Raw genomic sequence first — 72089 nt, 5'->3', positions numbered from 1 at the left:
GACCTCTTACTCCCTGCTCTGCCCTCCCACCTCCCTCACCCGGGCTCTCACTCCCTGCTCTGCCTTCCCACCTCCCTCACCCGGGCTCTCACTCCCTGCTCTGCCCTCCCACCTCCCTCACCCGGGCTCTCACTCCCTGCTCTGCCCTCCCACCTCCCTCACCCGGGCTCTCACTCCCTGCTCTGCCCTCCCACCTCCCTCACCCGGGCTCTCACTCCCTGCTGCCCTCCCACCTCCCACCTCCCTCACCCTGGCTCTCTCTCCCTGCTCTGCCCTCCCACCTCCCTCACCCGGGCTCTCACACCCTGCTCTGACCTTCGACCTCCCTCACCCCGGCTCTCACTCCCTGCTCTGCCCTCCCACCTCCCTCACCCGGGCTCTCACTCCCTGCTTTGCCCTCGCTCCTCACACCTCACCCAGCTCTCAGTTCCTGCTGGCCTCTCTCCCCTCCCCCCTCTACCCTGTGTGTCAGCCTGGGCTGACACAGCCTCCCGGGCACCCCAGTACTTCACAGGTCTTTAAACGACCATTTGTTTGTTAATGAGGCTTTGTTCACCTCTTAGCGCCCCTGGAGCTCCACTCTTGACTGTGGCTAGAATCGCCCGGCCCCCACAGAGCAGTCTCTCGGATTCCGCACTGCTGCTCCCAGAGGTGTTTGCTGAAGTTTAAAAAAAAAAAACAGGTGCGATGTCTCAAGCTCTGCGGACCACCACTGAAGGCTTGCCGGGCCGCTACTGGCCTGCGGGCCGTACTTTGAGTACCCCTGGTCTAAAATGAAAAAAGTGAATGCATGACTGTTCAAAATGGTGATTTCATTTCCATTGTTTGAGCAAAGGCTTGACTCAGTGTCCCAGGTTTACTAAGGGCTTGTGTTGTTCTTGTGCCATGCAAGTCAATGAAGGGCAACGCAACCCCTTATTTGACATTCCTATGCCACAAAAGAGGAACTGTAACAGATGCAGTGACTTGTGCTGGTCGCATTACATTTCATAGTGGTAAGTGATTCTTGAATGGAGCATGGGCATTCCCTTGCAACCCCCCATGGAATTTGATGCAATCCCTGATTTACTCAAATAAATACACAATTTTTCCTCAATCCATGTTTATCTCCTGGGGATGATCTAATGAGAAGAAACGTTTTTATTTGTCCTTGTTACTTCCTCTTTAGATGGATTCTGCTTCACTCATAGAAAGAAGAAATTGTCCCTTGGAATTGTTTTTGAGTAGTAGGATGAACCTTACAGCACAAAAATATTCCTGCCTGTCACCCAGGTTCCATTCTACTACGGCTTATGGTCAACACAGGGAGGGGGCAGAAGAGTGTCCTATCTTTGCCATATCCTCTCTCTTCTCTCTGTTTCACACAATGCAGCTACTTTCGTTGCTGTGTTGTGTTGTGTGAAACTTTAGTAAATCTGCCCAGAGTATCTAAAGATTTAGTTGAGTTCAACGTATGCTGACAATTTTCATTCACCCATGATTTTATTACCTGAACCAGTAGTGGCAGAGTGAAGGTCATTGCACAGTTTCCCAGGAGTGCTATATCTGCATTAGGTTTATCCAACAGCAAGTTGTTGGCAATATACGTACTTTCTTAGAGGAGATCGCTGGAGCAGAGCAATGTAATGACAGTTTAGATATGTGTGTGCTGCAGAAGTTGGCAGGTGTGGCTGATGTTTTCTATGTATTTATTAATATGGGGGCATATTATCAAGGGGGTTTATCTCCGCTTTTTTGGCTTTAAAAGCCAAGAAAGCGGAGATAAAATTATCTCCCTATTACCTAGCTGTCGCTAACACCAGTTAGTGACAGCTAGTAGGAGATAACGACCATCTTGGGCCCCACTTTGCATGTCAGTGATATTTATCACTAATGACATGCAAAGTGGGCGTGCCAAGATGTTAGTGACTGGAAACAGTCGCTAACTTCGCTATCTCCTATTACCAACTTTTGGAGATATTCGCGCTAAGCGCGAATATCTCCAAAAGCTAACACCTGCCCTGAGCACTTCTTAGCCATGTTATCCAATGGGAGGTGGATAACATGGCTAAGAGCATTAGCTCGCTAATGCATGAATATCGCTGACTTTTCAGTGATATTCATGCATTGCGGCCGATTTTTATCGCATTTGCGATAAACCTTGGTAATACCAAGGTTTATCTGCGATAAAAATCGCCACAGCTCGGCGATAATTTTTTCACGCTAACCAAGCAATAGCGATAATTATCGCTATTGCTTGGTAATATGCCCAATGGTTTTTAGAAGTGCAAATCTAGTCAAAAGACAGCCAAATGTTGAACAAAGTCAAAGACAAATTTACAGTCAACAAGTGATTACAGAGATAACTAGCTTCTAGTAGTAAAGGTAGACTGTCTATAAACTGTGTTCTTGAAAGTGACGAGTCTTCAGCGCCTTCCTTAATTGGTTCAGGCCTATGGTATTCCTCATAGAATCAGAGTGTTTTTAGTGCATAGATAAGAGGGCCTGTTGTCCTACTGTTTCTATTTTACACTTACGTCTTTGAACCACATTTGATGATGCCCTGGCAGCAGATGTGCCAGATGCTACCACAGATGATATGCTAGTAAAATAGATAAGTAGGATAATGATTGTGGCAGCTTTCTTTATAGTGCAGCTGGTTTTGAAGTGGAGGCAAGGGGAGCAAGTCGAGTTATATGTATTCGATTTACTACAGCATGCAGGATTTTCTAAATGAAGTCCAGTGTGGCTTCTAGGGGCCAGTGGAGGCAGTGAGTTGTGAGGCCTTGAACAGAATCTGGGAATTTGCTTTATGGGAAGAATGTTTTCACTTTCTTTAGGAGACAAAACTGCTACCTGGCCATCCTCCACTAAACTCAGATTGGAAATGTTCTATAATAAGGAAGCTCAAGAGTTGAAGTGATAAGTCAAACGATGTACAATTAGGTCATCACAAAATTGCACAGTTTTTTTGAGAACCTGCTTCTTTAGAAGAGTTATCTAATTCCTTAAGTCATGTTCCAAAATAGATATTTTTTATTCAGAGTTTGACTGCAACTAAGGCACAGTGACCAAGCTACCAAGTTTCTAAGGTCCATGCGTTGATGTGCTACTCCAGTTCAGGAGTTTTTCTTTGAATTATGGGATTTGTAGTCCCGTTTTATAATACAATAAATAAGACTACAATTCTCAGGCTTCAAAGCAAAAACCTATATCGGAGCAGCACATCACACATAGACCCGGAAAACTTGTCAGGACTGCAATGGTCATGCATGTTGCATGCCAAAGAGTCTTCAGTGTTACTTTGGTTTCATCCATCATCTTTGCATGTCTGCCCATGCATTCAAGTGCTGCTGCTATATTGAAGGCTGTGGTGGTCACAGCCTTTAGTCTCTGGAAAGTGGCTAGTTGACAGTTCACAGGAGTCACAAAGTCCGAGAAGAAATCTCAGAGGCCAATTAAGGGGAGGCAAGGCCTAATGACAAAGGCATTTATGTGTACATGAAGTAATATTTATGTTGTGCTACTGCACATACTTTTAAATGTCTTGTAGATTAACCCAAAAACTTTAAAAAGGGATTAAATGTGAGTGGTCTGGGACTGTTCTTTGGACCATCAGATTTCAGTGGAGTTGTAACTCAAGACAGTCATTGGACTGAACTGATGTTTGATGGCAAAGTGAATTAAACCATGGTCTAATTGGAGGAAAGGGTTGTCAGTTGGAGTTTGGGGGTTGTCCAGCAAGATGTTAAAATTACCTTTGATGAAAACAGCAGTTATTTGGATATGTGCAGGATGCCATTGGTGAAGTTGGTGCACAATTTTAGTTGGTAATTAATAAAGAGTGACCCATGGGAAATAAGATGAAAGGCTCATGATGCCTTTAAATAGAAGGTTTCATACAAGAAATAAATACTACCAACGAATCCTTTGCAAATTAAAGAGACACCAAAACATAGACTACTAAAACTGAAACCTTATGTAAATTGTGTCATAGAAAAAGTTTACCTGCACCTAATCCCACAATGACATGTGAGCGCCTGAGCCACACATTCAGAAAGTAAACAGACTCCTTCTTGTTTGTGCCACAAGAGCACATTGGTGCAGCTCTGACGGATGCTTGAGCTTCAATGGCTGACAATTAAGGGAAATTTTGCAGAGCTCGACTCAAGGATGCATGGGAAGACGGGCAACTGAGATTATGATGTTCATGTTCAGCATTTGCAAGTGTGTCTTAAGACTGCATCTGCTTTGGGATGAATGCACTGGTTAACAAATGTCTTCAATGTACTAGACTAAGGAGTTGTTACAAGTATAATGAATGCGCATTATGTTTCATTGCCTGAGAACGGAACTGATTAACACATTTCCATTGCTGGATGAGCTTATATACAACCTGGGGTTACAGAATTCTGTTAGACATTTTGCTGGGGCTCCGGGATCTTCCATGTTATTCAGCGGAATAAAACTTCGCTCTCAAAGAACGATCCTAAACATGAATTTTATTTAAGGATCGGGTGTTGACACATACACTTCTCAAATATGCTCTCACTGAATTTAGAATAGTAAATTAACCCACATCTAAAATACAAGTGAGGTGAGTTGCACTCAGGTGGGGAACTAAATGGAGAATGGAATTTTAAGAGAGAGTTATTTACGTAAGGCTGATGATATCTTGTTGGTCCATATTTTGGAATGTATGCTTAGCAAAATATGTTTTTGCAGGCTTTTCTTCAACAAGAATGGCACTAGTGCACTTGTAGCCGCGAAGAGATAACAAAGGCACCCTTGTGTCATATCGCAAAGGTACCAGCATTGTGATCTGGATAATTTTTGTGCAGGAAGGGATACCTTACTGCACAAAACAACCATCAGGGGTTTATTACTCTTCCACAAACTATTCTAAAGCTAGTTCACAATTACATAGGACAATAAACCCACTGCTGAGAGGAGCATTCAAAGGGCCGTTAGTCATTCGGACACTTTTCTAGGGACACACTCCGATGGGATATTTAAGCAGGTTGTAAGTGTAAAGGGGAGAAAATCATAAATGCACACTCAATTTAAAAACACCACTTCCTGGTATATAATAACCGAGGACAATTAAGGAAAGTTTGTTAGGTTTATTACAAAACCAAAAATAATTTAGTATATATACACCTCAACACGAGCATATAGCAATACAAAGGAAACAGCATAAAGCCAAATCAACGCACCCAATTCAAACAGTGCAACATTAGCAGAACTAATAGCTCGAGAAGGAGGATACAAGCAATCAAGAAGCAAGAGTCCAAATTCCCCTGCATCGAGGGCTGAGGAATAATGAGCATTTAAATCTATTGCTACTCTATCACTATAGTGATATCCCTACATTAATGAGTAAGCATTTCAAATCAGGAGGAAATTAGTCAGTCGTGGAGTCTTCCCAAAGAGTCTCCCCACCGGTGAGATGGGTCAAGGAGCATAGATCCACTACCAAAAGAAGAAGAGTTTGTTCTGAAGTCCTCCCTTTCCAAAGGTAAGGAAAATATTGGCCCTGTACTGATTTCCAAAAAACTGTTTTCTACATGTAGAACTCCCATGATGCACTTTTTGCACATACTCCACAATGACACAATCATGAGCGTACCTTTCCACAGTGTTCTCCATGTACATCCCCTTCAGCAATTTGTGCTTGGTTCCCTTGCCTTCTCACATGGGAAAACAACCTCTTTCCTTTTTAGCCTCCAAGCCATACAATTGTGGCTTCTTCTCATCTTAGCTGCTAAAACAAAGTCATTACTTTGCCAAAAAGAAGGCTTCTCCACCTGCAATGCAAAAAGTGAGAAAGAAATGCTTCCACAGTGCACATGGGTTTCAGAACATTAATCCTAAAACTAGAGTTCTGGGGTTTGCATTTCAGGTGTACAGCTCTAGTTAACATAAGAACACACCATTTAAGCACACTCTACCTCAAGCCCTTGGAGAAAATCACAAAAAGAGACTGCAGAAAGTTCGAGTCCAGTCCTTCCACTGTCCAAGACTGAAGCAGCCATTGCAGGACAACACAGCAAAGCACACAGCAAAGTAGTAGTTCCTCCTCACAGCTTCTCAGCAGCTTATCAGCAGTCTTCTTGGTCCAAAAGAGTTCTAAAGTTCTGGGGTCTTGATACCAATATTTATACCAACAAATCCATTGTTCTCTGAAGGCAGAGAGTATCTTTACCAAGTCAAATTCAGTTCTGTCCTGACTGGTACAGCTTCCTGACAGGGGGTGGAGACACCATTGTGCAAGGAAGACCTGGCCCATTCAGGTAAAAGGAAATCTCCTCAGACTACTCTAAATGCAACCCAGGTCTATTCAGCCCAGCCCTGACCCATCAGACATCTGGAGTTGCTGCCCCTCTCCAGCCACTGTCATCCAAAAGCCAGACATGCAATACGCACACCTAGCAGAGGCACACTGGATGGTTAGGCAAGGAAATACCTACTTTCTGAAAGTGATATTTTCAAACACAGAATGTAAAAATCACCCTCACTAAAAGATGCATTTTAACATTCTGAGTTCATGCTAAACTTCGTTTTCCTACCTTGTTTCCAGTGCCAGTTATGTTTCTAAGATGTAATAAACCAATTCCCCTTTCTGTACTGTGGGAACAGGCAGCCTTGCAATGGTGAAATGAGAAATACACTGTAATTCACCACCAGAACATGTCACACACAGCAGTACATGTCCTACCTCTAACATACACCACACTCTGCCCACAGGGGTACCTTGGGCCTAGCTTAGGGGTTACCTACATGTGGAAAGGGAATGTTGGGGCCTGGCAAATGGGTGCTGTTAGACCTGACATCATTGGCTTGAGTCTCTCCTCCATGTTTTCTGTTTGCCTCCACTGTTTACGATGTTTTTGCTGGTATATGCTTTGGCCACTGTGCCACTGCTGATCAGTGCCACAGTGCAAGTGCTCCCTATGTTAAATTACTGTATTGATTCCATGTTTGGCTTATTTGGTTTACTGTCAGTCCCTAGTCTAGTGCACCAGGAGTGCCGGGGCTTGTAAATGCCGCTCGTGGGCTTGCAGCACATGTTGTGCCACCCACAAGAGTGGCCTAGTAAAAGTATGTCTGAGGGTCTGCCATTGCCAGACCCACGTGCAGTCTAGTACTGTCACGCTGACTGCGCAAGTACACCTACTTGCCAGTCCCTAAACCTTCCCTTAACTTCATGTTAGTCACCCCTATGGTAGGCCCACGGGCAGGGTGCTTTTTAAGCATCAGGTAGGACAGGCTTGACCAAGTTGGCATGTCCTAATAGTGAATTACAGCCATATTCGTTTTTCACTATTGCGAGGTAACCTGCTCTCCATTAGTTAAAATGGGCTGCCTGGATTATTAATGTTATAATCCTAGCTGGCTCGGGGAGCATGGTGCAATGTCGAGTTTGGTATCCCTGAACTCGGGGTTTAATTACGCATCCATTGGTGTGGATGGTTTTTGAACTCTGGGTTTGAAAATGGCACTTTTAGAAAGTGGCTATTTTCTTGTCTAACTATTTCTGGTTTCTGCTGGTTTGGTGTGTGTGTGACAGGAGCTGGGTGGCTCCAGAGATCTGATGAGTCAGTGTGGGATGAGTGGGACATTTGCATTGAGAGTAGGGGGAGAGTAGCTTCTGATAGCCTGCCATGCCTGATACAATGCTGGCTCCACCTCCTGCCAGGCGACTGATGGCTCTGTGCCTGCCATGGACGATCCTGGCCCCACCTCCTACCAGGAGGCCGATAGCTCTGCTCCTGCCAGTGACAATGCTGGCTCCACCTCCTGCTGGGTGTCTGAGGACCCAGCCCTGCTCAGTGAATAGGCCTGGTGCCTCTGCCTGGCTACACCCACAACAGACCCAGGATGTTGGGAAATTCCCCTGCATGGACAAAGGGATCAAAGCCAAAAAGGGGTATAAGAGAAGGACCCCTGAACCAAGAATTTAGATCACTTCTGACAAGGAACCCTGAAACCAAGGACAAGAAGCCTGTTGATCCAAGGACTTGCCTATCCCTTCTGCCAGTGTGCTGTTTGCTGGGGGGAATCCTGCATTGCTTCTTTATTTTTGCCAAGGAACCAGGAGAGAGGAACGGTGTGTGTACTCTCACGCTTTGCTAAGAAAATCTCCAAGGACTGGAAGAGTGCCAGTCTCCTGTTGAAGTCACAGGGCTAAAGGACTTCATCTGCTAAAAGTGCTATTTGCTGGAACCTGTGAATCCAGCACCTCTGAAAGAAACCAGCAATCTCGACGCCGACGGACATCGCCGAATCCAGCTCGACATCGTGAGTAACGGCTCCAGTGTCCCGCTTCCTCAACGCCAGCCGCCGGGCCCGATCGACGCCAGCAGCAATGCCAGTGAGTAGTGAGTTCGGCTCCAGCTCCAAGGGACCTCGTGTCTGCACCGCTGCTGATCGCATCGACTTCGCAGCCCTCCCGACGCCGTGAGCGCTGCTCACTCTTGAAACAGCATCATCGACATCGACGACTACTGAGGCCTGATCGACACAGACGACGCGACGCCGGATTGCTCGACGCCGCTGATCATCGTGTGCTTCATTTTCCTAAGGTACTGTGTTGTGGGGGTCCGTGTGACTCCGGGCTCGACGTAGCGCTCCTCGCGGTTGACGCCGAACCTTTGGATTAACTTTGCCTCGACGTCGTGTGACTCCTGTGTGGGTTACATTGTTGCCAAGAACTGTGTTTTCAAGAAGAAGAGTTGCTTTCGATACTAAAGACTTTGTGCTAAAGAAGAAACTACCTTTGAACTATTATTTTCCCTTCCAAGAGTATTTATTAAGATTGTGTATATTTTTGTCGTTATTTGGTCTTGTGCTAAGCCTTATATAAAAATCCTTATTTTTATAATACTACTGTGTCGTGTCCATTTGTAGTGTATTCACTTTATTACTGTATGTGGTCATAAATGCTTAACACACAGCCTCTGAGATAAGCCTGTCTGCTCTGCCAAGCTACCAAGGGGGTGAGCAGGGGTTATCAAAGGGTGTGATCCCCTTGCCCTGCCTAGAAAAGGTGTGTCCCTATTTGTCAGAAGTGTATACCTCTGCCAACTAGAGACAGCCGGTTCTAACATTGGTCGCAGCGGTGAGGATTTGAACCTTGCATTTATGACCCATGTGCAGAGCTTAGTGTGCGCTACATAGTGAAAGCAGACCATAGCGCAGCCACAATCTAATTTGGAAGGATCCTATTTTTGTTCTCCGCTTTTCTGAAGCTTGATTTTTTTAACACTGCCAGTTTTGACCATGAGCGACACCGGAGTCGCCTCCCCTGTTGTTGTTGTGGAGGAATTTGATAGAGAGAAGATGAAGGAATACGGGAAAAAGCAGCTGCAATACTTTTGCAAGCAGTTTAAAGTTCCTACCACAGGCATCACAAGAAAGGATGGATTTTTCAAAGCACTGGAGGCCTGGTTGGAGTCCAGAGATCCCACTGATCCGGTGGTGGTACCGCCAGTGGAAGAGGCTGAGGAGGTGCCAGTGAATGGAACCGTGTCCTCTCCCGGTAGCAGTGTTTCCTCCAAAGGTCTTTCCCCTGAAAAAAGAGGAGAAAGGGCGAAAGAGCGAGCATACAACATGGAAATGGCAAGGCTTAAGATAAATGGGCAGTTGGAGTTAGAAAATGCAAGAGGTATGAGAGAAGCTGATTTGGAGACCAAAAGGTTGGATTTTGAAAGAGAAAAGTTAGCTTTGGATCGTGATACCAAGTTGAGGGAGTTGGAGATCCAAGCTAAGAAGTTAGAATTGAATCCCTCTGATGGCAGCATCCCATCTGTGCCTGCAGAAAGTAGGTTTTATTTCCCTAAAGATGTGATAAAAGATTATCATAAGAATGAAGATATTGGTCAATGGTTTAAAGCATATGAGTTAGCATTGCTGGCCCACCGGGTCCCTGAGAAGGATTGGGGAGCGGGGTTGTGGGGTCGCTTTGTGAATGAGGGGAGAGATACCCTGTTAGACATGCCTGTTGAGGATGGGATGTCGTATGCTCATATGAAAGATGCTTTAATGTTAAGGTATGGCCTAACCCTGGTCTTATCCACGGAGACGCCGGCAGACCCCCTTATCGGAAGGCGAGCAGCAACTTCCTAACAGATTCCCCGCGCATTACTGCTCTGATGGCGGCACCCGTCCGGTAGTTGTCAGTGCCCACAAAGACAGCCATAGACCCCACAATTGGAAGGCCAGCGGCAACATTATAACAGATTCTCTCGGTACCATTACCCAGATGACGGTGGCCGTTTATTAGTTTCCTGCACTACAATCCTCGTAAACTACCTTGACAGCTCCCAACCATGGTAGGATCCTCACAGGCATCATAATACTCCACTACTGGAAGGCAGGCGGGACCCTCACCACAGGCTCCCTTCCATCGATGAGAGTACCCGACTTGCAATATTTATCACCTTAACCCTTGCAGGACCAACCCCAATCACCGCAGGATTACCTACACGGATTACTCGTCTGCTCAATATCCATACCTTCACATAATATGGCACATTAAGACAGAATCTCAAGAACATCACCCCATCTTCTGGATCACTTTTTGATCTCTGTCTTCGTGAGAAACTGTACTATCTACATCCAGGTTCATTCGGATATTCACATGGCTTCCTGATGAAGGCCCTCAGCCGAAACGCGCGTAGTTGTTACATTTAGCCATGTTTTTAAACTGCAACGATTAGTGTGTTTAAACAGCCTCCATACAGTTCCCAAATAATGAAATTTCTTGAAATGTATTGAACTGTGATATGAACAAAAATGTATATGACTCTGTATAGGTAGATTGACCATCACATGTACAGTGGGGACACACACACACTGAGACAAACACAAAACAAAACAAAAATGTTTGCATTTTAATGATAAAAATACCTCTTGAATAAAATTTATATATATTTTTGTACCATGCACGGTGTTTATCTATAGTCATTGCTATCTGATGTCAGGTCTTGTCCATTAGTTAAAACTGTTCCTAATTATCCTGTTTTTCCAACCACTAACCCTAGAGAAGTACAGACAAGCTTTTAGAGAATGTAAGAAGTTGCCTGGTACGACGTGGGTTGAATATGTGTCTTTTTTTTGCAGAGCCATGGATGGTTGGGTAAAGGGCAGCAAAGTGGAAAGTTATGAAGGTCTTTATGATTTGTTTGCTTGGGAGCATTTGTCTAACAACTGTTTTCCAGAGCTGCGCCAGCACCTTATTGATAGCAAGATATCTAACCCTAGAAAACTTGCTGAAGAGGCGGACCGCTGGGGCAGTACCAAGGTCCACAAGGGTCCAGTGGGAGACTCAGCCAAAGGTGGGCAGGGTCCCCAGCAGAAGAGTGGGGGGACAAGGGAAAACAGAAGGAGTTCCAGAAAGGGCCCTAAAGTAATCCCCAAGGGAGCCAAGGGAAAGGTTCCCAGCCTCCCCCTGAGAAGAAGCCAGGGGCCCGATAGGTAAACCTGTTCATAGGGGCCCGATGTCCTGCTACGTTTGTGGGCAGCTGGGACACCGGTATTATGGATCCCAGTGTCCCATGAAGAATTCTAATGCACCACCGCGTGCACCCCCGTCAGTTGGCGAGTGTAGCCCTGGGAGGGGAGGAGATGGTTGTCCCTGGTGGGAGGGGTCCCGCAGAAATGTCCCGGGTCTCACTAGGAGACATGCAAATGGTCCCTCCACCCCCTCTGCCTAGTAACACTAATAAATATAGGCAGTGGGTGACCATTAATGGCCATAGAGTGGAAGCTCTCAGAGACACCGGAGCGAGTGTGACAGCTGTCAAGTGTCACTTGGTGTCCAGAGAGCAGGTGGTTCCCCACCCATTCTACCCCGTGGTAGCTGCTGACAACTCCCAGAAAGAGTGTGAGGTAGCTCAAGTTTCCTTTGAATGGGGGGGGAGTTTCAGGTACTCTTCAAGTTGCTGTAAGGCCCGCCATGCCTGTTGATTGTCTCCTGGGCAATGATTTAGAAGACTCCCCTTGGGCTAAGGTGGAGAGGGAGACACATCTGAAAATGTTGGGTATGCCAGAGTGGGCGTGTGCAACCACTCGATCCATGACAGCGAGTAAGGGTGTTGATGGGGTCCCGGAGCCTGCAAATATGGCCCAGGACCCAGCTGTGAAAAGAAGAGGCAGGAGGCGTGGGAAACCAGCCTCCGTAGTTCCCGTGGTCCAGGAGGAGGTAGACCCTGATGGGGATGCCCTGGAGCCCACAGGGGAACAAGTGGCTGAACTGGGAGACCTGCCCGAGCTGACCCACTGGCAGCAGGATGGTGGTCCCTCCAGGGAGGAATTCTGTGCGGAACAGAAAGTGTGCCCTTCTCTTGTGGGTATGAGGCAGCAGGCCTCAGCCCAAACCTCAGGTGATCAGTCAGGGTCGCATTTTGTTTACTGGGAAAATGACTTCCTGTATAGCGAGCCTAAGGCTGCTGAGCCTGGGTCAGCCCGTGTGCTGGTGGTACCCCAGCGCTTCAGAGCCTTCCTACTGGGTTTGGCTCATGACGTTCCGTTAGCTGGACATCTGGGGCAGGACAAGACGTATGACAGGCTTGTCACCCATTTTTATTGGCCTCAGATGCGAAGGGATGTAGACATCCATTGTAAGACTTGTCACACTTGCCAGGCAAGTGGGAAAAGCGGAAGGAAGCAGAAGGCTCCCCTCCAACCTTTTCCAGTGGTCAGTACCCCCTTTGACCGGGTGGGGATTGACATTGTTGGGTCCCTGGACCCCAAGACAGCCCTGGGTAACAGGTTTATCCTGGTCTTGGTGGACCATGCCACACGGTACCCGGAAGCCATCCCTCTCCGAACTGTGACCGCCCCCGTGGTGGGACGGGCACTGATGGGTGTTTTCTCCCGTATGGGGTTCCCCAGAGAGGTGGTGTCAGACCGGGGCACCAACTTCATTTCCAATTACATGAAGTCTCTGTGGAAGGAGTGTGGGGTAACCTACAAGTTCACCACTCCTTACCATCCTCAAGGTAATGGGTTGGTTGAGAGATTCAACCGTACCCTTAAAGGCATGATCATGGGTCTTGAAGAACCAATGAGGCGGAAATGGGACGTCCTCTTGCCATGCCTACTGTTTGTTTACCGTGAGGTGCCACAGAAGTCTCTAGGATTCAGCTCCTTTGAGCTTTTGTATGGTCACCCGGTAAGAGGACCTTTGAGTCTGGTCAAAGAAGGCTGGGAGCAATCTCCCAGGAAACCTCCCCAGGATGTATACAGTTACATGCTGGCCTTTAGGAACCAGACTCGGCGCTTCAGAGATCTTGCTCAGGCAAATCTGGAGGCCATCCAGGAGGAGATGAAACGGTGGTATTCTATTCTATTCTATTCTAACGTTTTGGTAGAGCGCGACAGCTGCCCCAGCAATGAGGCGTCCCGGCGCTAAGAACCCAAGATCCTAGCCTGAGCAGGGAGAAGCCAGGCCAGAGAGAGGATTTACAGGCAAGGGAATAGGAACGTTTTTACTGCTTTCCGGAATGCCGGTAGGCTGTCAATGGAGCGAATGTGTTGTGGCAGGTCGTTCCACAGCTTGGCTCCGAGGAACCTGAAGGAGCGGCCGCCCATGCGGCAGAGTTTTATGCGTGGGACGCATAGGAGGTTTTGGTTGAATGATCTTAGGTTCCGTGACGGCGCATAGGGAGTGAGAAGGGGTCGAAGCAGAGGAGGGGTGTTAAGTTTGAGGATTTTGAAAGACATAATGAGGGTCTTGAATTTGATTCTAGAATCAACGTGTAGCCAGTGTAATTTTTTGATGGTCGCTCTGGCTGAGCATCTGCGGGGGAGGCCGACCAGAGTTCTAGCCGCAGAGTTCTGCACGCGTTGGAGCCGTGCTATCTCACATTTGTTGGCACCAAGAAGGAGCACATTGGCGTAGTCCAGACGCGAGAGGATGGTGGCTTGGATAATGAGTTGGCGGGTTTTAGCGTCAAAAAAGCCTAGTATGTGGCTGAGGCTTCTCAGCAGGCCAATGCAGGTGCCAGCAACCTTTTTAGTGTGGGACCGAAAGTTGAGTGAGTCATCCATCCAAACGCCTAGATTTTTCACTAGGGTTTTGGGGGGAGGGATGGTGCCCAGGGATGACAGCCACCAGTGCTCATTCCAGAGGCTGGTGTCTTTGCCAAGGAATAGCACCTCTGACTTTCGGCCATTAAGTTGTAGACAATTCATTGTCATCCATTGGGCGACCACGGAGAGTCCGTTTTTAAAGTTAGAGGATGAGTTGGAAGGGCCTTCAGAGAGAGCGATGGCCAACTGTGTGTCGTCGGCATACGACACTAATGTCAAGCCCTATTCTTTGGCCACTGCCGCCAAAGGCTGGACGTAGAGATTAAAAAGGGATGGGCTCAACGCAGAGCCCTGCGGAACTCCCTGAGCGATGGGGTGGGGTTTCGACAGGAAGGGGGGGCGGAAACTCGAAAGGATCTGTTTTCGAGGAAAGATCTGAACCACTCCAAGGCATGCTCAGCTACTCCAAAGGTCTCCAAACGATTAAGAAGGATGTTATGAGATACCGTGTCAAAGGCCGCGCTAAGATCCAGAAGGATCAGCGCAGCACTTTGACCGGCAACTAAGATCGTTCGGAGATGCTCTGTGGTGGCTAAGAGAGCGGACTCCGTGCTATGGCCTGGTCTAAACCCATTTTGTGATGGGTCGAGAATGTTGTTTTCAACCATGTGTTGGGATAGAGCACTGTTGACATGCGCTTCCGCGAGTTTGGACAGCCATGGGAGCAGGGAGATTGGACGAAAGTTCTCCGGTTTAGATGGATCTAGTGTGGGTTTCTTGATGATAGGCGAAACCCACGCTTGCTTCCAGGCAGATGGTACAGACGCTGAAGTGAAGGAGAGGTTCAGGATGGTGGTGAGTGTCGGTAGAAAGAAATTAAGTGATTCTAGGAATTGAGCCGGGCGCATAGGGTCCGCGGGGGAACCAGATTTGACTTTTTTGCAAAGTCTGGTGAGAATGTCCTCAGCGATTTCCGGGATGTGAGTCAAGGTCGAGTAGTTGGGGGAAGGGGAAGGCTTGTTGGTAGGGCTTGGGGAGTGCTGAGGGAAGGAGGTGTAAATTTTCTGTACCTTATCAACAAAGAACCTGGCAAGGTCTTCGCATTGTTGCTCGGAGGAGATACTAGGGAGGGGAGCTTTACTGCTTTGAAGTTCTTGTACGAACTTGAAGATTTCTTTGGCAGGGGTGGGACTAGCTCCGATCTTGTCGGCGTAGAAAGCGGTCCGTGAAGCACGGATGGCTTTGTGGTAGGTTTTTTGTAGAAGTAAATATTTTGTTTTGTCTTCTGCGTTGTACTCCCTACGCCAGAGTCGTTCTGCCTTTTTGCACTCATTGCGTAAGTTTTTGAGAGTATCATTGTACCAAGGGTTGGAAGGGGAGTTACGACCTTTTGCCCATTTGGCAGGAATGAGACTGTCTAGTCCTTCCGTGATCCACTCATGAAACGCACTGTAGTTTGCGTTGATGTCAGAGTTGGTGTCAAGGTGGAAATCCCCTAGGGTCGTGTGGAGGGCGTCGCGAGATAGTTTATGCCATTGTCTTTTTAGACGGCGGGTCGGCGCCGTGTTATGCCTACTTTTATTGACCGGAATGGCCAATTTAATAAGGGAGTGATCCGTCCATCCCATTGGGAGGGGTGTCTCTGAGGTGAGTTTCTCTAGGTTTGAGAAAACTGGGTCTAGGATGTGACCAGCAAGGTGAGTTGGAGTGGAAATGAAGGAGTTGAGTTGTAGTGCGGAGAGATCTGCAAGGAGAGTTTTGATCATAGAGTCGTTTAGTAGATCAAAATGAAGATTGAGATCTCCCAGGATCGTAAAGTTAGAGCTTTTAGTTATTAAGGAAGTTGTCGTCTCTAGGAGAGCCTCAATAAATTTTGAAGTAGGGCCAGGTGGGCGATAGATATAGAGACCCGATACAGTGAAGTTAGGGTTTATGATGATTTTAAACTGGGCGCTTTCACAGTCTGGTAGTTCTTCCTTAACAAATGAACAAGAAAACATTTTTTTGTAGATTATAGCGATACCGCCTCCTCTTCCATCTCTGTTAATGGTCGACATAAGATAGTCGTCTGGTAGCGTAAAGTTGGGAATGGTGGAGGTGCCTTCCCGTAACCAAGTTTCACAGAGGAAGAGGATGTCTGGATTTTCATCCAGGATAAGGGTATTGACCTCAAGGTGGTGTCTGGCTAGCGATCTTACGTTGAGGTGAAAGATCGTAATGGAGGTGGTTTTATCCGGTACCTGGAGCTGCCGAATGGGGTGGGGTGTAGGAGTAGTAAAGTTGCAGGTTTGACATTGTAGGCACGTGAGACCGGGCTTACCTGAGATGTTAGCGCAGGACCGTCCAGGGTTTAGGCTATGTAGTAGCTCGCTATCATAGGAGAGGGGTGGTGACGGAATTAGGCCAGGGGGACTGGCGAGAGGCGATGACTTGGCAAGGACGGGCGAAGACGGGCTTGCCTTAGGCGTGCCTTCGGCGCGCAAACGGCGCGCCCGCTGCGCCCGTCCGCTGCGTGTACGGTATTGACACATCCCTTATAGGAGGGAGGAAGGGGGGCGTGGCCTCTAAGGGGGCGTGGCCTGTCAGCACGCCGGCAATGGCGCCGTGGTAGATTTCGTGAGCCCGCTGACAGCGTAGGGCAGCTGTGCGGTGTGCTTTTAGGACCGAGTCCCCTGAAGCCAGGTGAGTAAGTGCTTTAAAAACAACAAGTTATTCAGTGACACAAATTTTTTAAAATCAATTAGCGTCTAACTCCCGGCTTTCCGCCTCAGGAGGTTCGAAGGTTCTGGCAGGTGAGCGCTATGGGTCAGCGTTATATACCTGCTCGGAAGGGGGCGTGGCCTCCAAGGGGGCGTGGCCTGTCAGCACGCCGGCAATGGCGCCGTGGTAGATTTCGTGAGCCCGCTGACAGCGTACGACCGGAATGCCACTCTGGTTGAGCTTCAGCCTGGTCAGGAAGTTTGGGTCATGTCCCCTGTGGAACCTTGTGCGCTCAAGGACAGGTGGACTGGACCGTTTAAGGTTGTGGAGAAGAAGAGCGATGTCACCTACTTGGTGGACTTGAAATCTCCCAGGAACCCCTTGAGGGTCCTGCATGTCAACTGTTTGAAGCCCCACTTAGAAACGTCCAAAGTGGGCATGCTCCTAGCTACAGATGCTGGAATGGAAGAGGAGAGTGAGCCTCTTCCTGACCTCCTGTCTGCAAAAGAGAATGATGGGTCAGTGGATGGTGTGGTCCTCTCTGACACACTGACCCTTGAGCAGCTGCAAGATTGTCGCTACCTGTTGGGGCAATTTCCTGATCTGTTTTCCTTGGTTCCTGGTGTCACTCATTGGTGTGTCCATGATGTGGACACCGGAGACAGCACTCCTGTCAAGCACAAGGCTTACAGGGTGACTGACAAGGTCAGAGCATACATTAGGAGGAGGTCTCCAAAATGTTTGCCTTAGGGGTGGGTGAGTCCTTTAGCAGTCCTTGGGCCAGCCCAGTGGTCTTGGTCCTGAAGGCTGCAGCGCCTGGTGCTTCACCAGAACTTCGGTTCTGCGTGGATTACAGAGGACTCAATTCAGTCACCAAGACTGTCGCGCACCCCATCCCCAGAGCTGATGAGCTCATCGATCGGTTGGGGGCTGCTCGGTACCTTAGCACGTTTGATCTAACGTCTGGGTACTGGCAGATCGCCTTAACTGATGGGGCAAAAGAGAGGTCAGCATTCTCCACACCAGATGGGCTATACCAGTTCCGGGTTATGCCCTTTGGCATGAAGAATGCCCCTGCCACCTTCCAGAGGTTGGTCAACCAGGTCTTGGCTGGACTGGAGGATTTCAGTGCCGCCTACCTGGACGACATCGCAGTGTTCAGCGCCAGCTGGGAGGAACACTTGCGCCACCTCCGGGAAGTGTTGTTGGCCCTGCGCGGAGCATGCCTCACAATCAAAGCCAGTAAGTGCCAGATTGGGCAGGGTTCTGTGGTGTACTTGGGGCACCAAGTAGGGAGCGGCAAGGTTGCCCCCCTGCAACCCAAGATTGATACCATCCTGGTTTGGGCGCCGCCCAAAACCCAAACTCAGGTGAGAGCCTTCTTAGGACTCACGGGTTACTACAGGAGGTTTGTCAAGGATTACGGTAACATTGTGCACCCCTTGACTTCGCTGACTTCCAGGAAGCAGCCACGAAATGTGATCTGGACTGACACCTGTCAAACGGCCTTTGACACCCTGAAAACTGTAATGTGCACAGCACCTATACCCCAGGCACCTGACTTTTCTGAAGAATTTATTGTCCAGACGGACGCTTCAGAGCATGGCGTGGGGGCTGTTCTAGCTCAGGTGAATGAAGAGGGCCGAGACTTGCCTGTAGCCTTCATCAGCCGGAGGTTACTTCCCAGGGAAATGAGGTGGAGTGCGATAGAGCGAGAAGCATTTGCTGGGGTCTGGGCGCTGAAGAAGCTAAGACCCTACCTGTTTGGGACTCACTTCGGGTTCAGACAGACCACAGGCCCCTCAGATGGTTGATGCAGATGAGGGGTGAGAATCCAAAACTGTTGAGGTGGTCCATTTCCCTACAGGGGATGGACTTTACGGTGGAACACCGCCATGGTACAGATCACGCCAATGCTGATGATCTGTCCAGATTTTTCCGCCTTAGTGATGAGAACTCCCCAGGGGAAGGGTAGTTCTCCCCACATTTCAGCTGGAGGGGACACGTGTTAGACCTGACATCATTGGCTTGAGTCTCTCCTCCATTTTTTCTGTTTGCCTCCACTGTTTACGATGTTTTTGCTGGTATATGCTTTGGGCACTGTGCCACTGCTGATCAGTGCCACAGCGCAAGTGCTCCCTATGTTAAATTACTGTATTGATTGAATTCCATGTTTGGCTTATTTGGTTTACTGTCAGTCCCTAGTCTAGTGCACCAGGAGTGCCGGGGCTTGTAAATACAAATGCTGCTCATGGGCTTGCAGCACATATTGTGCCACCCACAAGAGCGTCCTAGTAAAAGTATGTCTGAGGGTCTGCCATTGCCAGACCCACGTGCAGTCTAGTACTGTCACGCTGACTGCGCAAGTACACCTACTTGCCAGTCCCTAAACCCTCCCTTAACTTCATGTTAGTCACCCCTATGGTAGGCCCACGGGCAGGGTGCGTTGTAAGCATAAGGTAGGACAGGCCTGACCAAGTTGGCATGTCCTAATAGTGAATTACAGCCATATTTGTTTTTCACTATTGCGAGATAACCTGCTCTCCATTAGTTAGATTGGGCTGCCCGGATTATTAATGCTATAATCCTAGCTGGCTCGGGGAGCATGGTGCAATATCGAGTTTGGTATCCCTGAACTCGGGGTTTAATTACGCATCCGTTGGTGTGGATGGTTTTTGAACTCTGGGTTTGAAAATGGCACTTTTAGAAAGTGGCTATTTTCTTGTCTAACTATTTCTGGTTTCTGTTGGTTTGGTGTGTGTGTGACAGGAGCTGGGTAGCTCCAGAGATCTGATGAGTCAGTGTGGGATGAGTGGGACATTTGCATTGAGAGTAGGGGGAGAGTAGCTTCTGATAGCCTGCCCTGCCTGATACAATGCTGGCTCCACCTCCTGCCAGGCGACTGATGGCTCTGTGCCTGCCATGGAATGTCCTGGCCCCACCTCCTACCAGGAGGCCGATAGCTCTGCTCCTGCCAGTGACAATGTTGGCTCCACCTCCTGCTGGGCGTCTGAGGACCCAGCCCTGCTCAGTGAATAGGCCAAGTGCCTCTGCCTAGCTACACCCACAACAGACCCAGGATGTTGGGAAATTCCCCTGCATGGACAAAGGGATCAAAGCCAAAAAGGGGTATAAGAGAAGGACCCCTGAACCAAGAATTTAGATCACTTCTGACAAGGAACCCTGAAACCAAGGAAAAGAAGCCTGCTGATTCAAGGACTTGCCTACCCCTTCTGCCAGTGTGCTGTTTGCTGGGGGGAATCCTGCATTGCTTCTTTATTTTTGCCAAGGAACCAGGAGAGAGGAACTGTGTGTGTACTCTCACGCTTTGCTTTGCTCAGAAAATCTCCAAGGACTGGAAGAGTGCCAGTCTCCTGTTGAAGTCACAGGGCTAAAGGACTTCATCTGCTAAAAGTGCTATTTGCTGGAACCTGTGAATCCAGCACCTCTGAAAGAAACCAGCAATCTCGACGCCGACGGACGTCGCCGAATCCAGCTCGACATCGTGAGTAACGGCTCCAGTGTCCCGCTTCCTCGACGCCGGCCGCCGGGCCTGATCGATGCCAGGAGCAACGCCAGTGAGTAGGGAGTTCGGCTCCAGCTCCAAGGGACCTCGTGTCTGCACCGCTGCTGATCGCATCCACTTCGCAGCCCCCTCGACGCCGTGAGCGCTGCTCACTCTTGAAACAGCATCATCAACATCGACGACTACTGAGGCCTGATCGACACCGATGACGCAACGCCGGATTGCTCGACGGCGCTGATCATCGTGTGTTTCATTTTCCTAAGGTACTGTGTTGTGGGGGTCCATGTGACTCCGGGCTCGACGTAGCGCTCCTCGCGGTCGACGCCGAACCTTTGGATTAACTTGGCCGCGACGTCGTGTGACTCCCGTGTGGGTTACATTGTTGCCAAGAACTGTGTTTTCAAGAAGAAGAGTTGCTTTTGATACTAAAGACTTTGTGCTAAAGAAGAAACTACCTTTGAACTATTATTTTCCCTTCCAAGAGTGTTTATTAAGATTGTGTATATTTTTGTCGTTATTTGGTCTTGTGCTAAGCCTTATATAAAAATCCTTAATTTTATAATACTACTGTGTCGTGTCCATTTGTAGTGTATTCACTTTATTACTGTATGTGGTCATAAATGCTTAACACACAGCCTCTGAGATAAGCCTGTCTGCTCTGCCAAGCTACCAAGGGGGTGAGCAGGGGTTATCAAAGGGTGTGATCCCCTTGCCCTGACTAGAAAAGGTGTGTCCCTATTTGACAGAAGTGTATACCTCTGCCAACTAGAGACAGCCGGTCTAACAGGTGCACTTATCCTTACTTGTTTGAAGGTCTATAGTGATGGTGTAGAAAAGTGTTGGACCCCTGCAGATATTTAAAAGGGGACACTTTATGTTTTTAAAATACCCCTTACACACTGAAAATTAATTCAGTGTCAAGCTTCATCATGGGAGTCTTCCTGTCCCTCTACGGGGCGTGCTACGACCAACGTGGACGTGAGAGCACTCAATTTAAGTGGAAAAAGTTACATGTAGTGCATATTTGGTAGGGTCAGGAAAGATAGTGGTACAAAGTCCTACCTCTAACATACACAGCACCCTGCCCACAGGGGTACCTTGGGCCTACCTCAGGGGTGACTGACATGTAGGAAAAAGGAAGGTTGCGGCCTGGCAAGTGAGTGCACTTGCCAGGTCGACATGGCAGCTACAAACTTCACACAGACCGTGCGGTTGCAGGTATGAGTTACCTTTTCAGGACTACTTCTGTGGGTGGCACAACCAGTGCTGCAAACCCACTAGTAGAATTTGATTTACCAGCCCTGGCACTCTCAGTACACTTTACTAGTGCCTCACCAGTAAATAAAATATGACAATTATGGGAATACCAATCCATATCATAATTTATAATAGAAGCACTTGCAATGTAACACTGAACAGCAGTGAGAAAGTGTGCAGAGACACTAAACTAGCAAAAGCAGAGTCAAAACCGGGAGATCAGAAAGCAAAAAGACAGGGGAAACATGCCAAAAGATGTCAATTCTAACACCAACCTAAACACATGTAGTACCTAGTCTTTTTTCCCATAGTAACTGTCCTGCAGTCTTTCCATCTTTCTTTCCCTTTCCCTTAAGGAGTTCTCCAAGTGCCTCGCTATATGCCATTCATATGCCTTCATCATTCCAACTAAAACAATGATACAGATTATGATAATCAGTATCAGTTTCAAGATGTATCCAAAGATTCCACTTTCCAGATTTATAAACCACATTCCAACTACGCCAAATCCCCTCCCAATCTAATCCCAAACTTCTGTGGTTTCTCAATCTTGTATCTCCTGATGTATATCAGTGATATTACTAATATATCCCTAAAGATCTTTACTTTTAAGTACAAAACTGTTGGACCCTCAGCATCCTACAGACTCCGCCCTCTTTTGTGTGCAAGACAACTAATGCAAGTCTATTCTGCATCACCATCACCCTTATTAAGATCATCTCCCCATCAATGAGTAGCAAAGACTTAGCAGTGTTAACAGACAACTTTCTCTACTTTGGTAGACAGTCTTCTAATATTGACATCATTTAGCAACACTAACAAACTAGGTAATATCCCTCCAAAGATGTCTCCTTCAATCTCACCAGCTCTCAATCCTCATTTTTCCCTTCTTTTCGATTTTCCTTCAGGACTCTCCAAATAATCCACATGGTATATTTTCGGAAACACAACCATCAAGTAACAAATACCATACCATTTGCTTGGCAAACGTGCATACACATTCTTTCAACACACAAAATAAGTTCCTGGTACCATGCAAACTGACTCCTGCAAAAACGTCTTCCAAGTACCATTGCATACACTAAGTCCTACGAATGGAGAATTGTTACTAATCTCAGCCTTTTATATGCAGAATTTTCCTCGCAGTTGTCATTTCAAAGCTATCGGACCAAAAGTCCCTTTAGCCTTATGAGCCAATTCCTTCTTGGTCCTGGAGTTCTGGACTTTTTGGTTCCGTCCAGAGGTGTCAGGGTACAACACCCAAAGACCCCGGAGTTCCACCTGCCTTGGTGCACAAATGAACAGAAACACGGGCTTCTCGATGGTGGCGTCAAAGACCAAAGGTTTATTACTGCAGGGACACAGAAGTCACAGAATCTACACACGGGCAGAATCTAGGAGACTGTTCGATTTGTACAAAGTGGGTTGCTCCTTATATACTAAAAATTGTGCTCTAGGCAAATATTTCACATGTCGGTACATTCCCAAACCTTTGTGTCTCTAAACAATAAATATTTGGCGTTACACAGGAACTGTTGATAATATCTGATACCAAACATCACGAAGAGGGGTTCCCACCAGTCCATCACAATCCCTTGTCAATATTGCATTCAAGACCCGGACCGCCTCATCGTAAAGTTCGTTACCTCCCCCTAATAAAGGCCCAGAAGGAAAGGAGCAGAGCCAGGTGCAGAAGATAGAAAAGCGGGATAAGAGATGTTTGTGGGTTGTAAATGGGCAAGGCTACCGGCTTCGGCCGCCTAATCATGATCAGGTACAATGGACAGGAAAACCAGTTCAGGTGGGCTGGCCTCGGGCAGAGGAGGCAGCCTTTGTCGAGTCATGCAGCTTCAGCGTGATCTGGTTTAAGGTGCACGTGTCATGTAAGAGGTGAATCTCCGGCTAAGGCTACGTGTCCTTAATCAAAGTGAAGTGAATGAAATGATCAGAGGCTATTGCATATGTGAGGGCAAGGAACCACAAAATGGCGGCCATGATCTAAGATGGATGCCATGGGTATATCAGAAATGTGTCAATGGAAGGAGTGCTCTTGCTCGTAGCGTAGCGAAAACACTAGGATATACTAAATGGATCATTTGCGGTTCGCTGATACTAATTTTATGTATTTCCGACAAACTTGTAAACACGGGTTCAAGTCGTCACGGAACCGTCACGGAACCTCAGACCCTCCTTTTGCCCTTACATAGGCAATTACTCAATCTATGTCTGAATCTAGTTCTATGCTCATCAGGTCAGTGACATGTTGTTGTATCATCATCCTTTCTCGTGTCTTTTCTCCAAATGCAGGTGGTTTTCTGAGACAAGTCGCAGCACAAAGACTACACAGAGCAGGACCACACTGGATAATCAGACAACATGAGAATAGGAATACTAAGATGACACCAATGACCATTAGAACTTTCCATCCCCACGCTGAGATCAGAGTCCAAAACCACTCCATGAAGGACCAGTTTCCCTTGTCTACATGTATTGAGTCCGAAATCTTGTGCAACTTAGAGATCGCCTCGTAAACTGTTGGAGCATTATTAGGAATAAAGACACAGCAGCTCGATTGGATCATTCTGCATACCCCACCTCGATCTGCAAGTATAACATCTAGAACCATACGGTTCTGCAATGTCATGAGCCTATCCGCCTGAAGCTCAGCTGTCAGATTGCTAAGGGCACCAGCAGTTTCGGTAATAGTAGATTCAACTACCCGTGTTAACTGACGTATGTTTCTACTATTGGCCATAGGCCCCCAGAACGGAAGGAAGCCTTTAAAGAAGTCTCCAGCTTCCTGACCAGCTGTATCTTCCTTGCTGAAGACACCTCTCGCTACTCTTGTTCTGTGGTAATCAGGTGAAGCAGTGTATGTCGGAGGCAATAATCGAGCAATATAACATGATCCTGAGAAGTCGGCAGGCAACCATGTATAAGCTCTGTCTCGACAAATGAAATAGGTACCCCTAGCAGTAAGAAAGGCAGGGGAAGAGTTAGCCGGAAACACATAAGTCTCTACGCACTCACTCCTCCCTAGCTGAGCTCTCGGATTTCTCCCATTACCTTGCAAACAGACCTGACCTCGGTGAGGTACGACCCAGATTGGAGTTGAGCTTTTACGCTTGCTTTCTCCTAAACTAAGGCGATACTCTGAAGTATTCCAACTTAAATATACTCGCAATTCGTCTCTAGGGTAAGATGGAGTATTATTGACGTCTTTGACCATGTCAATAATTCCCTGGACTAAAGCTTTGTTGGCAGAGTTATATTTAGTGGAACGTGGTGGACGTGGAGGATAGGTCTCAAGAGCATAAGCAAAGATGGTTTGAAGGGCCTGAAATGATCCATTGTAGCTGAAAGGCAAAACCAGATAGGGAATACCTTTATCCATAGTGTGAGGTATCAAGCCACATACCCAGCAGTCTGTAGTGTTAACTACCAGTTGGTGTTGGTGCAAGAGCTGTACAAAAGTGTTATTAATGAATTCTGAGCGTCGAGCTTGCTCATGTTCCGGAAACGAGTGAAAAGAGTGTATAGAAGAAACAGTAGAAATAGCAGGATCAAGGGGAGGTACTGTAGATACTGGCACAAAAATCAAATTTATGCTAAAGACAATTCCACCCACCAATGTTGCTAAAACAATCAAAAATGTAACGGCACATTGCATCAAGAAACATTTGCTGTGAAGAATTCTATTTAGTCTGTTTCTGCGAACGTAAATCACATTCTTTCGTTGCAGCGCAGGAAGCTCCATCTTCTACAATCCGCTCGCGACCACTGATGATGTGTACGTAGATGAAAATGCCTCTGTCAGCCCTGGGAGTTCCCAGTACTAACAGAAAGATCGACCTTGTGTCAGACCCCTGCAAATTCAAACTAGGCACACAGCCACGACCCTACGGCTACCCAGACGGCAAGGCAATTTATTAAAAACAATAAACAATAGCAAACTTCCTGGCTGAAAAGCAAAAAGTTCAATGAATATAAATATCAAAATCACAATATGCAGTTGCCTGCTTTATAAGTTCGTTTTATGGCTTCTAAGGTGGTATCTTTTCTTCGCTGGTACTGTCTGATCGGAAAATAGTGTATCACTAGCAGCTGTTGCAGAGTTTACGTTCGCAGATGGCAAAGTTTCTTCTGATGCTGGAGACAAATGTTCAGTGTTCAAAGTAGTCTTTTCAGGAGGAGAGTCAAGTTTCAAAGTGTCAGTAATCAAATCGGCATCGCTGAAAGGGACAAATTTCGGAGTTGTTTCAGCTTCGGAGGCACCAATTCCCTTCTTCACCCAGTCGTCGTAGGGCAGCGGCAGTGGAACACGCTTTACGTGAGAAGCGTGGATCCAGTGCTTGCGACCAGCAACACGTACAGCTGTCCTCGTTGCCAGCAGGATTTGGAAGGGGCCGATGTAGCGAGGCTGAAGATTCTTTGTCCTCGCAAAATTTCTGACCACCACGTGGTCGCCGGGTTTCAGCTGATGCCCTGGACTCTCCGGAGGTTTTGGCAAAGCATCAAAGACCTGTTGATGAATAAGACTTAATTTAGCAGTCAAGTCGTAAAGATAGTCTATCAACATAGGATATTCAATGGAGCAGAATTGTTTAGGCCTTGGCACACCCCAGACATTTGCCGGGCGGCCAAATACAATCTCATATGGAGAAAGCCCTATTCTAGAATGCACTGTTGCTCTCGTTGATAACAAAGCCAAAGGAAGTGCGTCTGGCCAAGCCAAACCTGTGGATGCTTGAATTTTGGCTATTTTAAGCTTGAGGGTGCCATTGTAACCCTCGACTAAACCAGCAGACTGGGGATGGTTCGCACTATGAAATTTTTGTTTCAATCCTAGACCAGCACACACACTCTGCATAACTTTCCCTATAAACTCACTTCCGTTATCTGACCATACAATCCGTGGCATTCCAAACCTAGGGAAAAATTCTTTGAGAAGAATTTTGGCAGTAGATAGAGCAGTGTTGTCCTTTAGTGGGTATGCTTCTATCCACCTGGAAAAAGCACAAACCACCACCAGGACGTATTTTAAATTGTTGCAGCGTTCCATGTGAATGAAGTCTAACTGTATTACTTCAAAGGGACAGGAAGGAGGAGCAAAATGACCAGCTGGAGTTGGAGTTCCCTTGCCAGGATTATGCATCAAGCACACCATACAATTTTTCACCACTCTCTCTGCACACTTACTGATTCCCTCATTCTTCCAAACCGGAGCTAACATCTTACATATCCCTTTAGAACTTATGTGCGCCACTCCATGCGCCATCGTCACTACTGCAAGCACATACGCATCAGGCAACATCCAACGCTGCTGTTCTGTCAAATCGATCCAACATCCATTCGAGTCCAATTTGCCCGTACTTTCTCTCCATACGCGTTTCTCTTCCTCAGTCGCTTCTTTCTGAATCTCTTTCACACTTTCCATTGTGTCCTCACACATTCCAGACTCAGCAATCCATCTTGCAGACGTAGCAACATACATTCTACTCATCATGTCTCTAGCTGTCTGTTTAGCGGTTTCATCAGCAAAGGCATTTCCCCGACCAACATCATCCGTGATTGCTTTATGAGCACTGCACTTCACAATCGCAACTTCAGTCGGTAAGGTTAGAGATTCTAACAAGTCGTTAACTAGCTGACCATGTTGAATCTTAGTCCCATGGGACGTAATGAAACCCCTTTCTCTCCACAACCGGCCAAAACTATGGGCCACGCCAAATGCGTACTGACTATCTGTAAACACATTCACTCTCTTTCCCTCAGCTAAAACACACGCTCTCGTAAGAGCTATTAACTCTGCAGCTTGGGCAGAATTCTGACTCACTCTTGCAGTCTCCACAATCGTCTTCAAAGTCGTTACCGCGTAGGCAGCAGTCACATCACCATTCTCCAATTTAAAACATGACCCGTCCACATACAGCGTACCATCTGGGTCGGATAGAGGAGTATCTCTCAAGTCGATACGACCTTTTGTCTCTTCCTCCGTTTTGAAATAACAGTCATGTGGCTCAGAATCACTCGACTCTTGATCAGTCGGCAACAATGTTGCTGGGTTCAATACATTGCATCTTTTGATCTGAATATGACTCGCTAATAACGTCAGCTCGTAACCAGATAATCTCGCACTAGTAAGGTGTTGTGTCTTCGTTCGGTTCATGAGTGTGTCCACTGCATGAGGAACCATAACCACTAGCATATTGTTCATCACCAAACCAGCAGATTGTCGAATGGAAGCTGCAGCTGCCGCTGTAGCCCTCAAACAACTAGGCAATGCTCTAGCTACCGGATCTAATGTTGATGAGAAATACGCACAAGGGCGTTGTTTATCACCAAACTTCTGTGTCAAGACACTCAACGCGCAACCTTCTCTTTCGTGAACGTAGAGCGTGAATGGCTTACTGTAATCAGGTGTGCCCAATACAGGAGCTGAACACAAAGCTTTTCGTAATTCAGCAAAACTCTCTTGACATTCATCAGACCATGGCACCGGACTCGGAACATTTTTCCCAGTCAAAGCTACCAACGGTTTTGCTAAAAGTGAAAAATTTGGGATCCATTGCCTACAGTAAGAGGTAATACCTAGAAAGGCACGTACTTCCCTCTGTGTGCGTGGAACACTCATCTGCGTAATTGCTTTTATTCTCTCTGGGGTCAACTTCCTTCCCTCCTTTGACAAGAGATGACCTAAGTAGGTTACTTCTTGGCAGCAATATTGCATTTTGGAAGGTGACACCTTATGATTCAAATTAGACAAATGATGCAATAGTGAAATTGTAGCTGCCTTGCAAGTTTCCTTGTCATCGGCAGCCACCAAAAGATCATCTACGTATTGTACTAGGGCAGAACCTGGAGGAAGGACAAAAGAATCTAGCTGACTTTTTAAAGCTTGACTGTAAATAGATGGACTTTCACAGTAGCCTTGTGGAGCGCGTTTAAATCTGAAACTGCGACCTCCTAAACAGAAGCCAAAAATATCTCTGCTTTCCTCGGCTATCGGAATGCTGAAAAAGGCATTCTTCAAGTCGATGACTGAGAACCATGTAGCTGTAGCAGGAATCAATGTTAACAAAGCAGTAATGTCTGGCACTACAGGAAACTGCGGAATTACAATCTTATTAACTTCTCTAAGGTCTATGACAAACCTATAGACTGGAGGCTTTGTAGGATCTGTTCGTTTCAAAATCGGCAATACAGGACTATTACAAACATTTCCTCGCGTTTCTTCAACCACACCTTTTTTAATCAAATCTTGCACAATCAATAAGAGTGCACGGTCACCTTCATTCGATATTTTATATTGAGGAATTCTTGGAAATTTCACATTTGCTTTCAAAGTTACTACATACGGTGGAATCTCTAGTAGACCTACATCATTGGGACCAGTCGCCCAAAGAGAATCAGGGAGTGAACGTAGCTCCGGCGGGAGTTTGTCCATTGACAAGTACATCGGAGAGGTGAGTCTTTTACCCAAAGTAAGCTGTACTCCTTCCGGAGAACAGTACAATGTCGCATATAGTCGTTTTAACAAATCTAAACCAAGCAGATTTTCATTACAACCTGTCGTCAAAATTAAGGGTGCTTTCAATTGACACGGTCCAACAGAAATAGACAAAGGACCAGATATCGGGTTGTACACAGGGGCGCCTGAAAAACCTACGGAAACATTTGTTGAGCCAGACAAAGGTGCGCCAGGGAGTTTCGCATGCATGATAGAACTTTTTGCGGCACCAGTATCCAACAGAAACGGTTCGACTACACCTGATGTTGCTACTGCGACATAAGGCCCACTCTGATCCACTGGAACTGATACTACTCCCTCTCTCTGTCTATGGCTGTCCTAGTACCCATTTTGTTGAAATCCCTCTTCAACTTCACAATAATCCTCAACAAGATATTGCTGAGATCTATTCTGTTGAGCTGACTGTACATTTCGCTGATCAAAGTGATTAGAAGGACGATCATTAGTTTGTGGAGGCATAGCACCTCGTCCCCGACCTCTAGAATTCTGTGCAAAACCACCACGACCTCTCTGAGCTGCTGCCGCATTATTTTGCGCTAAGATCTGACAATCATTTTTATAGTGACCCTCTTTCTTACAGTACGCACACTGATTCCACTGGTATTGAGGCCTGGTCGAATTATAATCTGTCTTTTGATACGAATTCTGTTGCATATTAGTCTGATTCGTGCGAGGCGGATACGCCTGCTGTAAAAGAACTTTAGTCTTTAAATCTTTCGTTTTCTTCTCTGATTTCTCCTTTTCCTCTTTATCCCTATTTTCGTAGTACTGTGCAGTCGCAAGTATTTGCGCTGTCGTAGATACAGCCCACGCACTTTCTGAGTCTTTCAATTTATTGCATAATTCGGGTAACAAATTATGCACAAATTTATCGACAAACAATCTCTGTCCTCCTTCAGTGCTCATATCCTGACCACTATGGTCTACAAAAGTCTCTTCGAACCTCGTGAAGAAGTCGGAGACACTTTCGTCTTTCTTCTGCTTGCATGCGGATAATTTATCCCAATTAACACGCAATGCTGGCATCAGAGTCTTCATTAAATCTATTATTCTACCAGGAAGATTAGCAATTAGGGGTTCGGGTTTCGCACCACCTATTTGTTGAGCATCTGCTGCAGTGATAGCTGCCCAATCACCACCTAAAGCAGCCTGATGATCCTCTCTACGAATTTTAGCCCACACTGGTTGTGGAACTACATTACCAAACAACATATCAATGTCGGCTAAGTTCATTATACAAGCCTCAACTGTCTGTGTCAATTCCTTGTAATATCCGGCTGGATTCTTACGTGGATCTGGCAAGGCCTGTTTCACTGCTAACACTTCTGCTCGCTTCCACGGAATATGTATCCATACTCTTTGGAACTGTGCTGGAGCAGCTGCAATACCCGCATTATCATCACGTTGTACTGCTTCGCGCCAAATTGGAGGAACTTCCCTCATAGGATATTGGCGACTTAGCTTCATTCTACCTTTCTCTAAATCTCTCGGGGAACGAAGAGATGGATCATTCCTAAAACTCAAAATGAGTTCCATCGCTTCCTTTATATTATCGCCCACTATCATTCCAGCAGCAAACTCCTTTTGAACCCTAATTAAATCTTCCAAATCTGATTCGACATCGTCTTCTTCTATTTCCTCACGCAACAACGAGCACATCTCGTCGAAGACGTATCGCTGTGTTGGCTCTCCCCATTGCATAAATGTCTCTAACACATCTCTCGTACTATATCTTCTAACTTTTGTAATCCATCTGAGAGCCGTGGAGTCTAAAATTCCCCGTTCCTCAGTACTAGGAAGCTGACTCCGTCTCTGAACAGAGTCAGGAGTAGGAGTCTTAATCAAGGTTTTATATATTGGAGACAGTATATTAGTAACAGAATCAGTAATTCTTCGACGAACAGAAAGTGGAGTTAGTACACTCGCAGACATAGAGAACGCAGTAGAGGTAGGAATAGATGACGAAACAGTAGGAGTATCGAGGAAAATAGCTTCTGGAGCAGTAGGTACAGTGGTAGGTATAGGAGCTGGCAGTGCAGGAAGAGGAGGAGCTGTAGGAACATTTACATTCACCACAGGAAGTAAAGGAACTTGGTTCTGAGGAACAAGAACACCAGGTTGTCCAGCAACCGGCAATTGAACATTCGGGATGAGTGGAGCCGCAGCACCTTGTGCATACGGTGGAGGCGACCGTAACAGATAAGATAGCAGAGGATCGTTTTCGGAGTCCTCCAGTATCTTAGCCATTTTCGATGGCAAGGCAGGATAGCACTTGTCAATCGCTAAGTTACGCTCTCTAATGGCTACATCTATGGCTTTCTCACACTCGTTAGCCTGCAACTGCTTAGTCGCTTGCTCTAGAGTTAACTCTTCTAGTTCTTTTTGCTCTTTCTTCAACCTTTTCATTTCTCTCTGTTTGGATTCTTTCCGCCAATAACGAAAAGAGTCAAACATTGCCGGCCGGGCTTTCTTCCTAAACAATTTCGCTTCTAAATTGTCGAGAATCTCTTGTTCAAAACTACCATGCAGTGGCCAACTAAGGACACCATCCTTCTTACAATAACGGACCCATATCTCATTATAAGTTATAGGACCCACACCATACTTACAATATAGGTCATATAGGGGAGTCCCAATCGGAGGAACCAGACAGGAATCCTCTAATTGTGAGTCACTGTTGCAACTAAAACAAGACAACATTTTCCGACTTACCATTCTCAGTCCGGAACACAAAACAAACAAAACACGAAACAAATTGTGCACTTGAACCAAGAACTTAGGCCTACCAAAAACGAACTGATGTATCGATACCCAAACTGAACCAAATAGATTATCGTAACTAGAACAACTAGTGATAATCTTACAAAACCAAACCAAACCAAGAACCGATCAAGGATTTTTAACAATCCTCACAAAAGTAACCAGCTAGCTATCACTAAATACTTAACTGAGGCACTGAAGACGTCACCAAGGAGAAACCCGTCACGTTTCGCCGTACTAAGGACTGCACCACTTCGGGTCCAAGACAGGGCGACGGTCAAGGCAACGGCCCACTGCAGCCGTCCTGAACGGGAAACCCTCGTGGAAGAGAACTTCAGGGCCACTTTTGCGATATGCCGGGATCGATGAAGTGGGGCGCCTCCCTCAGGAATCTTCACACGAAGCTTCTCGAACTCTTCAGGCTTTTGGACCGGTACCGAATGACGTCGCCCCACGTTGGGCGCCAATTGGAGTTCTGGACTTTTTGGTTCCGTCCAGAGGTGTCAGGGTACAACACCCAAAGACCCCGGAGTTCCACCTGCCTTGGTGCACAAATGAACAGAAACACGGGCTTCTCGATGGTGGCGTCAAAGACCAAAGGTTTATTACTGCAGGGACACAGAAGTCACAGAATCTACACACGGGCAGAATCTAGGAGACTGTTCGATTTGTACAAAGTGGGTTGCTCCTTATATACTAAAAATTGTGCTCTAGGCAAATATTTCACATGTCGGTACATTCCCAAACCTTTGTGTCTCTAAACAATAAATATTTGGCGTTACACAGGAACTGTTGATAATATCTGATACCAAACATCACGAAGAGGGGTTCCCACCAGTCCATCACAATCCCTTGTCAATATTGCATTCAAGACCCGGACCGCCTCATCGTAAAGTTCGTTACCTCCCCCTAATAAAGGCCCAGAAGGAAAGGAGCAGAGCCAGGTGCAGAAGATAGAAAAGCGGGATAAGAGATGTTTGTGGGTTGTAAATGGGCAAGGCTACCGGCTTCGGCCGCCTAATCATGATCAGGTACAATGGACAGGAAAACCAGTTCAGGTGGGCTGGCCTCGGGCAGAGGAGGCAGCCTTTGTCGAGTCATGCAGCTTCAGCGTGATCTGGTTTAAGGTGCACGTGTCATGTAAGAGGTGAATCTCCGGCTAAGGCTACGTGTCCTTAATCAAAGTGAAGTGAATGAAATGATCAGAGGCTATTGCATATGTGAGGGCAAGGAACCACAAAATGGCGGCCATGATCTAAGATGGATGCCATGGGTATATCAGAAATGTGTCAATGGAAGGAGTGCTCTTGCTCGTAGCGTAGCGAAAACACTAGGATATACTAAATGGATCATTTGCGGTTCGCTGATACTAATTTTATGTATTTCCGACAAACTTGTAAACACGGGTTCAAGTCGTCACGGAACCGTCACGGAACCTCAGTCCGATCAGAATCCTTATTCATGTTATCAACATTGTTAGCTAATCCCCTTTGTCTGTTAAATTATGTCTATGTGTGTAAGCAGTGTCTAATGTCACAATTGGTGCAAAATAATTTCCCATCCTTTCGTATTTCTGAAAGTACTAACTCATATTTGGAGAAATAGCACTCATAATGACCTTTTCCATAGAACATACTACAACTAAAGACAAAATGGGTCAAGGGTAAGCAACGGTAAGGGAATCCCTCTTCAACTGATGCAGGTAATTGCATTGCACATATAACATTCTCAAATTTCCATGATGTCTACATTTTCATGCAGCCACTTAACATAAGCATTCAATGTATAATACATAAAGGTAGCAGCTAGTTTGCTCTCTTAAGCATTTCTTGGATCCTAATGTACCCTCCTTTGCGACAGCCGTAGTAGGTGTAGATTTCCTATGTACTCCCACCCCTTGCTGCCTGGTTTCGGTTGCATAGATGATAATACGAATATTGTTAAGACGATAACATGTATGCGTGTATAATTGTATGCATATTTATTGTAGGGTATCTGTACAGACCCCTAAGTACGACAGACAACCAACAAATGTCTTGACAAAGGTGGACTCCATTCTCGTCTTGAACCACCGAAATGCGTCAACGCCAATTCTTTGTACAATTTAAGCCTCCTCCTCCCATGTTTACATTGAAATTGATTGTGGTGATACATAGGTGTGATTATTCGACAGCTTTAAATGTACCAATTGTATTTAACAAGTTTTATGTTTTACACCTTTTGTCTGTCTTTCCAATTGTGCAGGCCACAATAGATTGTGTTATTAATTGTATGTCCTTTTTTTAACCATTTTGTTTAGATAACCACGATATGTATAGGTATGAAATGAATTGTTTTCATTCTTAATTTCACAATAAATTTGTTGTATTTTATACTTTTGTGATTGCACTAGTTTTGACTTTAGAGTTTACCTTGAGGCTATGTTTTAGCTTTTTCTGTATTCTTCTCAAGGGAATTATTTCTATCTTGTGTTAGATAACCCCATTTCCCTTGACGGTACTAAGGGGTTCCTCTCTCTTTTTCAAAAATTCAGAGCATGGTCCAGGGGATATCATCGTTTAGGCCCTGTGTATCACTTTTTAGTTTAAACACCCATCTCTGCTCTTTAAGGAAAAGGAACTTGGTCTTATCTTTCACATGAGGTGGTATATAGGGTTTATCCAAAACAGTCCAGAAAAAATCTTCTGGTTTGTGATTCATTGTTACAAAATGCCTAGTGAGCTTAGTATTGGTTTTCCCACAACGGAAGGTACTCTTATGTTCCAGCATCTGCTGATGTACCTTCCTAGTTGTCATTTCAACATAACGTTCACCACAAGGACATTCAATGAGATAGACTAGATGATCGCTATTGCAGTTAGAAAAATGTGTCTGAATCCAAGGTTTAAGTGTGCCAATGCCACTGTTTGAGACTGTTTTGTTTGTGGACACATGGAACAGTTCCCACATGAAAAATGCCCTTGAACAGGAGGAAGTTCCCAGAGAGTGTTAGTCGCACTACGTTTTAAGAAAAGTCTAGTGTGTACCAAGGCACCTAGTAAATTACGCCCTCTCTTAAAAGCGAATAGGGGCATTGGAATCTGTTCGCTCTTAGTATTAAGGAAGCGCCAATTCTTCCGAATACATTTCTGTAAGCCATTGCTGAGGGTGCTGAATGTATTCACACACGACATGCGCCCCCGGGGTAGTTTCTCAACTTTTGGTTCAAAGAGAGCTTCCCTGAGATTGTTTGAAGCCCTCTTAAAGGCTTTTTTCACCAATCGTCGAGGGTACATTTTGTCACTCAGTTGTTTTAACAAATTCTCAGAGTGACGTTTGTAGCTGTCTAAGGTAGAGCAAGTGCGCCTCAGTCGTAAAAGAGTGGCCAAAAGGCAGATTTTCCCTAAGGGCTCTTGGGCGCTGGCTATCAAATCTTAGAAGAGAATTGCACACCATGTGTTTACGGTATAATTCACTAGAAGAACTGTTTCATCAGAGGGACCAAAAACTCAATGTGTGTGAGATGCATGGACCCAATTTGGCACTTTACCACACTTCACAGCAGTATCACTTGGTATGGGCCACACCAATGAGGATGAAAACAGTTCTTCCTCACACGTCTTTTGATGAGAATCAAATCTCCTGGGTTCATGTTGTGACAGAGATCCCTTTGATGTTTATGCAGTTGCTGCTTCAACTTGATGAGACACAGAATGAACCATATCAGTCAACCCTTTACAGTAGTCAAGGACCAAATCATTTGAAATGTTCAAAAGAGCTTTGGCAGGCACAGCAGCTAAACACATCACTCTCCCCATGAGTTATTTGCAGGACGACAACCCCGTTCTCCTGTCAGGGATGCTGTGCAGACTCATTAGCACAATTGGTAGAGCATCAAGCCACTTCAAAGATGTCGAAGCACACACTTTAGCCAACCTTGATTTTAGGGTACCATTGATCTGCTCCACCATTTCAGATGCATCTGGCCTATAGCTACAATATAGTTTCTAAACCACATTCAGAGCTTTATGCAGCAACTTCAGTACTTCATTATCGAATGTGTGCTTCTATCCGACTCCTATGTAGTTGGATATCAGAACCTAGGAATGAGCGCTCTTAGAAATAACTTAGCTACTGGGAAGCTATAACATCTCCTAGTCGAGTCTTGACCCATCAGGAAAAAACGCACATGACAACCATGATGTACCTCAAACCATTGCAAACAGGCATCTCTACAAAATCATTTTGGATGTCTAAAGAATTTCAGACCAATATCTTTTCTCCATTTCCCAGCCAAGGTAGTGGAACGGGTAGTGAGTGGCACACTATCCGCGCACTTAGAACAGGCTAATCATCTGGAGGAGGAGCAGTTCAGGTTCCGACCGGCTCATGGTACTGAGACAGCATTGGTGACAGTAATGGGCGAGCTTCAGAGGCGGGCAGACAGGGAGCAGACAGCAGTGTTGATTCTGCTGGACCTATCTGCCGCCTTCGATACGGTCAACCACAACATCCTTCTGAACCGGCTGAGTGAGGTGGGAGGCACGGGAGTGGCTCTTAGATGGTTTCATTCCTTTCTTTCAGGGAGGCAGCAAGTGGTGTCCCTCCCTCCTTACCAATCTGTTTTTACTCATGTCTCACATGGGGTGCCTCAGGGCTCGGCCATCAGCCCCATTCTTTTTAATGTCTATTTGCGACCCTTGTTGACGATCATCAAGGGCTATAACATCAAGGTCATCAACTACGCTGATGATACGCAACGTATCCTCTCCCTGGAGGGAGAGCAATCCATCTCAGTAGAGGGGTTTCATAGATGTTTAGCAGAGATGTCACAGTGGCTGAAGGAGAACTCTCTACAGTTTAATATAGCCAAAACTGAGCTGATGCAATTTGAGACGCGCAGGAGCACAGGAGGGCCACCCATGAACCGGTGGCCCCCAGAGTTTCCCAACCCTGGTCAGCCGGTCAAAACAGTCCGCAATTTGGGGGTAACATTTGATTGTAACCTCTCCCTGGAGGCGCACGTGGGGAAGGTGTTGAGTTGCTGCTTGGCGATTATTCGCTCTTTGAGGAAGAGTTTTCCTCCTTTACCCAATCAAGCCCGCGTCCTGATAGCACGGAGCACGATTCTTAGTCGGGCGGACTATTGTAACGCCCTGCTCCTTGAGTCTTCCAAATTCCTGCTAGACAGGCTACAGCGGATGCAATCTGCCACTGCTAAATTGGTACTAGGATGGTCAAGGAGGTCCTCCGCCTCTGGAGCACTGGCGGAGCTGCACTGGCTCCCAGTGACACAAAGAATTAAATTGAAATCCCTGTGTCTAGTATTTAAAGCCCTACATGGAAAAGGACCTGTCTCTTTCCAGAAAAAATTTGAATGGTACGTTCCGGGCAGAACGCTCCGCTCCTCGGGAGGCAAGTTAATAAAAGTCCCTAGTTTTAAAAAAGTTAGAGCTGGTGGCAGATCATTTGGGGTGGCTGCGGCCAGGCTGTGGAACACTTTACCTACTGAACTGAGACAACACAAAGATCTTGTTGTGTTCAGAAAGAACCTTAAAACTTGGTTATTCCCTAAGAACTAGGCCTGTGCTTTAGCCCCTCTTTGTGTTGATATGGTCCCTGAGTTACTAGCGCCAAGATGCCTGTCAGGTGGTAGTGCTCTCTATAAATTGTATTGTTGTTGTGTTGTTGTTGTTGGATCTGATTAAAGGGTAACCCTGACCTGCCAATGTGGCTCACGGCAACAACAGTCTCTTTCCGCTGCATTAATTTGTTGGCATATGACACACCGATGACACACAGCTTCCGCAATTACTCGAAACTTCGCATTTAACCAAGTCTGCCTGAACAAACTCTCCTTCTCATTAAGCCTGGGCAGAGTTCACAAAGTATCACTATGTAGAACTTCGCAAAGTGCAATAAAACTCTGTTGTGCTACGCAAAGCTCCGTGAGCAGCGGAGTGCGTTAGATAAATGTCAATCACAGTGATTTGCAGTGTCAGGTGCTTGTCCGCAATGTGCAATCATTGCAAATGGCACCATGAACAGCACAAGGGGATGCGATTTCCTATCTGCCGATCAAGCAGATTTTTACTGGAGCTGCAGCTTTCTCAATGTGAACAGTTTCTTAATGTGAGCGGTAGCGAGCTTACACAACCACTAACAATGAGAAATCTGACCACCCATTTTGCAAATCTCGCTGGCAGGTTGATTTGCCATGCTCGCACTCACCTACTTAATGTTGACAATCGCAAAGGAGGAAAAATCTTGCCGGGTGGATTTTCTTCGCTCCCCAACTTGACATTGATGAATATGAGCAAGGACAAAAGCTCCGCTCCGGAAGAGCGAAGCGGAGTTTTTCAGAACTCCGTGAGCTCCACGTAATGCGAAATGCAGAAAACTTCGCAAACTCTGTGAGCGGAGCAGAGTTAACCACCAAGACTTACTTCTCATCCCTTTCTATGTGAGATATTCCCTGAATTTGCCACACCATTGTGTACAACAAACAATCCAGTAATAATGCCCTGCCATCAGCTGACACCAAGCAGGTAAAGTCCTTTCCTTCCCACAACCTGCTCTGACTCAAACTCACTTGTTCTCCTTCTGCAACTTCAATTTGCAAATGACTCACTTCATCTCAAGTGTCAGCAGCTGCTAGCGGTCAGATTGTACTGGAGAGTTCTTGGAAACTCTTTCAGAGCTTTCACCCCAAAACTCTGAAGAAACATTTACCTACATCACAATTCATTTGTTTGAAAATAATCACTTCTGATGCTCACATCCTAGAAAACTCATTGATAGAGCAACAACAACAATACCTTGCAAGAAGATATCTTAATGAGATCCTAGAGGAATCCCTAAAAAAAGTAGCCAAACTACCAAGAGAAAGTTTATTGATGCCATCATATCAAACCACAGAACAAAAAACAGTGTGTGTTTTGAAATTCTCTACTGAAGCCAGAAAGATCAAGAAAATCATTAACCGACATTGGTCTCTAATAAAAGCTGAACCAGATCTTCAAAATCTGTATAGTGACCACGTGACTTTTGCTTTCAAAAGATCAAAAAACACGAAAGAGATTCTCAATGCAAAAAAAGAAATCAAATCACAACATAAAGGAATGGCAAAATGCTTGAATTGCATACATTGCAATAATGTAATAATTGGAAAAACGTTTATGCATCCTACAAAAGGCTACAAAATAGATCTGCAATACACAGGAACTTGTGATTCCAAAAATGTTATTTATGCCATCAAATGCCCATGCGGCAAAATATACGTTGGTCAAACCGAACGGAAGATTAAAATAAGAATGTCAGAACACAAAAGTAATATCCGCACCAAAAACACGAAATCTGCTGTGGCTACACATTGGCTCGAATCCAATCATCAAATTGCACAATTAAAATTTACCATACTGGAGATATTCCCACAACGCTGCAATATGGATCCAGTAAAGCAGCGCCTACAGGCCAAATTCTTTTGGATCAAGAAACTGAATTCCCTTCAACCAACAGGGATTAATGACCGAATTGAATTTGCATGTTTCTTATGAGGCATTTTCTACTTCAGCACAGCATTAGGCTTAGAAGCCCTCCTCACCCTCGCCATATAATATATGCCATTCAGACTCAAAATTGAGCTAGCCAGCCATCCCACTTATTCTTTATCGTACATTACTTATTCTTTATTGTATACCACTCAAACTGTACACTTCAATCTTGGATATAATGTTTATATTACGCTCATTGTGTATTTCATTTTTATATTTTGTTTCATCTCACTCAACTCACAACGCTATAGGCATGCGTCACCAAGGGTTATCCTGCCTACGCCAGTACAATTTTACTGAATATTTATACACAGTCAATTCACCAGTAGCTTTCCGCTAACATTCCCAAGACTTTTTGTATTTGTTTACTTCCACACTTATTTCCGTTAAAGTATTATAATTTTTCACGTTTTTTATGCTATGTTGTATTCATTATTTACTTCCTGATTCCTGATCCTACCACCACGTGATCGGACCCTCCACCCTAACAAAACGCAGCTCCTAAGTTGCTGGCTACCCAGCCAGCGTCTGATTTACCTTTACGTTCTTCAGGATATTTTATTATTTTATTGTTTGACAAGTTCACCATATATCGCCACCATGATGAACTTTCTCATCTCCAACCTGAAGCTACTTTAATGTCTTTTTCCGCTACCGACTTTCGCTTTTTTCCGCTTTTTGATATCGCGTGACCTGGTAACTGAACTACAAGAAGCCTTGCGATAGGCCTAGCGTTAATCCCATCGTTTCCGCATTTGGATCATCGTGAGAGCTCCGCGTTGCATGAAGTAAGTGATTTGTGGTTGTGCTTTTACTTTACCCTTTGACTTCGTCTTGTGTTCCAGCCATATACAAAGCATGGTTTATCCATCCGGATTACCTTTCCGTTAAGCGTTTTCCCACAACCGCACTTTTTTAAAAATCCCATCCACTATTTAGCACGTTAAGTCAGCCTGATACCTTGCATTTTTTTCCACTACCACATAGAGCTGGCCACTGAGTTCGTATTTATCAACTTAAGAATAAACATATTGTTTGTCACATGTTCGCTATGCAAATTTTAATTTTCAATGAACTGGTAATTTATCTCATAAAGTGTATATTGTTTTCTTGTATTGTTACCATATGAATCCATTTGGTTTGTTTTGAATGCTAAGGTCCTGTATGCTTTCATTCACAGGCCCCTGATGAAGGGTTTCTCTGTTAAACCTGAAATGCATTGGGCATGATGTAGCGCAATGAATTATTCATGATTTCAATGAATGACTAAAGACACTTGAACAAAAAATACAAATTTTGAATCTATAAAGAAATTGATGATTCCATAATATTGAAGACTTATTAATTTGTGGAAGAAAAAACGGAAACTTACAAATGAAAATGTGTGAAGAAACTCTGTCAGTTTCACGTTAAATGAGCGTGTCCTTAGTGATCTATTCATCACATATTCTCATAAACAGGAACAACAGGTCCAATGGTGACCAGTACTGTAAGAGCTTCCGGCAACCATAAAGGGAGTGTTGCCACCAGTCGATACCATACTTTCCAAGATAAACACTCCTACTGATATCATGTCCATGATCCCTAGATCAGGAACCCCAGGGGCTGATACACAGCCCACATTATTGGTGCCAACCAGACTTAATCCCACTTCTCCCGATTGTAAACTAAATAGTGGTGGACGATCAGTTAAGAGCCCATCCAACAAGCTGTCTTCATTATCAATACTGTCACTCCCATTTACTTTCACAATATTAGGAAGGCAACCTCATTTTCTTCTTCAAATGGAACTTTTCATACATGAATCTGTAATCAGTCTTTTTTTTCTTTCAATTACTTTTCATATCTCATTTGTTCAAATAATTTCCAGAACCACCAGTCTCGTGGTGGGGCAGCAGTGGCAGTCTTCCGATCACCACTTTACAATATTAGCAGTCGTGCTACCCTGGTAATGCCGACTCTGCTGGGGAACCACAATTATCTGGCAGTGGCGCTGTGGTCTCTTGAGGCAGTAATATGCTTGGCGGGACTGCTACAGTCTCATCAAGCATGTTACTACTTTCCTCACTGCCACTGATTTCATCGAGATCTTTCTTCCATAAAAACAGTGACAGTGCGGAATAAAAGGGGGCCTAGGAACCCTGTTTTAGCCTCACTCCATGTGGATGCACACAGGGTTGCACAAGATGTGCCCCACTGTGTGCATGTGCCCACAGTTCCATCACTAAAGAACGGTGATGGATTAAACCCTGATCTTTTGACTGGGTGTGAGTGTTTGATTGGTTCAGATGCTCCGTCCATTACCACCCCCTTTTGTACCACAGTTCCATCACAGCATGGACTGCACAGTCCATGACATGCTGGAACTTCCTTTGACAATCCCGTTGTGGTGCCTATCTTATAGGCACCACCGTGGGAATACCAAAGGAGCTGCCTGCCAGTGACTAAAAAAGTCATAATCCGGCGGGCGGTTCTCATGCTGGTTCAGTGTTGCAGCAATGGGGCGGGCCTGCTGCCACAGTGCAAATCTCATAATCGGGCTCTAAAAGATTTGGATTCAAGCACTGTTCCATTGTACCCAAACCTTGCCTATCTGGCTAAAGACATCTTGAATATCTGTGGCTATAGTATTCTCCGAGGCCCATTTTCAATTCTATCTAAAAGGACCATCCCATTAATTTTCACAATCGAGTCTATCAGAGAAATTAAACTACAGGAACAAGGGTGATTTGTGTAGTCTTTTTTAACAGAGAAAATAATAATAGATTGGGAGCAAGGATTTGACAAATTTAAACAGCTAGATCCTTTAAGGACATCGGTCTTTAAGGTTTCCCATAACGCCACATTAGATTTATATAAGTCAAACGGAGCCCCATCTAAGCCAGGGGCTTTACCTGAGGGAATCCGATTTATAGCCCAAATGACCTCATTTAAGGAGAATACCAAGAACGTGAAATAATCTGATAGATCATGCTTCAAACCATCTGTAAAGACAAAGATAGAACTAGACAAAAATGTATCATTATAAAGATATTCCCAGGATGGAATTTGATAAATATTGCCAAAATGTGCTGTCTCATTAACTATGCAACCTCAAGCCTTAGAGGTGGCTGCAACTTGCTTTACCATCCTGAAATGGCTTTAAAAGATTATTTAGATGTTGCCTGATCATACCCAGAGAACCGTAGTCCAGGCTCTTGTCACCTCTAGGCTGGACTACGGCAACATTCTTTATCTGGGTACTAAAAAGAATGTGACAGGTAGGTTGCAGGTGGTACAGAAGTCCGCCGCCAGATTGATATGCCAGGTTCCTAGAGTTGCCTCTGTCTCTGGCTATCTGTGTAATCTTCATTGGCTCAGGGTGGAGAACTGAATTAAGTTCAAAGCCCTGAGTTATATATTTAAAATCAAAACTGGAGTGGCTCCCCAGTACCATCAGGACCTGGTTCATCCTTACCTGCCTCCTCATCACCTCTGTTCATCCACTCAAGTGAAATTCTCTGTCCCCAAAACCAAATTATAACTGATGGGCGGTCGATCTATTGCCTGCCAGGCCCCTCCTTATGGAACTCTCTTCCCATATCGCTTCACAATGAATCTGTGTATGTTAAATTCTGTAAATTCCTAAAAACCTGGCTTTTTAACCAATACATTTCAATTTTCTCTGTTCCCTTCTGGCTGGCTCTGGGAAACCCTTTTTTGGTAGCTGTTGCGCCTTACAAATTAAATTAACATCACATCTAGTATTCCTGCTGCATATGGGCTTCAAACCTCAGAATGGAGAACCAATTAAATAGGGGGCAGATATCCACACTCCGAAACATTGAAGAGTCTCACAGTTTACTGATTTGCAAGAGCTGATCCCAGGAATCCAACCTCATAGCTATTTCCCTTTTCCGACTAAGTCACCTCTATTTGTGATCATCGTTTGAACGGTAAATACCTAGAGCCTTATTTAGACTTTGGCTCATGTGGGACGTTTGCCAAGAATGTATCCTATAGAGAAGATATACCAGGTGCTCTAAGTAGGTTAGATGGAATATCTACCTATTTTTGGTATATGCCCTACTTTTACTATTTTCTATAGAACACCAATAATAAAGAATTGAACATTAGAAAAAACTAAACAAGTATGCTTGTCTTCCGTGAAGGACTGATGCTGCCCTTATGCATTCTTAAATTAAATAGAGACCATGATCACATAGTAACTGCCATTCTGGAATTTGATTGTAAATGAATATAAGTAAAGTCATAAAAGAACAAGTAGTTCTTGAATCAGTTCCTCATTAACATTCTTTGAATAGTAAACAAATGACTAAATGTGCATGGAGGACATAATTATAAGCTGAGCACTACATCCAGATACACATATAGTAATTATGATAATTTCATTAGAATACTGAGAGTATTCATAAATATAGGAAAATGGTTCTTCATGGCGCATATTTTGTTAAGGTAGAAAAAGAGTTGATCTTCGTATCTAGGGCCTGATCCACATTGGTCATTTGCAATTTTAAGTAAATGTACTACTTTTTGTCTATTCACAAAATAGGAGTGTATATTTACTCCAAACATGTACCTTTCATGTTTCCAGCAAATTGACAGGCTTGGGGGTTATACATTTTTCATAATTTACACTACTGAATACGATTTTTACTTTTTTAATATTCACAAGATCTGAGTGTAAGTTAGACTTTTGGAATGAATTTACACTTGGATTTTGTTAATAGCCAAAATGTATTCGAAGTGTATATTGCTCAAAAGTGAAAGCGATCTTTGTGAATCAGGCTGCTAGTATGCTTTAATCTCTATTCTTCCTGCCCAATAATTAGGCCATGGAAAAAATTCAGTTATTGAGTTGTGTCTCCTCAAGCTTAACAAACCTCAATAAAATCACCTGTGTCATTTCCATGTTTGCCACTGAATTCGGTGTGTTTGGGAAAGAAAATAAAGGGGGAAGTTAGGGCCTCAAATATGAAAACTATTGCATCGCGGTGTGAAAACAGCAATGCAACAGTTTTCACTGTGCTCTCCTTGCAACATGATGGATACATCACATTTACTATATGACGCATCATGTCACAAGGAATGACAGACACGTCAGTGTTACTGACGTATCTGTTGCGCAAAAGTGATGCATTGCTGGGGTGTGTCTGAAAACAGACGCAAATCCAGCAATGTGTACTTTCACATAGGGCAAGCCGCATGTGAAAGGGCCTGCATCAGTTGAGTCGAGTCTAAAATACTTTATTAAGCTGATGAGAGGCATAAAAGCACACCGTTCAAACACATACACACATTTTAATGGACAACCTATTTAAAAAGAAAGGGTAATATACATGTCGGTTAAAAGGATCCTCATCATACACATAATACATATAAATTAATTAATCACCTGGATCCAGTTAAAATAGAACACATTATATGATATCATGGAATTATCAATACATTTAAGATATTTCAACAAATAAAATACCATGGTAAAAGGAGCTATGACAAATATCCCCATGATAGTAAAAGGGGTGTTTAAAAAAGACCTAATATTTTAGAAAAATTTAAGAGGCTGTTTTGCAGCTACTGCAGGGACATATTCTTCTTCAATCTCATTGCTCCTAGCAGAAAGCTTGTGACACCAAAGCATGTTACAGAGGAAGGTAGCATTTGTAAAAATAGCAAAGCTGGCCTTGCATGAACAAAGTTTGCCTCTCTCAAGACCGGTATTATAAATGTCTTGCGATGGAAAGTATAGAATTCACAAAAAAGATAAAATGCAAGGTGTCCTGTTCAAAAAAATTGTCACAGAGGCATAATTTTAAAGTACCTGGCTGCAAGAAACCCTTTGGAAAGGCTAAGACCCAGGGTACCTTATTCAGCCAGAATCTAGTTAAAACTAAACAATGTTGTATGTTTGTTACTAGTGACAAATAGGGCTATAGTTTTGGGGTCGAGTTGAGAATGACACACCTTCTTACCATAGGCTTGGCTAATACAAGGTCCTGCCTGGTCACCTGCCGCCTGCCTAAAAACTTAACTTTAATCTCCTTGATCACTGCCGTTCCTAATGATGTTGGTTTACTATACATATCCGGGCAACCAAGCAACATCAATTGCTCCCTGGTGTTTTTTAAACACAGGATGTGTAAGGCCCCGTCAAAAGCAATGCAATCCCTGATGACCATCTGATTTAAGGTGGCACATCAAAGAGACAGCAGCAATATAATCCGAGACATGGCCCAGGTCAAGTTCCTCATCCAAAATAAAGGCAGTGTAGTAGGAGGGAGAGCTAGGAGGCCGCACATAAATGTATCCTCGACTCCCTGGATATCACTCACATCCTTATGACCCCATACATCGCACCCATATGTCACCATTGGAATACACGTTTCTTTATAAATCCTCAATGTGGCAGGTATTTGTTTTGATCCCAGTCTTTTTGCAAAATCCAATACATCACCAACAGCTCTAGCCAAAGTGTTCTTTTTAAATTGCCTTTGTACAGCCCAGGGCCCTTTATCATCAAATAACACCCCCAAATACAGAAAAGTAGACACATTTGACAATTCCACCCCTTAAAGAAAACCTTTGTCCTGGCTGGCATCTTACTGCCCGTTTCTGAAATTAGTAGCTAGGACTAATGATTCCTTAAAATCAATAAAAAGCATTTAAAAGATTTTGGAGACCTACGGAAGTCCTGGCGCACAAAACAGAATCATCTGCATACAGTAATGCTGGCACCAACTTGGAGACGCTCTTGGAATATCTTGAGTACTAGCCATAAGCTTATCTCCCAATTTATTTATGTAAAGTGTAAACGGTAGGGGTGCCATAATGCACCCTTGTCGTACCCCTCGCTTGCCCTTCGAGGGGTCCGTTAGACTACAGGCATCCGTAAATCTTACTGCAGCTGTTGTATTATTGTGGGCATAGTGTAAAAAGGAAACCAGACTCGGTTCCATGCCCAAATCCCCCAGTATCTGCCACAGTTTTGAATGATTTACTCGGTCAAAAGCATACGGTAGATCCATAAATACCATGTGCAACGTGCCCCTCTTTGCTATGGTATGCTTTCCGATCACCAGGCTCAAATCTATACATTGGTCTAGTGTGCCTCTTTTTTGTCTGAACCCGTACTGCAGGTCGCTAATGACATTAAAGTTTTCTAACCATGATGAAAGCTGCGTCAAAATTACCTTTCCCATAATTTTAGCAGCAGAGTCCAAAAGTAAAATAGGTCGGTAACAGGCAGGATTATCCCTAGCACCCTTTTGAAAAATTGGGATGATAATGGTCCATGATGGGGATAAACCACAAGTATTAGCAACATTAAAAACCTGAGCTAGTATTACAGCCCATACTGAGGGATCTGCCTTATACAGATCAGCTGGTACTCCATCTAGAGCTGGGGCCTTTCCCCCTGCTGTGGTAAGGATCGCTGCCTGGACCTCAGCAGCATCATAATGAAGTAATTCTAGCAGCAGAGTAGGGTCCTGCTGTGTCTCCAACCTCTCCAAATCAACGTCACTATACATTCCCCATGGAACTTTACCCACCGTTCAGGGGCTACCATAAACTCTATGTTGGCAATTCCAGCCTCAGAGAAAAATGTGCTGTTCACCACTGCCTAAAATATCTTGCTATCTGAACATATATTTGCTTGCCCAAGCTCCTCCCAGGCCCTTTCTCTGATGGCTTTCTTCCTCTCCTTGATGGCTTCTTATAATCTGCCCTACATGCCCTGATTTCACTATAATTTCTAGGTTTTTGTTTGGCGGCCAATAATAACTTTTTATGTGTGCTAGAGCAAATGCCATCTAACCATCTGGTTAGTTTAGAACCGTTACCCCTGCATTCATTAGTTAGATTGCTCGCTAGCATGTTGGTCAGTGTTCCAAAGGCATGTACGGACACATGCATCAAAATCAGAAATAACGATTTCTTAGTTACGAAAAATAAAGAATCGCACTTAAAAAATCACTATCAGGAATCCGTGAAGCCCCACGTGAATAATTAGCGATTCGCTATTAATCGCAAAAACTACAGCAAGTACACACTTGTGACTCGCAAAACCTGATAATCCCAAATAGCGATCTCGCTAAATGCGATTTCGCTATTTGAGAAATCGCTGTTAGCGAGAATCGCAAAAAGCGGGTCGCGTTAGAAGCAGGCTGATGACATCACAACCAGGAAGTCACAAAGTCCATGATTCATTCAGTGCCCTGAGGAGCTCAGAGGAGGAGGCAGAGTACTGAGGCTGACCAGAATCACTTACATTTCTGTATCCAGCTACCTTATCACACCCAGGATGGACAAAACTGCTTCAGGGGAGAGTGCCATGCCCAGAAAGAGGAAACTTAAGTTCTTAGAGATTGAGTTGGAATACCTAATTGAGGAGGTCAGCAGAAGCCACGATAAATTATTTGGAAAATTGTCCCTGAAGGTTCCTGAGGCTGAAAAACGAAAAATATGGCTGCGCATCAAGGCTAAAGTGAATGCTGTGGGAGTCACACACCGCAGCATTGATGATTTGAATAAAAGGTGGTATAACCTCAGGATAAAGAGTGGGCGTAGTACACGTAGTCGCACTACGCGAAGCTACGCGAAGACGTTCTCGACTATTCTGTGAGCTTCGCGAGCGTGCGTAGTAGCTTGCTGGAACCATTCGCGAGCCGTTTTTCTTGCTCAGGAGAGTGTTGTGCGTGTTCGGAGCGCTGTCTGTGTGCTCGGGGGATTGTAGCGTGCGACTTTACCCATGCGGTGGGCTATGGGCACGGCCATCTTGTTTTTTCAATTGTCCCGCCCGCTCACGTTTCCTATTTCCTCTTCCGGGTCGCGCATAACGTTTTCGCGTTGTGCAAGTCATGTTCGGTAACACAACTACTTGTTCACGCTCACAAAGTGCGTGTTCGCGTGAAATCGCGCGCAAACTTACCCACGTGGTTGCGATGGGCGCGGCCATCTTGTTTTTCATACTCTATGCTATGGTTCTGGGCCTAGTTTTCTATCCACCTTTTATCTTTGCAATCTTTACTTATTTTCACTTTTTTTTAAAACTTTTCTACTGTTTTATTTTACTTCTTTATTTAATCTGCTACTTCTTCCCGATAACTTTTTTCCTTTTGTTCTAACTTTTCTTTTCTACCTCCACCTCCACCCCAAAACCATGGCAAAGGGCAGCAGCAGAACCGGCTCGAAGGGCAAGGCGCCTGCGCCCAAGAGCAGGCTGCCTTACCGCAGAATGCGACCTGCAGGGGTGCAGCCCCGGAAAATTTTCGGGGAGGCGGAGGTGGCCGCCCTGGTTTTTTTCATCCACCTCCCCTTGACCTTGGCAGCAGGTGGCAGGCCAGGCTCCGGTTACCTTCCAGAGGAGTGTCACCGCCGGCGGGCGAAGGTGCGCCGGGCAGTCTTCCGCCTCTCGTGTATTGGCACACCCACCAGCAGCTGGCCCACCGGTGGGCAGATGTTCTGGACAGGGAGCAGGACCTGTTGGACCTGCTAGGTGTCGAGGTCATGGGGCTTGGTGAGTAGCTAGTAATATTAATATATATATAGTAGTATAAGTATTGTGTATAATTTGTGGACGAATAAGTAACACGATTACTGGTGCGCTTAGTTATATTGCAGATCAATTCCGTCTCAAAATCTTCTGTTATTGTATGACACAGGTTCTGCTTGCCACTTCTCTTACTGGTTTGTAACTTTGCGCTAGCTTGGGCTGGTGATTATTGATGTTAGAGTTTACTTTAGAGAACTGAAGTTAGTTAATGCTATTGCTAGAGTCTAGTCCTTACATTGTCCTTTAGTGAAATAGTGATGGATGGATAGTTTTAGTTCATATTTTTTTAACGGTCTGCATGACGCCTCCTCTGTCACTGAATGCTTAGTGTCAGGAACCGCCAATCGGGTTCACAAGTAGATGGATCTGTAGCAGCCCAAGCTGAACACATTATCCCTGTCTGTTTTACTTGATCAGAAAAGGTCCGACATTGGAGAGACAAGATGGCCGCCACTGTGGCCGTGATGATGTGAGGTCAGCGCTCTAGTCTTTCTGTCACTTGTTCCAGAAGGGTATGAGCAGAGCGCGAGCACTAGAAACTACGCACTTCACCAGAACCATTGACCGAAGAGGATCTATGTTACAGTGCTGAAGAAATTCCCTAGCCTTAGTTTAATTGACTGTTGTAGTACTCCATTCGCTTTTAGAGCGAGTGTTGAGGAAAACGAGTTACGGCGCGTTAATTCAAGCGCGTGACTCATTCCCCCAGATTCCCGTATCCGAGTGAATTCATTCTGAGGAAACGAGTTTACTCAACGTCGTTGTGGAGATTCGAGGAAGTCGAAAACGACATTCAAGGAGGAATTGAAGACACAGTTCGTCTGAGGAGGAAACTAAAGACTGCGCAACGAACCAGGAAGCAGGAGCTAAGTAAAAATACTAGTGTTTGGCCAAACTGAAGATATAAAATCGTAGTACTTCACAAGCTAATTGAAAAGACTCAATAGTTCCTAGGTAAACAAGAAGTATTGAAAAGACTATCGAAGAGTTAGTAGTGAGAGACTGAAATTCAAGAAACAAGAAAATTGCATAGATATAAATCAAGCCAAAGGTTTAGCAGAAGCTGAAGACGTGAAGAGAACGTTTCAGTCAGAAGAAAATCTTTATCACCTATAATACCAGAAACCCTAATACAAGGAGTTCTCCTCTAGTCAGTGAAGTGAGTGTTAACAAGAGTAGTCTAATAAGATTGACCAATAGTTTAATAGTAGAAAAGCAATAATATATCTCCCCTTATTTAACCCACTACGGTGACAACTAACTAGAAGAGAAAGAGCGAAGTTATACACCACTCCTAAGAAGAGAAGCCAGGTCCTGAGACATAAAAGTGGGTAATGTGCCTCCAGTAGAAATATTAGGTCTAGAGGTAAGGAGAGTAGGAGGAGCTAATGGTGTGTTAATTCTTACAGGTTTCCACTATATAGACACTCCAGAAGAAGTAGTCTGAGGAAGCAAGTCCGGACCGGTCTCTTCTCTGTTTATTATTTTATCCACACCCCCTTCCCTGGAGATAATGTAGGGAGGTTCTGTTATAGACCTGCTGGCATTGTTCCTAGGGATTTGGGTATCAGCATCTCTGCTCCTGTGCAAGAAACTGAGAAGATATAAGGTACATTACTTGGAGCTCTGACAGAGTGAAGTGCCCAAGTTTATTTCGCACCGAGCAGAGATGGCGGAAGGGATTGATGTCCAATCTTTGGGAACTATTTTAGATGCTATTCACAAGGAACTTGGAGCAGTTAGAGAGGAAAACTGAAATCTAAGACAGGAGGTAGTGAGTGCCCGGAAGGAAACAGCAGAGTTAGCCTTAAGGTTACACCAGTCTAGCAGTTTAGAGAAAGAGGCCATGAACCCAGTATTAGAGGCTACCAATAGGTCGACCACACAAGTCATACATTCCTTGTCCCCAGTCATACCTTTGGCCGCTCCAAATTTGTTTAATGGGGACCCACAGAGAGCGCAGATATTCCTCTCACAATGCTCTCTGCATTTCCTATGCCGTCCTTCTATTTTCCCTGACGCGCAGTCTAAGGTGGTGTTAGACCTGACATCATTGGCTTGAGTCTCTCTTTTTTCTGTTTTGCCTCTACTGTTTTACGATGTTTTTGCTGGTATATGCTTTGGGCGCCGTGTCACTGCTGATCAGTGCCATAGCGCAAGTGCTCCCTATGTTAAATTGATGTATCTATTGTATCCATGTTTGGCTTATTTGGTTTACTATCAGTCCCTCGTCTAGTGCACCCAGAGTGCCGGGGCTTGTAAACGCAAATGCCGCTCGTGGGCTTGCAGCACGTGTTGTGCCACCCACAGGAGCGGCCTCGCAAAAGAATGTCTACGGGTCGGTCATTGCGAGACCCACGTGCAGCCTCGTGCTGTCACGCCGGCCGCGCAAGTATACCTACTTGCCAGCCCTCCAAACCTTCCCTTGGCTTCATGTTAGTCACCCCTATGGTAGGCCTTCGGGCAGGGTGCGTTGTAAGTCTGAGGTAGGACACGCCTGACCAAGTTGGCATGTCCTAATAGTGAATTACCGCCATCTTGGTCCTTTACTATTGCGAGGTAGCCTGCTCTCCATTGATTAGAATGGGCCGCCGGGATTATTAGTACTATGATCCTCGCTGGCTCGGAGAGCATGGTGCAATGTCGAGTTTGGTATCCCTGAACTCGGGGTTTAATTACGCATCCGTCGGTGTGGATGGTTTTTGGACTCTGGGTTCGAAAATAGCGCTTTTAGAAGGTGTCTATTTTCTTGTCTAACCATATCTGGTTTCTGCTGGTTTTGCGTGTGTGTGACAGGAGCTGGGTGGCTCCCCAGGTCTGGATGAGTCAGTGTGGGATGAGTGGGACAGTTACGTTGAGAGTAGGGGGAGAGTAGTTGTTGATAGCCTGCCTTGCCTGATACAATGCCGGCTCCACCTCCTGCCAAGCGGCTGATGGCTCTGTGCCTGCCATGGACGATCCTAGCCCCACCTCCTGCCAGGTGGCCGATAGCTCTGCTCCTGCCAGTGTCAATGCTGGCTCCACCTCCTGCTGGGCGTCTGAGGACCCAGCCCTGCTCAGTGAATAGGCCAGGTGCTTCTGCCTGGCTCCACCCACAACGGACCCAGGATGTTGGGAAACCCCCGGCATGGACAAAGGGATCAAAGACGAAAAGGGGTATAAGAGTAGGACCCCTGAACCAAGAATTTAGATCACTTCTGACAAGGAACCCTGTAACCAAGGACAAGAGGCCTGCTGATCTAAGGACTGCCTACCCCTTCTGCCAGTGTGCTGTTGTTGGGGGAATCCTGCAGTGCTTCTTTATTGTTGCCAAGGAACCAGGAGAGAGGAACTGTGTGTGTACTCTCACGCTTGCTAAGAAAATCTCCAAGGACTGGAAGAGTGCCAGTCTCCTGCTGAAGTCAAAGGGCTAAAGGACTTCATCTGCTTAAAGTGCTATTTCGCTGGAACCGTGAATCCAGCACCTCTGAAAGAGTCAGCAATCACGACAACCGAATGCTAGGCCCAACCGACGCCAGCAGCAACGCCAGTGAGTGGGAGTACGGCTCTAGCTCCAGAGGACCTCGTGTCTGCACCGCTGCTGATCGCATCACCTGTGTGCCCTTCGACGCCGTGAGCGCTGCTCACTCTGTGCAACCGCATCATCAACGACGACGCCTGCTGAGGCCAGATCGACACCGAAGACGCGACGCCGGATTGCTCGACGCCGCTGATCATCGTGCGCTTCATTTTCCTAAGGTACTGTGTTGTTGGGGGTCCGTGTGACTCCAGGCTTGACGTAGCGCTCCTCGCGGTCGACGCCGAACCTTTGGATTAACTTTGCCTTGACGTCGTGTAGCCCCCGTGTGGGTTACCCTGTTGCTAAGAACTGCATTGCCAAGAAGAAGATTTGCTTTGATACTAAAAACTTTGTGCTAAAGAAGAAACTACCTTTGAACTATCCTTTCTTCCTTCCCAACGTATTTATTCCGATTGTGTACAGTTTGTCGTTATTTGGTCTTGTGCTAAGCCTTATATAAAAATACTTATTTTTATAATACTCCTGTGTCGTGTCCATTTGTAGTGCATTCACGGTATTACTGTATGTGGTCATAGTTGCTTAACGCACAGCCTCTGAGATAAGCCTGTTCTGCTCTGCCAAGCTACCAAGGGGGTGAGCAGGGGTTATCAAAGGGTGTGATCCCCTTGCCCTGACTAGAAAAGGAGTGTCCCTATTTGTCAGAAGTGTATACCTCTGCCAACTAGAGACAGCCGGTTCTAACATTGGTGGCAGCAGTGGGATTTTGGACTTTGCACTTATGACCCATGTACAGTGATTTGCGCTACATAGTGAAAGCAGACCATAACGCAGTCACAATCTAATTGGGGAGGATCCTATTTTTGTTCTCCGCTTTCTTGAAACTTGATTTTTTGAACACTGCCAGTTTTAACCATGAGTGACAACGGAGTCACTGCCCCTGCTATCGTTGTTGTGGAGGAGTTTGAGAGGAGCAAGCTTAAGAAATACAAGAAAGATGAGCTGAAACACTTTTGCGACCAGTTTAAAGTTCCTACCACAGGCCTCTCAAGAAAAGATGATTATTATAAAGCATTGCAGGCCTGGTGGGAGTCCAGAAATCCCCCTGATGTGGTGGTGGTACCCACAGAGGAAGGGGATGAGGAGGTGCCAGTGAGTGGGCCTGTGCCCTCTCCCGGAAGCAGTGTTTCCTCCAAAGGTCTTTCCCCTGAAGAAAGAGAAGAAAGGGCGAAAGAGCGAGCTTACAACATGGAGATGGCAAGGCTAAAAATAAATGGGCAGTTGGAGTTAGAAAATGCAAGAGGTAGAAGGGAAGCTGATTTGGAGATCAAAAAGCTAGAGTTTGAACGAGAGAAGTTAGCTTTGGAGCGTGAAGCCAGGTTGAGGGAGCTGGATATCCAAGCTAAAAAGTTAGAATTGAATCCCTCTGGTGGCAGCATTCCATCCGAGCCTGCAGAAAGTAAGTTTTACTTCCCGAAAGATGTGATCAAAGATTACAATAGGAATGAAGATATTGGTCAATGGTTTAAAGCATATGAGTTAGCATTGTTGGCCCACCGGGTCCCTGAGAAGGATTGGGGAGCGGGGTTGTGGGGTCGCTTTGTGAATGAGGGAAGAGATACCCTGTTAGACATGCCTGTTGCGGATAGGATGTTGTATGCTCATATGAAAGATGCTTTAATGTTGCGGTATGGCTTAACCCCCGAGAAGTACAGACAAGCTTTTAGAGAATGTAAGAAGTTGCCTGGTACGACGTGGGTTGAATATGTGTCTTATTTTTGCAGAGCCATGGATGGTTGGGTAAAGGGCAGCAAAGTGGAAAGTTATGAAGCTCTTTATGATTTGTTTGCTTGGGAGCACTTGTCTAATAACTGTTTTCCAGAGCTGCGCCAGCACCTGATTGATAGCAAGATATCTAACCCTAGAAAACTTGCTGAGGAGGCGGACCGCTGAGTCAGGACCAGGGTCCCCAAGGGTCCAGTGGGAGACTCAGCCAAAGGTGGGCAGGGTCCCCAGCAGAAGAGTGGGGGGGACAAGGGAAAACAGAAGGAGTCTCAGAAAGGGCCCCAAAGTAATCCCCAAGGGAACCAAGGGAAAGGTTCCCAGCCTTCCCCTGAGATGAAGCCAGGGGCCCCGACGGGTAAACCTGTTCATAGGGGCCCCCTAACCTGCTACGGTTGTGGGCAGGTGGGACACCGGTTTTATGACCCCCAGTGTCCCAAAAAGGATTCAAATGCACTGCCGCGTGCACCCCCCGTCAGTTGGCGAGTGTAGCCCTGGGAGGGGAGAAGATGGTTGTCCATGGTGGGAGGGGTCCCGCAGAAATGTCCCTGGTCTCGCTAGGAGACATGCAAATGGTCCCTCCACCCCCTCTGCCTAGTAACACTAGTAAATATAGGCAGTGGGTGACCATTAATGGCCATAGAGTGGAAGCTCTCAGAGACACCGGAGCGAGTGTGACAGCTGTCAAGTGTCACTTGGTGTCTAGAGAGCAGGTGGTTCCCCACGCATTCTACCCCGTGATAGCTGCCGACAACTCCGAGAAAGAGTGTGAGGTGGCTCAGGTTTCCTTTGAATGGGGAGGAGTTTCAGGTACTCTTCAGGTTGCTGTGAGGCCCGCCATGCCTGTCGATTGTCTCCTGGGCAATGATTTGGAAGACTCCCCTTGGGCTAAGGTGGAGAGGGAGGCGCACTTGAAAATGTTGGGCGTGCCAGAGTGGGTGTGTGCAACCACTCGATCCATGACAGTGAGTAAAGGTGTTGATGGGGTCCCGGAGCCTGAAAGTACGGCCCAGGACCCAGCTGTGAAGAGAAGAGGCAGGAGGCGCGGGAAACCGGCCCCCGTAGTTCCCGTGGTCCAGGAGGAGGTAGACCCAGAGGGGGATGCCCTGGAGCCCACAGGGGAACAAATTGCCGAACTGGGAGATCTGCCCGAGCTGACCCATTGGCAGCAGGATGGTGGTCCCTCCAGGGAGGAATTCTGTGCGGAACAGAAAGTGTGCCCTTCTCTTGTGGGCATGAGGCAGCAGGCCTCAGCCCAATCCTCAGGTGATCAGTCAGGGTCACATTTTGTGTACTGGGAGAACGACCTCCTGTATAGCGAGCCTAAGGCTGCTGAGCCTGGGTCAGCCCGTGTGCTGGTGGTACCCCAGCGCTTCAGAGCCTTCCTACTGGGTTTGGCTCATGACGTTCCGTTAGCTGGACATCTGGGGCAGGACAAGACCTATGACAGGCTTGTCACCCATTTTTATTGGCCTCAGATGCGAAGGGATGTAGACATCCACTGCAAGACTTGTCACACTTGCCAGGCAAGTGGGAAAAGTGGGAGGAAGCAGAAGGCTCCCCTCCAACCTTTTCCAGTGGTCAGTACCCCCTTTGACCAGGTGGGTATTGACATTGTTGGGCCCCTGGACCCCAAGACAGCCCTGGGCAACAGGTTCATCCTGGTCTTGGTGGACCATGCCACGAGGTACCCGGAAGCCATCCCTCTCAGAACAGTGACGGCCCCCGTGGTGGGACGGGCACTGATGGGTGTTTTCTCCCGGATGGGGTTCCCCAGAGAGGTGGTGTCGGACCGAGGCACCAACTTCATTTCGAACTATATGAAGTCTCTATGGAAGGAGTGTGGGGTAACCTACAAGTTCACCACTCCTTACCATCCTCAAGGAAATGGGCTGGTTGAGAGATTCAACCGGACCCTGAAAGGCATGATTATGGGTCTTGAAGAACTAATGAGGTGGAAATGGGACGTCCTCTTGCCATGCCTGTTGTTTGCTTACCGTGAGGTACCGCAGAAGTCTCTAGGGTTCAGCCCCTTTGAGCTCTTATACGGTCACCCGGTAAGAGGGCCTTTGAGTCTGGTCAAGGAAGGCTGGGAGCAATCTCCCAGGAAATCTCCCCAGGATGTATACAGCTACATGCTGGCCTTTCGGAACCAGACTCGGCGCTTCAGAGAACTTGCTCAGGCAAATCTGGAGGCCAGCCAGGAGGAGATGAAGTGTTGGTACGACCGGAATGCCACTCTGGTAGAGCTTCAGCCTGGTCAGGAAGTGTGGGTCATGTCCCCTGTGGAACCTTGTGCGCTCAAGGACAGGTGGACTGGACCGTTTAAGGTTGTGGAGAAGAAGAGCGATGTCACCTACCTGGTGGACTTGAAATCTCCCAGGAACCCCTTGCGGGTCCTGCATATCAACCGCTTAAAGCCCCACTTAGAAAGGTCCGAAGTGGGCATGCTCCTAGCTACAGATGATGGAACGGAGGAGGAGAGTGAGCCTCTTCCTGACCTCCTGTGTGCTAAAGAGCAAGATGGGTCGGTGGATGGTGTGGTCCTCTCTGACACACTGACCCTTGAGCAGAAACAGGATTGTCGCCAACTGTTGGGACAATTCCCGGATCTGTTTTCCTTGGTTCCGGGTGTCACGCATTGGTGTGTCCATGACGTTGACACCGGAGACAGCCCTCCTGTGAAGCACAAGGCTTACAGGGTGACTGACAAGGTCAGAGCGTACATTAAGGAGGAGGTCTCCAAGATGTTCGCGTTGGGGTGATTGAGTCCTCTAGCAGTCCTTGGGCCAGCCCAGTGGTCTTGGTCCCGAAGGCTGCAGCGCCTGGTGCTTCACCGGAACTCCGGTTCTGTGTGGAATACCGAGGGCTCAATTCGGTCACGAAGACTGACGCGCACCCCATCCCCAGAGCTGATGAGCTCATCGATCGGTTGGGGGCTGCCCAATACCTTAGTACGTTTGATTTAACGTCTGGGTACTGGCAGATCGCCTTGACTGATGGGGCAAAGGAGAGGTCAGCATTCTCCACACCAGATGGGCTATACCAGTTCCGGGTGATGCCCTTTGGGATGAAGAATGCCCCTGCCACCTTCCAGAGGTTGGTCAACCAGGTCTTGGCTGGACTGGAGGATTTCAGTGCCGCCTACCTGGACGACATCGCAGTGTTCAGCGCCAGCTGGGAGGAACACTTGCGCCACCTCCAGGAAGTGTTGTTGGCCCTGCGCGGAGCAGGCCTCACAATCAAAGCCAGTAAGTGCCGGATTGGGCAGGGTTCGGTGGTGTACTTGGGGCACCAAGTAGGGAGCGGCAAAGTTGCCCCCTGCAACCCAAGATTGATACCATCCTGGCTTGGGCGCCACCCAAAACCCAAACTCAGGTGAGAGCCTTCCTAGGACTCACGGGTTACTACAGGAGGTTTGTCAAGGATTACGGTAACATCGTGCACCCCTTGACGTCGCTGACTTCCAGGAAGCAGCCACGAAACGTGATCTGGACTGATGCCTGTCAAACGGCCTTTGACACCCTGAAAACTGCAATGTGCACAGCACCTATACTCCAGGCACCCGACTTTTCGAAAGAATTCATTGTTCAGACGGACGCTTCAGAGCATGGCGTGGGGGCTGTTCTAGCTCAGGTGAATGAAGAGGGCCGAGACTTGCCTGTAGCCTTCATCAGTAGGAGGTTACTTCCCAGGGAAACGAGGTGGAGTGCGATAGAGAGAGAAGCATTTGCTGTGGTCTGGGCGCTGAAGAAGCTAAGACCCTACCTGTTTGGGACTCACTTCCGGGTTCAGACAGACCACAGGCCCCTCAGATGGTTGATGCAGATGAGGGGTGAGAATCCGAAACTGTTGAGGTGGTCCATTTCTCTCCAGGGGATGGACTTTACGGTGGAACACCGCCCTGGTACAGATCACGCCAATGCTGATGGTCTGTCCAGATTTTTCCGCCTTAGTGAAGAGAACTCCCTAGGTCAAGGGTAGTTCTCCCACATTTCAGCTGGAGGGGACACGTGTTAGACCTGACATCATTGGCTTGAGTCTCTCCTCCATTTTTTCTGTTTTGCCTCTACTGTTTTACGATGTTTTTGCTGGTATATGCTTTGGGCGCCGTGTCACTGCTGATCAGTGCCATAGCGCAAGTGCTCCCTATGTTAAATTGATGTATCTATTGTATCCATGTTTGGCTTATTTGGTTTACTATCAGTCCCTCGTCTAGTGCACCCAGAGTGCAGGGGCTTGTAAACGCAAATGCCGCTTGTGGGCTTGCAGCACGTGTTGTGCCACCCACAGGAGCGGCCTCGCAAAAGAATGTCTACGGGTCGGTCATTGCGAGACCCACGTGCAGCCTCGTGCTGTCACGCCGGCCGCGCAAGTATACCTACTTGCCAGCCCTCCAAACCTTCCCTTGGCTTCATGTTAGTCACCCCTATGGTAGGCCTTCGGGCAGGGTGCGTTGTAAGTCTGAGGTAGGACACGCCTGACCAAGTTGGCATGTCCTAATAGTGAATTACCGCCATCTTGGTCCTTCACTATTGCGAGGTAGCCTGCTCTCCATTGATTAGAATGGGCCGCCGGGATTATTAGTACTATGATCCTCGCTGGCTCGGAGAGCATGGTGCAATGTCGAGTTTGGTATCCCTGAACTCGGGGTTTAATTACGCATCCGTCGGTGTGGATGGTTTTTGGACTCTGGGTTCGAAAATAGCACTTTTAGAAGGTGTCTATTTTCTTGTCTAACCATATCTGGTTTCTGCTGGTTTTGCGTGTGTGTGACAGGAGCTGGGTGGCTCCCCAGGTCTGGATGGGATGAGTGGGACAGTTACGTTGAGAGTAGGGGGAGAGTAGTTGTTGATAGCCTGCCTTGCCTGATACAATGCCGGCTCCACCTCCTGCCAAGCGGCTGATGGCTCTGTGCCTGCCATGGACGATCCTAGCCCCACCTCCTGCCAGGTGGCCGATAGCTCTGCTCCTGCCAGTGTCAATGCTGGCTCCACCTCCTGCTGGGCGTCTGAGGACCCAGCCCTGCTCAGTGAATAGGCCAGGTGCTTCTGCCTGGCTCCACCCACAACGGACCCAGGATGTTGGGAAACCCCCTGGCATGGACAAAGGGATCAAAGACGAAAAGGGGTATAAGAGTAGGACCCCTGAACCAAGAATTTAGATCACTTCTGACAAGGAACCCTGTAACCAAGGACAAGAGGCCTGCTGATCTAAGGACTGCCTACCCCTTCTGCCAGTGTGCTGTTGTTGGGGGAATCCTGCAGTGCTTCTTTATTTTTGCCAAGGAACCAGGAGAGAGGAACTGTGTGTGTACTCTCACGCTTGCTAAGAAAATCTCCAAGGACTGGAAGAGTGCCAGTCTCCTGCTGAAGTCACAGGGCTAAAGGACTTCATCTGCTTAAAGTGCTATTTCGCTGGAACCGTGAATCCAGCACCTCTGAAAGAGTCAGCAATCACGACAACCAAACGCTAGGCCCAACCGACGCCAGCAGCAACGCCAGTGAGTGGGAGTACGGCTCTAGCTCCAGAGGACCTCGTGTCTGCACCGCTGCTGATCGCATCACCTGTGTGCCCTTCGACGCCGTGAGCGCTGCTCACTCTGTGCAACCGCATCATCAACGACGACGCCTGCTGAGGCCAGATCGACACCGAAGACGCGACGCCGGATTGCTCAACGCCGCTGATCATCGTGTGCTTCATTTTCCTAAGGTACTGTGTTGTTGGGGGTCCGTGTGACTCCAGGCTTGACGTAGCGCTCCTCGCGGTCGACGCCGAACCTTTGGATTAACTTTGCCTTGACGTCGTGTAGCCCCCGTGTGGGTTACCCTGTTGCTAAGAACTGCATTGCCAAGAAGAAGATTTGCTTTGATACTAAAAACTTTGTGCTAAAGAAGAAACTACCTTTGAACTATCCTTTCTTCCTTCCCAACGTATTTATTCCGATTGTGTACAGTTTGTCGTTATTTGGTCTTGTGCTAAGCCTTATATAAAAATACTTATTTTTATAATACTCCTGTGTCGTGTCCATTTGTAGTGCATTCACGGTATTACTGTATGTGGTCATAGTTGCTTAACGCACAGCCTCTGAGATAAGCCTGTTCTGCTCTGCCAAGCTACCAAGGGGGTGAGCAGGGGTTATCAAAGGGTGTGATCCCCTTGCCCTGACTAGAAAAGGAGTGTCCCTATTTGTCAGAAGTGTATACCTCTGCCAACTAGAGACAGCCGGTTCTAACAGGTGGCCTTTATTCTCTCATACCTAAGTGGAGATGCGGCCGCCTGGTCCATGCCATTAGTCACCAGAGAAGACCCTCTGTTAAGGAACTTTGAAAACTTCAAACAAGAGTTTCTTCGTATATTCAATCGTCGGAGAATTTCGCAAGTAGTGGACAATGAACTGCTTGAAGGTATCTGGGGAAAAGATCTGCCGACGCTGGATATAAGTAACATATGGCAAGTATCTATGAGCATTTGCTGGTCAATTGTAACTTCTGCTGCTCTTAAAAGAAACCATTTGCTCACTGTACACAGAGCCTACTGGACACCGAAACAATTATCCAAATTTAACGGGGCCACAGTGAAGAACTGCCCAAAGTGCGATTTACAGCTGGCTGATGATCTACACATGTTTTGGCGCTGTCCTAGCCTGGATGCCTTTTGGAAGGAAGTGGGTACTACCTTAGAGGGGGTATTTGGAAGACAACTCTCTGTAAGTATGGACCTAGTTATTTTTGGGATATCAAGAACAAATGTAGAAAGACCTCTTACTAAAACTCAAGAAAATTTACTTTTTATTTTGATTCTTTTGGCAAGGAGGGAGATATGTGTAAAATGGATAACTCCGGTTCCCCCTACTCATAATGAATGGTTGGCTTCAATCCTGAAAGTGTTTAATTTAGATAAAAATAAGAAGTATGCCTCTAAAAAATATAGATTCTGGGACTTGTGGGAAGAATACCATAAGAGGTGAATTAATGAGTGTGGTTTATATAATATGTGTATGCAATATGAAGCTAACATTCCTGGTTTCCCTAACACCTCCTCTGTCCACTGTCCAATGATTACGCTATCGCAACAATGATGAGAATGGCATGTAAGAGTAGCAAAAATGGCTAGCTCAACCTACTACGTATAACCAAGCCTTCTCCCTATAAGAATGTGGACGTAAGGGGTTTCCTTTTCTTTTTCTAAGGGCGCCAAGAAGTTGAGAAAGGTCCCTGAAAACTCCTGACTTTTAACTGTTGCGTAATGAGGACAAAAAAGAAAGAAAAAACAAAAAAAAAAAAATGAACTGCTTGATTTGCGGCAAGGTAACCGAGACCTAATAGCATACCTGGCTCAGTTCAACAAGCTGGTTGTGGAGACCGATTGACCCGAAAGCAAGCGAGCAGCAGTTTTCCACCGTGGGTTGAGAGACGAACTGAAAGACACGTTGGCCCAAATTCCAAACCGACCCACTGAAATCTCAGCCCTCATTGACTTGGTCCTAGAAATAGATTTCCGTCAGGGAGAGCAAAAAGGTGAAAGGAAGAAGGATTTTCGAACAGCCATTCCATGGTTTGACAGAGCCCGATCTGAAGGAACAAGAACCATGGAAGTGACACAGGGTTCTGAACCAATGCAAATTGGGACCATCAGAGGTCCGTTGACAAAGGAAGAAAAAGATAAGAGAAGAACAAATAACTTGTGCATGTATTGTGGGTCAGGTGGACATTTTGTCCAAAACTGTCCCAAGAAGCCTAAAGGAACCTTTAAGCCGAAGGAAAACTAGCAGCACCACCGGTGGGTGGAGTTGAACGGGTGGGTGCAGTTTCAGAAGAAACTTCAAAGGAACATCAAGTGGCAAACACCTTGCAATCTGCAGCTCCACATTTAATCCTGTCTATGAAGGTTAAATTCCGGTCGACGACGCTAACGGAAGTATCAGTTATGATAGACTCGGGAGCAACAGGAAATTTCTGTGATTTGCAATTGGCGAACAAGATGGGAATTCAAGCAATAAGAAAAGCGAAGAGTGAACCAGTCCGAGCGGTAGATGGAACTAATCTATCATCTGGTCCTATTGTGAGTCATACTGAGTGGATTCAATTGATCACCAAGGATGGGCACCAAGAACAAATTCAGTTTAATTTAATAGATGCCCCTCAGTTTCAGCTAATTCTTGGACTGCCATGGCTCACGGAGCATAATCCTACGATTAACGGAACTCCAGAACGGTAGTAATGGATTCGAACTACTGTTGTGAGAACTGTTTTGATTCAAGAACTACTTGTATGGAGAGTAACCCAGCTCTCTCCTTGTGCTCTGTGGGGCATTCTATGTGTGCAATTGATACGTGCCAGGTACCAGAGGAATATAAGGAGTTTGAGAATGTATTCAACCAAGTGGAAGCAGAACACTTACCACCACATCGGGTTTATGATTGCAAGATAGATTTGGAGCCAGGGGCAAATTTGCCATGCAGTCGTGTTTACGCATTAACAGAGAAGGAACACCAACACCTGAAAGAATACTTAGACAATTATTTAGCAAACGGGTTCATTCGGCCATCCCAATCACCGGTCTCGTCACCTTTGTTTTTCGTACCAAAGAAGGAAGGGGATTTGAGGACGTGCATCGATTACAGAGCCATTAACAGAATAACAAAGAAGAATAGGTACCCCTTACCATTGATTTCGGTCTTACTGGACCAAGTGAAGGGAGCTCTAATCTACACGAAGCTGGATCTAAGAGGGGCCTACCATCTGGTTCGAATGCGCGAAGGAGATGAGTGGAACACGGCATTTCGGACTAGGTTCGGGCTATTTGAGTACCAAGTAATGCCATATGGATTGTGTAACGCTCCAGCTGCATTCCAGCATTTTATTAATGATGTCCTCAAGGAGTTTATAGATCAGTGTGCCATTGTGTACATCGACGACATCTTGATTTATTCGCCCAATGTAACAAAACATCATGAGCAGGTGAAAGGAGTTTTGAGGAGACTACAAGAGTATAAGTTGTTCGTAAAACTGGAAAAATGTGCCTTTGATGTTTCTCAGGTAGAATTCTTGGGATTTGTTCTTTCACCATCTGGTATTTTAATGGATCCTCGAAAAGTGGAGGCGGTGACAACTTGGAAATCACCCACGAATGTGAAGGAGGTCCAAAGTTTCATTGGGTTCGCCAATTTTTACCGGCGATTCATTAGTGAATTTTCTAGGAAGATCTTACCTCTCACCAAGTTGCTAAAGAAAGGAATGAAATTTGAGTGGTTAAAGGAATCGGAGGAGGCATTCCAATCTTTAAAAGAAGCCTTCACTACAGCACCAGTGCTACTTCATGCCAATCTGTCAGAACCTTTCTATGTAGAAACCGATGCATCGGATCAGGCTCTAGGAGGAGTTTTGTCTCAACGCCACAAGACCACGGGCCAGCTGCACCCAGTAGCATACCGATCTAGGAAACTGACCCAGGCCGAGATCAACTATACCATTACAGAAAAGGAGTTACTGGCTATAAAAGATGCATTTAAAGAGTGGCGACACTACCTGATGGGAGCCCAGCATCAAGTTACTGTGTTTACTGACCATCGAAACCTAAAATTCTTAAAATCTGCCAGAACGCTCACGACAAGACAACTCAGATGGTCCTTGTATTTTGCGGATTATGACTTCGTCATTACCTTTCGCCCAGGAGCGCAAAATGGTAAGGCAGATGCGCTCTCAAGATTAGGTACTGAACCTCAAAAAACAATCACAGACGATCAACCGATCATTCCTGAAACAAGGTTTATTGGAGCCACGGTCTCAATCAATATGCAAAAGGCCATTGTTGAGAACATGAGTCCAGAGGCTATGCAGGGCTGGGTTAAAGAAGATTCAAACAGAACCATCATTCATCAACTGCCATACCATGGTGAGGCCTTGTATATACCAACGACTGAACTACAGCAACAAATAATGCGCGAGTGTCACGATGACAAGTTAGCTGGACACAAGGGAGAAAACAAAACTGAAGAATTCATTAAGAGACATTATTGGTGGCCTCGGATGTCGGCGGACATTGAGAGTTATGTTAAGGCATGTGAAATCTGCGTGCAGGGAAAGTCAGAACGACAAGCACCCAAAGGGTTGTTACTACCCCTGCCTACCCCCCCCCACCCTTGGCACACAGTTACATTAGATCTTATTACTGATTTACCTTTGAGTCGGGGTTTTGATACAATCCTAGTGGTGGTAGATGCATTTTCTAAAATGGCCCATTTCACAGCCTTAAAAGGAATCCCTTCTGCCAAGCAGTTAACAGACCAATTCAGTTCCCAAATAGTCAGAATCCATGGTATTCCTAAGGTGGTTATCTCGGATAGAGGTTCCCAGTTTGTGTCCCACTTCTGGAGGGCCTTTATGAAAGGTTTAGGAACTGAGGTTAGGTTCTCCACGAGCTATCACCCAGAAACTGATGGAGAAACGGAGAGGGTGAACCAAGAGTTGGAGCAATACCTTCGGCTCTTCCTTTTGAAGGAGGAAGTAAATTGGTCAGACTATTTGTGGTCAGCAGAATTCGCTCATAACAATGCCAAGAATAGTTCGACAGGATTCTCCCCCTTCTTCTTGAATTATGATATACATCCAAATGCGTTTATTCGACAGATGGAGGTGGCTGTACCTGTGGTCAAGGAACTAGTCTCGCATTTAAATCGGATTCAGCAGGAGGCAGTGGATAATCTACAAGTTGCCAAGGAAAAATATAAGGTCTACGCGGATCGGGAGAGATGAGCAGGGCCCCCATTGGCACTAGTAGACAAAGTGTGGTTGAGTACAAAACATTTGAGACTGAAGGGAAATCGAAAGTTTCAACCTCGCTTTATTGGCCCATATCCAGTGGAGAAAAAAGTCAATCAGGTCACCTATCGACTAACACTGCCCACCAAGATGAAGATTCATCCCGTCTTTCACGTATCGTTGCCTAAAAAGGCACCTTTAGGACTGAGAACTCAATCACCCCCGAAGCCGATCCAGTTCAAGACAGGAACTGAGTTCAAAGTTAAGGAAATACTGGACTCTAAGATATCCAGGGGAAAATTATACTATTTCATCGACTGGAAGGGTTATGGACCTGAGGAGAGATCATGGGAATTGGAAAAAGATGTTCATGCTCATCGGCTGATTCGCTCCTTTCATCGACGCTTCCCTCACAAACCCAGCCGGAAGGGGCCTGCCTTGTTGGGGGGTACTGTCAGGAACCGTCAATCGGGTCCACAAGTAGATGGATCTGTAGCAGCCCAAGCTGAACACATTATCCCTGTCTGTTTTACTTGGTCAGAAAAGGTCCGACATTGGAGAGACAAGATGGCCGCCACTGTGGCCGTGATGATGTGAGGTCAGCGCTCTAGTCTTTCTGTCACTTGTTCCAGAAGGGTATGAGCAGAGCGCGAGCGCTAGAAACTACGCACTTCACCAGAACCATTGACCGAAGAGGATCTACGTTACAGTGCTGAAGAAATTCCCTAGCCTTAGTTTAATTGACTGTTGTAGTACTCCATTCGCTTTTAGAGCGAGTGTTGAGGAAAACGAGTTACGGCGCGTTAATTCAAGCGCGTGACTCATTCCCCCAGATTCCCGTATCCAAGTGAATTCATTCTGAGTTAACGAGTTTACTCGACGTCGTTGTGGAGATTCGAGGAAGTCAAAAACGACATTCAAGGAGGAATTGAAGACACAGTTCGTCTGAGGAGGAAACTAAAGACTGCGCAACGAACCAGGAAGCAGGAGCTAAGTAAAAATACTAGTGTTTGGCCAAACTGAAGATATAAAATCGTAGTACTTCACAAGCTAATTGAAAAGACTCAATAGTTCCTAGGTAAACAAGAAGTATTGAAAAGACTATCGAAGAGTTAGTAGTGAGAGACTGAATTTCAAGAAACAAGAAAATTGCATAGATATAAATCAAGCCAAAGGTTTAGCAGAAGCTGAAGACGTGAAGAGAACGTTTCAGTCAGAAGAAAATCTTTATCACCTATAATACCGGAAACCCTAATACAAGGAGTTCTCATCTAGTCAGTGAAGTGAGTGTTAACAAGAGTAGTCTAATAAGATTGTAAACAACAAAGGTACCAGAGGGTCTCAAGAGGTATGCCCAGAAGTAAAGAAAAGCCAACCAGTCCCTGACCTCTCAAGAGATGCGTCACAGAAGGCTCTCAACAGGATGAGGAAAATACCCATCAGTCACCACACGGATCCGCCCTTCATCATTTGGGATTTTATCCGTACCACCCGTCTGAGAAGATCGGTGCCACAATCAGAGGTCAACCCGGTGGTAAGGGGGTTCCTCGAAAAGTGTAGGCAATGACAGTGTGGACTGCCACTCGATATTATGAGTGGCCAGAAACATGTGACTGGGGTGTGTAGTGCTAGAAAAAGGGAAGAAGTGAGAAAACCAAGAAAAAAGTGTATTAAAATTGGTTTAGAAAAAGCACTTGACAAAATTTATTCCATGTGTGCCTAACATACCAACATTAAAAATAAGTGCAACCTAAGGCTATCCGATTATGTAGACAGCCTAAGGTAAAAGTGGTCGACTAGTTTCTGCAATCAAGGGACTGTTGCGTCCTTGCATTCATCAGGACCAAAATACGATTAAAACTACTGCACCAAGTGAACTAAGTAAAGTGAGGAGTGACACCAGGAAAACATAAACAAGTGCACATGGTCACCTGATTGCTCCGAGTGCCCTTACAGTCTGTGATGATCACTATGGGAAGAGAAAAGGGTTAAGTATAGCTATCATTATCCAATGGGCTGTCCAGAAAGTCCATATAATGTGGATCAAACATAACATCATACTCAAAAGAATATTGATATACTGGCACTTCACATTAGTATAGCCCGATGTTAAAATCATTTGGAAAGAACTTTCATAAGCCAAATGTCTTTCAGTCCTTACCTCGATCTGTAAGGTAGACTGGCCTCACCCCACCTGGCAGTGGCTCAGGGGAAGATGAAGCACCTCTCTAGAAAACATGTAAATCACATGTCAAAACACAGTATGCACTACTTTGTGATTTAGCCCTAGCGAACAGAAGGGTCTTTGAACACTACTTTGTTGTCTGGACACTCTCCCTTACTTTGATATTTACACACTGGTTGTAGTGTATGCACCCGCGAGAGTTGGTCCAGTTTGTCAGTAGTTGTCAGTATTAAGTGATCAGGAGGGTACTAAAATCATGTTATTCTGGGACACTCTCCCCTTTTCTTACATTCAACACACTGTTCGGGGAGACAACATCCTTTCTGAGTTTGTCCATCTTGACTGTATAAAGGGTTTATCCCTATGTCTCCAACTCCTCCCTTTAACACACACTATTAGGAATTTATTACAGTTGAACTGTTTCATTATAGAGCTGAGTTATAAACCTGTTTTCTGAATTAAGAGCTCTTAGAACGACGCTCTGTATTTGCCTAGCTGCCACGAATGGCAAGTTGGGCAAATTCGTCCATAGGGCAATTCTACCCTCTCTTTACAGACCCGTTGTCACTGGCTTTAAGCTTTGTATTTTTTTAAGCCCCTTTTTTTGCATTTTACCCTCACGGGACCTCGCTGGCGCTATATTTACAGCCAGGCTACACCCGTCTTCGGTGAGCGTTTGTTTCCGTCTCCATGACGACGAATCGACCGTTTGACCAATAACCTTCCTCGGTCTAAAACATTACAACCAATCAGACGCGGGTGGGTTCGACTTAGCACCAATCACAGGAGACGCTGCAGCGCATCACGTGACAACCTGACCAATGGGAGCACGGCTTATTAACAGCTGCCGTCCTGCTCACCGGTACCTCCCCAGTCGGCCAGGACGCCGGCCTTGGAGTACCGACGGACAGGTAAGAGGGTTCCTCTCTCCCTCCTAGCTCCACAACGCTGCGCTTTTCTAACGGGAGTTCTATTTCCTGAAAACGGGGTCTTGGCTCCGCTACTGCTAGGCTCGGTTACCTCAGGATACTGTTACCATTCATTACCGGCTAGCAGCAACAGGAAGTGTATTGTCCCTGTCTGTACTTACCGTGTCTGACACGTTTTTTAGAGCGGTGCTCAATCTGCGGGGCACGGTTATTTTAAGATACTATTACCATCCATTTTCGGTTATCAGTTACAGGAAGTGCATTGTCCCTGTATGTGCATACTGTGTTTTGGCATGTGATTTACATGTTTTCTAGAGCGGTGCTTCATCTTCCCCTGAGCCACTGCCAGGTGGGGTGAGGCCAGTCTACCTTACAGATCGAGGTAAAGACTGAAAGACATTTGGCTTATGAAAGTTCTTTCCAAATGATTTTAACATCGGGCTATACTAATGTGAAGTGCCAGTATATCAATATTCTTTTGAGTATGATGTTATGTTTGATCCACATTATATTGACTTTCTGGACAGCCCATTGGATAATGATATCTCTACTTAACCCTTTTCTCTTCCCATAGTGATCATCACAGACTGTAAGGGCACTCGGAGCATTCAGGTGACCATGTGCACTTGTTTATGTTTTCCTGGTGTCACTCCTCACTTTACTTAGTTCACTTGGTGCAGTAGTTTTAATCGTATTTTGGTCCTGATGAATGCAAGGACGCAACAGTCCCTTGATTGCAGAAACTAGTCGACCACTTTTACCTTAGGCTGTCTACATAATCAGATAGCCTTAGGTTGCACTTATTTTTAATGTTGGTATGTTAGGCACACATGGAATAAATTTTGTCAAGTGCTTTTTCTAAACCAATTTTAATACACTTTTTTCTTGGTTTTCTCTCTTCTTCACTTTTTCTAGCACTGCACACCCCAGTCACATGTTTCTGGCCACTCATAACATCGAGTGGCAGTCCACACTGTCATTGCCTACACTTTTCGAGGAACCCCCTTACCACCGGGTTGACCTCTGATTGTGGCACCGATCTTCTCAGACGGGTGGTACGGATAAAATCCCAAATGATGAAGGGCGGATCCGTGTGGTGACTGATGGGTATTTTCCTCATCCTGTTGAGAGCCTTCTGTGACGCATCTCTTGAGAGGTCAGGGACTGGTTGGCTTTTCTTTACTTCTGGGCATACCTCTTGAGACCCTCTGGTACCTTTGTTGTTTATAGGCTTCTTGGGGATTGTATCCAGAGCTCGGTCTTTAAACTTCCCCTAGATCCCCCCTACCTTAGTGTTTTTGTTGTTTCAGTGCAGCTTTTTAGCTGCGGACCTTTTGTTCTACGAATAGCTGATTTCGTAGTAATAGTTCAATTCTGAGTTGTGTTTTGAACTTTTTTTGTTAATCTAGTACACAGTTTGCACTTCCGACAGCACACTTTCTCTAGACATGGCCGAGAACCATGGTTTATCGTTCTCTGATGCAGACCTTTTGGCAGCACTTGCTGAATACCCTGACTTGACAGAGTCTTTGGTTTCTGTCGTCACCGTGAGCGAGGATGAGTGGGGTAAACTGCTAGGTTTAAAAAAATCACAAACAAGAACAGCCTTACATGGCACCATTATGGCTCAATATCTGCATAATGATTGCGCACCTACAGGACTTATAGTGACCAACGCACCTAGGTTGTTTTTAGGTGATAAGGAGTTTTTAAAAAACTGGGCCCTTATTGCCTGGAGGTGCACTAGAGATTGGCTGATTTTGATTATCCAAACCTCCAAACGCATAGCCGATGCCATGCTTATAGAAATTCAAATCCTTGAGTCCAAAATTAAGACTACAATAGCCCCCAAGGTCTTCAGTAAGAACTTAGATGACTCTAACAAAAACAACAGAGACTTTAGGGAGCACACACTATCTGTTAAGATGGACAAATTCAAGAAAGATTTGGATACGTTTAAATTCGAGAGAATATATCCCTACTCAAGCGATACCTATACCCCCCCAGATTTTGGGACGAATGGCCGCAGAAAGGGATCATCCTACAGTACATCTAGCTCAGGTGATAACTCCTCAGGTAGTGACACCGGTAGTGACAACACTAACATACAAGGTCGCGGTCGAGGCAAAAGAAACTTTAGGAATAACTGGAGAGGCAACCAACAACAACAATGGTGGGCCCCTAACCCGTGGCAATTCGGTGGCATGCAACCGTTTTTTCCCCCACAACAACCGGGTCCTTTTCAACAACCAATGGGACCGAACATGACCAACTTCCCCGGAAACTTCCCTACAAACAACTTTAATGGGCAGCCTTTTTTAGGGTTTGGCCGGGGCAGACCTCGGGGCAGAAGGAGAGGGAACACACAGCCCCAAGTTCATTTCAGCCCCCCATCAACGTCAACGGAAGGGAGGACTCTGAGGAGCAACTCGTCCAAAAACAAAGAGGCCAGACAGAGCAGTGCAGCCCCAGTATAGTCATGAACCTGAGCAGGCATACCCTAACCCCTACAGAGGAGGAGGCCTTGAATAAAGGATTGGGCTTCGTGCCCACTCATCATAATGATGAATTTGAGACCCGCTTGGAATTGGCAAGATTTCTGAGGAAGATCAGATTACACTTCTTCGCTGTAAAAGAAGTCTCTGTACAGAATGAGGATGATGTCAATACTGGACTAAAATGCAAGTCCACCTTCACTCCCCCCACTCATCTCATGCCTCCCCAGGTCCTAGCCTATGAACAGGCACTTGAGAAGGAGATGGATGACCTTTTCAGTACTAGACACAGAACCTTCCAGAATATGCCAAAATCACACCATTTAGCGCTTAAATCTCTTACTGACAACAAGGATTTAACAATAAAGCCAGCCGACAAGGGCGGCTCGATTGTAATTCTGGACACCGATGTCTATCGAGCGGAGTGCCTCAGGCAACTTAACATGAGACATGCCTACTCTCCTTTGAATCACGACCCTACAGATGAATTAAAACGGAACATCAAAACAATGGTCGAAGAAGCATCTGTGGAGGGATGGATCACACCAGCTGAAGCCCTGTACCTTTGTACGGAACACCCCAAGATGCCTTACTTCTATACCTTACCCAAGGTTCATAAAGAGCAACGACCGCCTCCAGGACGCCCGATTATTTCGGGGATAGGATCAGCCCTGGAACCCCTCTCCACCTTCGTGGATCACTTTTTAAGACCGGTGGTGCAGGAAATGCCCACTTATCTCAAAGACACCACTGATTTGCTAAGACTGCTACCCAACATCGAGTTTGATACAGAGAGTGACCTCCTAGTCTCATTTGACGTAGAGGCACTCTACACCTCCATCCCCCAGGATGAGACATTGGACGTTGTGCACCAACTTTTGGAGTCCAGGGAATTAGACAGCACTACTCCCGTCCAATTTATAATGGCCTGTGCCACCCTGGCCATGAAACAAAACTTTTTTCAATTCGAGGAACAGGTTTTCCTACAAACATCGGGCACCAGCATGAGGAGCGTTTACGCCCCCAGCTTAGCGAATCTTTATGTTCACTCGTTCGAACAAAATCATGTACTGAATGATGTGAATCCTTTCATCGAGAACCTTAAGACCTGGAAAAGGTATATCGATGACGTCTTTGTTGTGTGGAGAGGGACGAGTGATAGTTGCTTAGAGTTCTTGGGTTGGTTGAATAGTAGAAATAACCATCTTAAATTCACCATTAAAATTGGTCATCAACAACTGGCTTTCCTTGATCTACTTATTACTGCTGGTCCAGAGGGCCTACAATCGGAGCTCTATCGGAAGCCCACTGCAAGGAACTCTCTGTTGTTATTTGATAGCAACCATCCTAAAGCACTGAAAGAGAGTTTACCCTTCAGCCAATTCTTACGGGTAGAAAGGAATTGTTCTACGAAAACAGCCTTCAAAAAACATTCCAAGGATTTGAGCATGCAGTTGGTGGCTCGAAAATATCCTCCCAGACTTGTCCAAAGGTCCATGAAAAGGGCCATGAATAACAATCGTGAAGCCTTGCTGGAACCTAG

The sequence above is a fragment of the Lissotriton vulgaris genome, chromosome 5, assembly GCF_964263255.1.
Source record: "Lissotriton vulgaris chromosome 5, aLisVul1.2, whole genome shotgun sequence".
NCBI lineage: Eukaryota > Metazoa > Chordata > Amphibia > Caudata > Salamandridae > Lissotriton > Lissotriton vulgaris.
The sequence above is the reverse complement of the archived record's forward strand: the minus strand, read 5'-3'. Positions refer to the sequence as shown.